Raw genomic sequence first — 72,089 nt, 5'->3', positions numbered from 1 at the left:
CCTTGGTAGTGCTTTTTAGCACAGGTACCTCCTGCTTAGTAACCGTGTTCCAGCACCGTCAGCTGGTCCACGGTTGTGCCATTGGCTCTTGTTCCTTCAGCTGCCACTCTGGGTTCCAGCACCGTCAGCTGGTTGTCGGTAGTTCCAGTGACTCTTGTAGCTTCTGCTACCCATCCGAGTTCCAGCACCGTCAGCTGGTTCTCGGCAGTGCCTTTGGCCTAAGTGCCTCCTTCTCGGTATCCGAGTTCCAGCAATGTCTGCTGGTCCTTGGTAGTGTTTTCTAGTACAGGTACCTCCTGCTTAGTAACCGTGTTCCAGCACCGTCAGCTGGTCCACGGTTGTGCCATTGGCTCTTGTTCCTTATGCTGCCCCTCCGGGTTCCAGCACCATCAGCTGGTTCTCGCTAGTTCCATTTGCTCTTGTTCCTTCTGCTAACCATCTGGGTTCCAGTACCGTCAGCTGATTCTCAGCAGTTCCTCAGCCTTCTTGTACCTTCTGCTACTTTTCCAAGTTCAAGCTTGTGGAAATGGTTTTTGGTTCTCACTCTGGATCTCCCTGACGACGACCCTGAAGACAACGACCCTGAAGACCACACCGAAGAACATCAAAAAGATGACCCTGAAGAAGATGACCAAGAGGACAAAGAACATGAAGACAACCACCAAGATGCAGAACAACAAGAGACAGAAGACCAAGAAGCTGAACAACAAAAAGCAGAAGAACCAAAATCAGAAGAACATTAAGCATAAGAATAAAAATCAGAGGAAAAGATATTATCTAAATTATAAGCAGAAGAAGACTAAGCAGTGTATGGGGGTGAGTCCATTCCTCCTCGTGGTGCCCCTGGAAAATGCCTGCTGCTGCAGGCCAAACTGAACAGACAAATCCTGTTGTAAATCTTTTGTGACAGGCAGAACGGAAGGTGTAATCTTCAAACTTTTATAGATAACAACTACATAAATGCCTGTCACAAATAAGAATATGAAGAAGAAGAATAGGAAGAAGATGAAGAAGTAGAATATGAAGAAGAATAATAGTTGAATAAGAAGAATATGAATAATGTACAAAAAAAGAATAATAGGAAGAAGGTGAAGAAGAAGAAGATGAATAAGGTGAAGAAGAAGTTGATGAAAAAGATGCTGCTGCTGAGGATCATGAAGGAGAAAGTGTGGGAGAAGTAAAAAAGAAGGTGAAGAGCATGGAAGTAGTGAAACATACATATCTGACAAAATATAAAAGAGGTTAACATAGTCAATATCTTTGTAACTCCGAACGTCTTTAAAAAAAAAATAATTACTCCTATTCCATTTGATTCGGCTAAACCTCTATGCCTTTAATGTCTCCTCCATCTCCCCCAATACATTCTACATTATTCTTAGTTATTTTTCTTCATGTATAATTAACCTACAAGAAAAGAAAGGTTTTTTTTAATTCTGATATTTCGGTCCCATTGACTTGAATGGGACTTCCGGGATCGGAATCGGCGATACCCGATACTTTTTGGATATCGGCCGATCCAATCCGATCCGATATTTCTCAATATCGGATGGTATCGCTCAACACTAATGGGCACATGTCGGGGCTCAGAAGGGAAGTAGTGATATTTTGGAATGCAGACTTTGATGGAATGGTCTGCTGTTGTCATGTTGCCTTTGGAGAGCTCCTGATGTGCCTAAACTGTTGAAACCCCCCACAATTGACTCCACTTTGGAAACTAGACCCCCCAAGGAACTTATCTAGATGTGGTGGTGAGCACTTTGAACCCCCAAGTGCTTCACCGAAGTTTATAACGTAAAGCCATAAAAATAAAAAAATCATATTTTTTTCCACAAAAATGATATTTTTGCCCCTAATTTTTTATTTTTCCAAGTGTAACAGGAGAAATTGGACCCCAAAAGTTGTTATGCCATTTGTCCTGAGTAGGCTGATACCCCATATGTGAGGGTAAACCACTGTTTGGGCGCATGGCAGAGCTTGGTAGTGAAGGAGCACCGTTTGACTTTTTCAGCGCAGAATTGACTGGCATTGAGATCAGACGCCATGTTGCATTTGGAGAGCACCTGATGTGCGTAAACAGTGGAAACCCCCCAATTCTAACTCGAACCCTATCCCCAACACACCCCTAACTCTAATCTCAGCCCTAACCCTAGCCCTAGCCCTAACCCTAACCCTAATGGGAAAATGTAAATAAATACATTTTTTTTATTTTGTTATGTTTCCCTAACTAAGGGGGTGATAAAGAGGGGTTTGAATTACTATTTTTAGCGGGTTTTTATGTTTGGCAGCTGTCATATGCTAAAAGACACTTTCTATTGTAAAAATTGTTTTTGCATCAATACATTTTGAGAGCTATAATTTTTTTCATATTTTGACCCACCAAGTCATGTTAGGTCTTATTTTTTGCAGGACGAGTTGATGTTTTTATTGGTACCATTTTCGGGCGTGTGACTTTTTTGATCGCTTTTTATCCTGATTTTTGGAACGCAGAATGAACAAAAACCAGCTTTTCATGAATTTCTTTTGGGGGGTGCGCTTACACCATTCCGCATGTGGTAAAATTGATAAAGCGCTTTTATTCTTCGGGTCAGTATGATTACAGCGATACCTCATTTATGTCTTTTTTATGTATTGGTGTTAGAGTTGAGCGAAACGGGTTGAAAAAATTCAAAAGTCGCCGACTTTCGCCAAAGTCGGGTTTCATGAAACGAAACCCGACCTTAGCGTGAGGTCGGCCACAAGGTCGGCGACTTTAGCGCCAAAATCGCGTTTCAAATTATGCTTCAGCGCCCTTTTTCAGCCAGTGAGGAAGAACGGACACTGTGGGCAACGTGATGACATAGGCAGGGGTCACCACCATCTTTGAGAAGGGCATGCAAGTGATTGGCTTGCTTTGTGTGGCGTCACAGGGGGTATAAAAGGACGTGCATGCCGACCGCCATCTTACTTCTGCTGATCTCAGAAAAGGGAGAGCTGCCGATGCTGCTGATTCTGTAGGGAGTGCGTTAGGCAGGGAAGAAGACCAAAAAAACTGCTTCTGCTGCTGGTGATTTTGCCTGTACAATACACCAGTCACTGTGCAGTGCAAGGGGAGGCTATATTTTGATGCATCAGCTCTGTTGTTTATTAGGCTGCCTTATAAGGCTCCCTGATAGCTTCATTGCTGTTTTCACACTGCTGTGCAAACTGCTTTTTTAAAAGCAAACATACTTTTCATCCTCTTTTTGCCCAGTTACCAAGCGTTCATTTTTCCACACTTTTGTGTGCAGCAGTCCTGCTTATTAGGCTGCCTGCTGCCATACTTGGGACTGAGAGCATCATTGTCAGCTTGCTAAAATCTCTAGGGACAATCCAATTTTCCCCAGTCCTCTATACACATTTTTTACACCATCCAAAATCAGCCCGTTACATTGCGGTGTAATATACACTGGGCCTGAGAGAATCCTTCAGTGTCCTCACGTCTGTAGAGAGATTCCAATTCTCCCCAGTCCTCAATAGACATTTTTTACACCATCCAAAATCAGCCTGTTACATTGAGGTGTAACATACACAGGGCCTGAGAGAATACTTCAGTATCCAGAAGTGTGTAATGAGATTCAAATTCTCCCAAGTCCTCTATACACATTGTTTACACCATCCAAAATCAGCCTGATACATTGCGGTGTAATATACACTGGGCCTGAGAGAATCCTTCAGTGTCCTCAAGTCTGTAGAGAGATTCCAATTCTCCCCAGTCCTCTATAGACATTTTTTAACAAAATCCAAAATCAGCCTGTTACATTGAGGTGTAACATACACAGGGCCTGAGAGAATACTTCAGTGTCCAGAAGTGTGTAAGGAGATTCAAATTCTCCCCAATCCTCTATACACATTTTTTACACCATCCAAAATCAGCCTGTTACATTACGGTGTAATATACACTGGGCCTGAGAGAATCCTTCAGTGTCCTCAAGTCTGTAGAGAGATTCCAATTCTCCCCAGTCCTCTTTAGACATTTTTTACACAATCCAAAATCAGCCTGTTACATTGAGGTGTAACATACACAGGGCCTGAGAGAATACTTCAATGTCCAGAAGTGTGTAAGGAGATTCACATTCTCCCCAATCCTCTATACACATTTTTTACACCATCCAAAATCAGCCTGTTATATTGAGTTGTAATATACACTGGGCCTGAGAGAATCCTTCATTGTCCTTAAATCTATAGAGAGATTCCAATTCTCCCCAGTCCTCTATAGACATTTTTTACACCATGCAAAATCAGCCTGTTACATTGAGGTGTAACATACACTGGGCCTGAGAGAATACTTCAGTATCCAGAAGTGTGTAAGGAGGTTCAAATTCTTCCCAGTCCTCTATACACATTTTTTACACCATCCAAAATCAGCCTGTTACATTGCGGTGTAATATACACTGGGCCTGAGAGAATCCTTCAGTGTCCTCACGTCTGTAGAGAGATTCCAATTCTCCCCAGTCCTCAATAGACATTTTTTACACCATCCAAAATCAGCCTGTTACATTGAGGTGTAACATACACTGGGCCTGAGAGAATACTTCAGTATCCAGAAGTGTGTAATGAGATTCAAATTCTCCCAAGTCCTCTATACACATTGTTTACACCATCCAAAATCAGCCTGATACATTGCGGTGTAATATACACTGGGCCTGAGAGAATCCTTCAGTGTCCTCAAGTCTGTAGAGAGATTCCAATTCTCCCCAGTCCTCTATAGACATTTTTTAACAAAATCCAAAATCAGCCTGTTACATTGAGGTGTAACATACACAGGGCCTGAGAGAATACTTCAGTATCCAGAAGTGTGTAAGGAGATTCAAATTCTCCCCAATCCTCTATACACATTTTTTACACCATCCAAAATCAGCCTGTTATATTGCGGTGTAATATACACTGGGCCTGAGAGAATCCTTCAGTGTCCTTAAATCTGTAGAGAGATTCCAATTCTCCCCAGTCCTCTATAGACATTTTTTACACCATGCAAAATCAGCCTGTTACATTGAGGTGTAACATACACTGGGCCTGAGAGAATACTTCAGTATCCAGAAGTGTGTAAGGAGATTCAAATTCTCCCCAATCCTCTATACACATTTTTTACACCATCCAAAATCAGCCTGTTATATTGCGGTGTAATATACACTGGGCCTGAGAGAATCCTTCAGTGTCCTCAAGTCTGTAGAGAGATTCCAATTCTCCCCAGTCCTCTATACACATTTTTTACACCATCCAAAATCAGCCTGTTACATTGTGGTGTAATATACACAACGCCTGAGAGAATACAACAGTGTCCTCACGTCTGTAGAGAGATTCCAAATCTGCCCAGTCCTCTATAGACATTTTTTACACCATCCAAAAACAGCCTGTTACATTGAGGTGTAACATACAAAGGGCCTGAGAGAATCCTTCAGTATCCAGAAGTATGTAAGGAGATTCAAATTCTCCCCAGTCCTCTATACACATTTTTTACACCATCCAAAATCAGCCTGTTACATTGCGGTGTAATGTACAATGGGCCTGAGAGAATCCTTCAGTGTCCTTAAATCTGTAGAGAGATTCCAATTCTCCCAAGTCCTCTATACACATTGTTTACACCATCCAAAATCAGCCTGTTACATTGCGGTGTAATATACACTGGGCCTGAGAGAATCCTTCAGTGTCCTCAAGTCTGTAGAGAGATTCCAATTCTCCCCAGTCCTCTATACACATTTTTTACACCATCCAAAATCAGCCTGTTACATTGTGGTGTAATATACACAACGCCTGAGAGAATACAACAGTGTCCTCACGTCTGTAGAGAGATTCCAAATCTCCCCAGTCCTCTATAGACATTTTTTACACCATCCAAAAACAGCCTGTTACATTGACATGTAACATACAAAGGGCCTGAGAGAATCCTTCAGTATCCAGAAGTATGTAAGGAGATTCAAATTCTCCCCAGTCCTCTATACACATTTTTTACACCATCGAAAATCAGCCTGTTACATTGCGGTGTAATATACAATGGGCCTGAGAGAATCCTTCAGTGTCCTCAAGTCTGTAGAGAGATTCCAATTCTCCCCAGTCCTCTATAGACATTTTTTACACCATCCAAAATCAGCCCATTACATTGAGGTGTAACATACACAGAGCCTGAGAGAATACTTCAGCATCCAGAAGTGTGTAAAGAGATTCAAATTCTCCCCAGTCCTCTATAGACATTTTTTACACCATCCAAAATCAGCCTGTTACATTGAGGTGTAACATACACAGAGCCTGAGAGAATACTTCAGTATCCAGAAGTGTGTAAAGAGTTTCAAATTCTCCCCAGTCCTCTATACACATTTTTTACACCATCCAAAATCAGCCTGTTACATTGAGGTGTAACATACACTGGGCCTGAGAGAATACTTCAGTGTCCAGAAGTGTGTAAGGAGATTCAAATTCTCCCCAGTCCTCTATACACATTTTTTACACCATCCAAAATCAGCCTGTTACATTGACGTGTAACATACAAAGGGCCTGAGAGAATCCTTCAGTATCCAGAAGTATGTAAGGAGATTCAAATTCTCCCCAGTCCTCTATACACATTTTTTACACCATCCAAAATCAGCCTGTTACATTGCGGTGTAATATACAATGGGCCTGAGAGAATCCTTCAGTGTCCTCAAGTCTAGAGAGATTCCAATTCTCGCCAGTCCTCTATAGACATTTTTTACACCATCCAAAATCAGTCCGTTACATTGAGGTGTAACATACACTGGGCCTGAGAGAATCCTTCAGTATCCAGAAGTGTGTAAGGAGATTCAAATTCTCCCCAGTCCTCTATACACATTTTTTACACCATACAAAATCAGCCTGTTACATTGCGGTGTAATGTACAATGGGCCTGAGAGAATCCTTCAGTGTCCTTAAATCTGTAGAGAGATTCAAATTCTCCCCAGTCCTCTATAGACATTTTTTACACCATCCAAAATCAGCCTGTTACATTGAGGTGTAACATACACAAAGCCTGAGAGAATACTTCAGTATCCAGAAGTGTGTAAAGAGTTTCAAATTCTCCCCAGTCCTCTATACACATTTTTTACACCATCCAAAATCAGTCTGTTACATTGAGGTGTAACCTACACTGGGCCTGAGAGAATACTTCAGTGTCCAGAAGTGTGTAAGGAGATTCAAATTCTCTCCAATACTCTATACACATTTTTTACACCATCCAAAATCAGCCTGTTACATTGCGGTGTAATATACACTGGGCCTGAGAGAATCCTTCAGTGTCCTCAAGTCTGTAGAGAGATTCCAATTCTGAATTTCCACTCTTACTTATCTGTATTTGCCAATTTGCTTTTTGTCCCTTATTAGATTGGCCTCTTTTTTGCTGTGTCTCAGAATATTTCAGAGTACTGATATAGTGGGAGAAGTCTAGTGACTTCAGGGTTAATTTTGTTATCAGAAGTGTTGGACATTATTTTTGTAGGGTTTTTTGGGGCAGATTGCAGACAGTGTCTTTCCTTTCCTGTCTTTTCTAGTTAATTTGGGCCCCATTGTTTGCTCAGCCTATTTTCCTGCATGTGTTTGTGTTTTCATCTTGTTTCACCGTCAATACATGTGTGGGTGCTGTCTATTCCTTTGGGGTCTGCTCTGGGGCAGTTTAGATTTCTCCTTTTCTTGCTTTAGGCTTATTTAGTCCTCCGGCTGTGACGAGGCATCTAGATTCATCGTAGGAACGCTCCACGGCTGCTGCTAGTTGTGTGGTTAGGATCAGGGGTCTGCAAACTGCATAGTTACCAACCTCTCTGGTTTTCTGTGACTTAGCTTGTTTAGCTTTCCTCCTCGGTGACCCATTCATAACAGAGATCCATTCGTGATGAGACTCAGATACTTGAGGCGCCTGCGGACTGTACTGTGCCCTCAACGCAAGTAGAGGAGAAGGGTGACATTCAGGGCAAGGAGTGGGGTAATAGAGATGATGTTGATGAGGTAGTAGATCACACTTGCTGTAAACCCAGAGGCATGTAGCTGAGAAGATGAGGGGGTTATGTAGACACAGAGCTATGCAACTACGACAACCAAAGTATCCTAAGCCCCAACTCTGGCAGTTTGCAGTTCTGCAGTTGCCAATCTTTAGTCTTTTTTTCATACTGGCAAAAATCTAAAAAATCATGTTATCTGTCAAGTTTTTTTAAAAAGACCTAGTATAGTAAAAAAATGAAATAATTTCAGTACTACAAGCACTGGCACATGCGCGATCAACATGCATTAATCTGGGAATGTCACTATGCTAAAATGCAGACTAGTGGGCCTCGCTAACCATCATTCATCCCATCAATTGCATCTTCTGATTCTTCCTCCTCTCTCACCATGGCAAGTGTTGTCACACCGATCTTTGCTTGAAGAACTTCCACTTGTTTACCCCCTACAGATGGGGGTGACTGAGAGCCTGTCAGCTGATATGGAATTGGACATGCCTGCTGTTTTTGACTAATCTTACATACCAAGCACACTCCATTTTTTCTCAATCCCTAATCCGTAACATCTCCGCCTGCACCTCTCTCACAGTCCAGCAGCTTTTTGTGTTCACCCTACTCCATGTGTCAGCACAGCAGCTAACCCTTGTTTGTGTAGTTGTGCTCACTTAAAAGATTCTTTCCTCCTACACATGTCAAAGCTAAGAGCTTGAACTTCACCATCTTCAATCTACTAATAATAATAACCTTTATATATTGTGGTGTAGTGACCACTGTATCCGCTAGGGGGCGCTGTGTGGGTGTCCCAGGAGAGGATGCTGAATGATCATTATGTATCCCAAGGTAGGTGGCCTGTGGATGGAAGCTTGAATATGTGTGTTGATCAGCAGAAGTACTCCTGAGCTTTTGCTACACTGTGTCAGGGAGAGCTTTCCAGGTAGCTGGTGAGATGGGCAGGACCAGCTACCTACAAATCAACCTAGGGGTGTGTCTAAAAGCAACTATAGTAAAGACTATGTGTGAATGCTTGTAGGATCTGTGATGAGGTCATAGCCATGTGATGCGGTGGGTGTGGCTATGGACCATATAAGGTGGCCAGGGTAGGTCACATGAGTGAATGCTTGGACCCAGTTGGTCCATTTGGAATGTCTCACTGGAAGATGTGTCTGCCTTCCTGAAGTGCCTGTGTGTAATGGCTGCAAGTATCTGAGAGTTCCCAGGGGAGGGAATGATCGTCTGAAGTATGAAGCAGCTATGAGGTAACCCACCCAAAGGGTGAGCTAACTGTGGTTAGGAGAGAGCCTGCGTACTGGACATTGTATAACCTGTGTGACCACAGGGTTAACAGAGGGAAACTCTGTCATGGACGCTATGCTGTTTGATATGAACTTTCTGTTGCTGGTCATGGTTTATGATGCCTGAATAAACCACATGGACTGTTGATGTTTTTATTAAAACCCATGCCGGATCTGATTATTTGGCTACAAAGCGAGTATCCCCAACCTGAATGACAAGCGCTACCTTACAATTGGTGGAGAAATGCAAAGGGTACTGTTGTAGCCTTGTTGCTAGGGGCAACGGACGAGGACTGCACAATTCGGTTGATAGGGGCAACGGTTCCAACAGCACATGTTGCAGTGCTGGCAGCGCTGAGCCAGGAGGGCTGACGGTCTTGAAGCCATATGATATGCTGACCGGGGCCAGTGGAAGAGATTTATAGGACACCTCTGCGGTAGAGGGGTCCGAGAACCTGCATGGCCGGCAGGTGACGGTCGTGAAAGCCGTGTGGTATGCTGACCGGGTTCAGTGAAAGAGACTGTTGATTGCTATAGGGTGCCTCTGGGGATAAGAGGTACCCGAAAACCTGTGTGGCCGACACAGGTAACTGACAGGTGTCCGTGTTGTACTGACCGGGGTCAGTGAGAAAGCACTTGTTTCTGTATGACTCATGGCCTGTGATCTCTGTGAACAAACCTCTGTATGTAACATTTCCTGTAGTGTTTCTGCTTCCTCCACCTCCTCTAGGGCCTCCATCTGCACCCTCATCCTCTGCCTTAATTATACACACGTTCCACCACTGCAGAGTGGATCCCCCCAACTCAGTATTGTGCAGCCAGGGCTCATTGTAATCAGGCAGTGATTGCATTAATATGCATTGGAGATTGTAGTCATACAGATCAACAGTTGTGGACAGCTATCCATGCCGAGTTTGAGCAATGGCTGTCTACACTCAACCTGGAGTCAGGGAAGGCCATTTGCGATAATGGTGCAAAGCATGTGGCGGCCCTACGCCGGGTCGACCTTACACATGTGCCTTGCATGGCTCGCATCCTCAACCTGATGGTACAGCAATTCCTCTGCTACTTGTCCCAGCCTGGATGCGCTGCTGCATAAACTACTGCTGTGCAAATATCTACCTTTCTACTTCAGTTGGTATAGAGATCTTGTGGACTACCGGTTAACCGGTTGATATGCGATATGACCACACCGTGATGTTAAACTCTTCATATGTTGCAGCGACTCTGACAGCAGCGCCGAGACCTGGTGCAGTTTGACATTTTTCACAGCCTGGCACAACACAGTACGCATATGCTGCAATTCATACTTGCGCACTGGATACAGATGAAGGACCTCTGCACCCTTCTCACGTTTTCTTAATGGCTACTGAGATGGTTAGCAGTGATGATGCTGTCATTAGCATCCCTATTACTGTCATCTACATGCTGGAGCACAATTTAAATAGTGTGGGTGAGGAGGTGGTGATGGTGGTCCTGGGGAAGAGGAGGATACCCTTAGGCTTAACAATATCTCTAAGTTCAGATCTGTCATCTCACAGAAGGTGGCCATGGGAGTAGCAAATGGAGAAGGACCATGAATAGGACGAGAAGGAAGAGGTGATGGACGTGCAACAGTTAGGAGATGAAGACGATAATGATTCCCTCTATGTTGTCCGTGGTTGTCAGGAGGAGATGGAGGATGAAAGCGTGAGTGTTATCCCGCCACCAACACACTGTGGAGTTGGACCTCATGAAAGAGACTAACCCATGAGCGCCTTCTTGCAGCAATATCTGTAACATGATTGTTACCCATATAATTATGATTCCAAATAGTGCTGACTATTGGGTTGTCAGTGTGTTCTATCCACAATACAAAAGTAAATTTTGCCAGTTGCTTCCTCCCGGAAAGGGACATGCCCATGCTGCAGTACCAAAACATGCTGGAAGACAATCTAGTTTTGCCGAAGAGTTCAGTGAGGCACACAGTTTGCATAGCAGTAATCACTGTTATGAATGGATCACTGAGGAGGAAAACAAGACCAAGCCAAGTCACAGAAAAAACAGAGAGGTTGGTAACTATGTGGATCGCAGACCCCTGATCCTGACCACACAAATATCAGTAGCCGTGGAGCGTACCTACGATGATTCTAGACACCACGTCACAGCCGGAGGACTAAATAAGCCTAAAGCAAGAAAAGGGGAAATCTAAACTGCCCCAGAGCAGACCCCAAAGGAATAGACAGCCCCACACATGTATTGACAGTGAGTCAAGATGAAAGCACAAACAAAGGTAGGAAAATAGGCTGAGCAAATGATGGGGCCCACACTAACTAGAAAGGACAGGAAAGGAAAGATACTGTCTGCAATCACACCAAAAAACCCTGGAAAAATGTCCAACACTTCTGATAGCAAAAAAACCCTGAAGTCACTAGACTTCTCCCACTATATCAGCACTCTGGCATATTCTGAGAACAGAGCAAAAAGAGGCCAATCTAATAAGGGACAAAAAGCAAACTGGTACATACAGTGACATAAGAATACAAATTCAGCACAGCCCCTGCCGGGGCTGGCTGACCACACAAAAAACTGAATAGACCAAACCAAATCAAATGTGAACACTAGCAGAGAACACTTAGCTTGAGAAGGCAGGAACTGAACTAGAAACTAAGACCTCAGGAGGCAGGAAAAAATCACCAGCATGGGAATAGGGAGTTGGCTGTCTTAAATCCAGTCTGAGACTCCAGATGTCCAATCCTCATCCTCATTATCAGGTGGCAGGTCTCTGTTAATTAGATCCCCTTCATTACCTCCTGCCACCTCCAGAGGGAGCCCAGAAAGAGAACTCACAACTCCTTTGTCAGCACAACCAGCTCCCTCACCAGAAACCAGAGGCAGACCAGAAAATGAGTTCACAACAGATCACCTTCCAACCACAGAAACATTCAGTTGTCAATGCAAAAACATTAGCAGCCTTTCAGAGTTTGTATGTTCTACCTGTGTTTGTGAGGGTTGACTCCCAGCAACTATTTTTCTTCCCACCCAACAAAAACATACAGATAGTAAATTTAGATTGTGAGTCTCACTGGTGACAGTGTCAGTAATGTCTGTAAATGTCTGTAAAGCAAATGTTGAATTATTGGCACTATATAAGTGATAAAATCCTCCAAAAAATTGAAAGTGATGCTCAACCACACTCAGGTGGCACACATATCAGTTTCATAGATTACTATGAGAAAAATGTAAGGATAGTAACACGGGTAGTTGATTCAAAGACAGCAGAGGACTGCTGGTATCGGAGGCCTACTGCTACAGGCAATACACATGAAGGAGACCCAATATGGAATCTACACATTTACAAAAATTTATTTGCACACACCAACAAAGTGACATCAATTTCACCACAGTAGACATAGTCTAATAGAGAATGACATGTCTTCCACTACACCCAACTCAGCAGATGGACACCCAACCCAATGGTTTGCCTCTTTTTGATCTTTTTCAAGCTTACTTACATCCAGTATTTTATCCATAATCTTATGTTATACAATGATCGCTTTGATCCATGTTTCAGGGTGTCTTGCATGTTCTTATCATCAGTACTGTTGGATTCATTCCAAATGCTTATTTTTGGCTATGATGCTATGTCCATGACTCTATTTACAGGTTCTGACACTGCCAATTGATTTGATGCCATTTGACTTATACAAGTCTTCATTTTTTGTAATTGGTATATTAATGTGTCATCATGCTACAATATCGCTATATGATTTATCCATGGGATTTCTATCCAATCAATTCTAGGTATTTTCTAGAATCCCCTTTTTTAGTTGCTTTAACATTTGTCCATCATTCTATTAGCATTTTATGCCACTCCTCTACTACTTGTCCATGATATTTGTATTGCTGTAATACTTGTCCATGGGATTTGTATATTAAATATTGATTACAAATCTACATATGTAAATTTGGCTGTTGGCAACATATGTTTTCCCCATTTAGGAACCTTGTGTGGCGTGAGCCTCTCTTTTGTATCTCCTTTTAACATACTCTTGTTATTATGTATATGTAATAAAGATATAATTAATTTTATTTTGGCTGTTATACTCCTGGTAATTTTGTAGATTTATTAGTTTCTTCACGAGAGCCTTGTTCAGTATGGACTAATATGGGTCTTTGTTCTTCAAAGGGAGGCTGCCATAGGGAGCAAGGCCAGCGCTGGAGCTGAGACAGGTGAGAAGCAATAAGTATATTGAGCAGTCTTTAGGAGTATAAGTGAAACTTTAAAGGTATTGTAGATGGTGTGAATGGATTCCTCCCAAAAACATATCCAACGTGTTTGTGCTGTGAACAGCTAGTGCCATAACTTCCTGTGTAAATCTTTCTTCCATAGCCATTATAAGTTTTTTTTATATATGTACTGTATATGATATGTAAAATATACTTTATACAATATCTGACATAAATTTCAATAATGCCAGCAGAGCTGTAAATGTTTGCACTTTTTAGAATTATACTTGTAGAGCAGCACACGGCCCTAGAAATGTATTCATCATCTTTTAATAAGTCATTTCTATATTTAAAAACTTTCAACTTTTATGCTGTTTTCCACACCTCCACAAACTATGTTATCTTGTTATTTATGTTATATGAATCCAAGAAATTGGAAAAATAGTCATAATTGTAGAAATAAATATGAAAACTCGTATTTTTAATTAAAAGTTTTGATTGTTACTCCTACTCTCAATATGGAAATATCACTCCCAAAGGATAATACTCAACTAATAATCATAATTATGTAAATGCATATGAAGTATTTTGTTCATATACACTCCTCAACATTGAAATTACTTCACCAAGAAAGGTAAATCTTGGGACTATGTAAACCACAGGATTGATAGACATATTAATGATATGCAAATGATAAAAAAATGAAAAAAAAAATCTTTAACCTCTTAGTTACAGAGCCAAATTGGTACTTAATGACCAAGCCAATTTTTACAATTCTGACAACTGTCACTTTATGAGGTTATAACTCTGGAATGCTTCAACATATCCCACTGATTCTGAGAATGTTTTTTTCGTGACATATTGTACTTCATATTAGTCATAAAATTTCTTTGATATAGCTTGTGTTTATTTATGAAAAAAATGGAAATTTGGCAAAAAATTTTGAAAATTTTGCAATTTTCAAACTTTAAAATTTTGTACACTTAAATCAGAGAGTGGTATCTCACAAAATAGTTAGTAAATAACATTTTCTACATGTCTACTTTACATCAGCACAATTTTGGAAACATATTTTTTTTGTTAGGACAATATAAGGTTTAAAAGTTGACCAGCGATTTCTCATTTTTCCAGCAAAACTTACAAAGCCATTTTTTTAGGGACCACCTCACATCTGAAGTGAGTTTGGGGATCAGTATAACAGAAAATACCCAAAAGTGACACCATTCTAAAAACTGCACCCCTCAAGGTGCGCAAGACCACATTCAAGAAGTTTATTAACCCTTCAGGTGCTTCACGAGAACTAAAGCAATGTGGAAGGAAAAAATGAACATTTTACTTTTTTCACAAAAAATTTACTTTGGAACCATTTTTTTTATTTTTACAAGGGTATTAGGAGAAAATGGACCACAAAATTTGTTGTGCAATTTCTCTTGAGTATGCTAATATCCTGCATGTGGGGGAAAGCCTCTGTTTGGGTGAATGGCAGAGTTCAGACAGGAGGGAGCACCGTTTGACTTTTTGAATGCAAAATTGTCTGGCACCATGTCGCCTTTGGAGACCCACTAAAGTACCTAAACAATGGAACCCCCAATTCTAACTCCAACCCTAACCTCATCATACCCTTAACCCTAATCTCAACTCTAACCATAACCCTAACCTCAGCCCCAACCCTAACCATAATCCTAACCACAGACCTAACATTAACACACCCCTAGACCTAATCCCAACCCTAACCATAATCCCAACCATAACCACAACCCTAACTTTAGCCCAACGCTAACTTTAGCCCAACCATATTTTTAGCCCAACCCTATCCCTAGCGCAAACACTAATTTTAGCCCAACCCTAACCATATCCCCAACCCTAACTTTAGTCCAACCTTAACTTTAGCCCAACTCTAACTTTAGCACAACTCTAACTTTAGCACAACTCTAACCCCAATGGAAAAATGGAAATAAATATTTTTTTTATTTTATTATTTTTACCAAACTAAGGGGGTGATAAAGGGGGGAGTTTGATTTACTATTTTTTTTATTTTGATCACTGTGATAGACCCTATCACAGTGATCAAAATTAACCAATAGGAAAAAATTCCTATTGTTGCTGGGTGCCCACCGGCAGATCTCAGTGGGCGCACTGCGCATGCGCCCGCCATTTTCTTCTTGGAGGAAGATGCCGGGGGCTCGGGGAACTTCATGGAGGGTTTCAGGGACACCAGAGGTACTGGAGGTGATCGGTGGACCCCATTTCTCTCTCCTCTATTGTGCGATCACATCAGAGGAGAGAGAAATTAAATGGGAAATCAAACTTTTGTTGCGGCTGCCACTATTCTGCTAATAGCAACGATTGCAACACTGGGGTCAGTAAAAACCGACCCGAATCATGTTCTCTGGAGTCTCAGCTACTACCCCCGGTAGCCAAGACCCCGGAGAAATTCTGACTCTGGGGGGTGCAATACACTTATTTCTCAGCACCGTTAAAAAGTGCCACTGAGGCATAAGTACCCTTAAGGCTGTGTGCACACGCTGCGGATTATGTGCGGATTCATCCGCGCGGATTTTGTAAAATCCGCAGGTGAAACCGCAGGTCAAAATACCTGCGGTTTTACCTGCGGATTGCTCTGCGGTTTTGCCCTGCGGTTTTTCATCTCCTCAATGGAGGAGATGGCAAACCGCAGGAGAATCCGCAGAAAGAATTGACATGTCAATTCTTTCTGCGGATTGAAAACCGCAGATAATCCGCGCGGAAAATTCCGCACCGTCTGCACTGCGGTTTTTGATTCCCATAGGGAATCATGGTACTGTACACCGCAGCAAAAACTGCTGCGGGTCCGCAGCGGCCAAAACCGCTGCGGAACCGCAGCAAAATCCGCAGTGTGTGCACACAGCCTAACTGCCACCGTTAAAGGCGTATCGGCGGTCGTTAAGGGGTTAAAGCATTTTTATTTATTCACAAATCCAACACTTACACTCAATGCCATGCTATCATTGAGATTATTTATAGTTGTCTCAGGAATGCTATGGCTTTCTGAATGCACTTGGGTATGCTAATCATTGAGATGTAGTGCTGGAAGTTCCCTTTGCAATTGCCAGCCAATGACGTCTCGAATTTGCTCGATGGGAGAAAAGCTTGGAGAAGCTGCAGGCCATGGTAGGACATTTGGGACATGCAGGCTGCTCACATTGACATGAGCAATCTGCTGTCTGCCATTTGTCTTGGAACATTTTGGAGAAATGTTCTATTTTCTACTGCAAATTAAATTGGACATCGCATACTAAGCCCCAGGCAAGTGTATACAAATAGTATCTACTAAAACCATCAGAAGGTGGCTGCATGACATTGTATTATTAGGCAGATGTTCAGTTGTAGGTGTTCTATTGACCTCACATTACCACTTTCAAAGGCTATCAAGGTGCAGAGTAAAGCTGGAGTCACACATAGCAATCTCGCCAGTGAGATCGCTGCTGAGTCACAACTTTTGTGACGTAACAGCGATCTCACCAGCGAGATTGCTGTGTGTGACAGCGATCAGCGACCGGCCCCCCTGCCGGTATCGCTGATCGCTGCAAGAAACCTCTGGACTTTTTTTTCTGGTCTACCGCTGGCCAGCACGCATCGCTGCGTGTGACAGGCAGCAGACCAGCGATCAGCTGTAAAAAATAATAAAAAAAATAAAAAATATTGTTATTCTCACCTTCCGACGTCCCGCGCAGCCATCACGCCTCTCTCCACGCTCCCGGTCCCAGTGATCCTTTTGCACGAATGACCGCGAGATGTCGCGCTCCCTCGAGACCGTGACATTCTCACGGTCATTCTCGCAAAGGATCAGTGTGGAGAGATATTTTTTATTTTAATTCTATTTTTTTACAGGGATGGCATCAGCGCTAGCGCACTCGGCATCGCTGTGCTAATCACTGGTGAAGCTGTCTGTGTGACAGCTCACCAGCAATCACATAGCGACTTACCAGCGATCCTGACACGTTGATATCGTTGTCGGGATAGCTGGTAAGTTGCTATGTGTGACTCCTGCTTAAGACTACAATGGCAGGCTGAAATAGAGGTCTATCCTGATCAGAGATGAGTCCCATTTTTGTGTTAGGCGTTGAGTTTGGAAACTACAAGGGCAATGCTGTAAAAAGGCCTTCTTGAGGGAATATCATACTGGCTCTACTCATGGAATTATGGTGACATAATGTATACAATACTAAATAAATGGAGATGTTTTTATCTATTTCTTTTATTTTAGCATCATGTGCATGCCATTAACATATCTTTTGATCCTGTGATTTCCATAATTCCACGATATTTCCTTCTTGGTGATGTAATTTTAATGCTGAGTTTTATATGCAATTAACTAAAGTAATAATTACAAATCTATTCTATAGTATAGTGAAAGTTGAAGAGTTACATGAAAACACTATCCTCAAATATGTTTTGAAATAACACACACTATTCTTTGACCTCTTTAACCTCTTAGCGACATGTGTTGAACAGGGTAGGTCATATAAAACCTACAAGAGACAAAATGAGCAAAAGCCCTGCTGTAACTAAATAAGTAAAAAGAAAAAGTGCATTTAAATAAAGCAGCGTTCTTAGTAATACTGTTTTTGATAAAAAATAGCATAAAAGCCATCCCACCGTTGACAAGATGAGTCTGATTGGGACGGTCCTACACTGTCTAATAATATAAACCTTACAATGTGTCAGAGTTGACCTCAATGTGTGAATAAGGGCAGACAAAAGCACAGTCCCTTCATATATCGTGTACTCACTTATTATGTATAGCACAAACTTCTTTATTGAATCTAAAATAAGCCATACTCACTGAGTGCCTAATCCACTGATGCCAACATCTTGTCATGATCCAGTCCAGGGTTTGTTTTCTGCTATCTTCTCTCTGGACTGGTCATGTGAGGGTTAATCCCCTCTGCTTCGTTTTAGAGCTGGCTGGGCTATTTCAGTCCTCTGCAGCCTGCTGGCCACAGTCAGCTATAGTTCATGCTTCCAGGCTAAAGCCGCTGACCCAAAAACTCTAGTGATCCTTCTGCCTCTGACTTCCTGTATTTGTGTGTGACTCATTCCCTATCCCTGACTTAGTGTGCGCCTGGTGGTTTCCCTACAGTGTATGACTCGGCTTGATCTCTGAACCCCGCCTCTTGTTTTCCATCCCAGATACCATGCTCCCCTACTGGCTTTGACTCACTGGCTTGTACCTCGACTACATCTTACGTCTCACGTTTTGGATACCACGTTCCTGCTAGGCACTGACTTCTGGCTTGTCTCTGACTACGTGCATTGCTGTGATCTTTGGTACTTCTGCTCCTGACATTTTCTGACTTGTCTTGTCTGACCACTCTTTTGTTGCCTGTGACACCTGTGCTGCTGCTCAGTGTTGCTACGCAGTGTGTGTGCAACCTCTCTTCCCTCACCAGCACCCCCTGGTGGAGAATGCACTATACTGCACTTCAGCAGCATTACACGTCTCCTGCAAAAAAAACCCACAATATTCTTCACCTGTCCACAGAGAAGATAATCCATAATGTCCCACAGTCATCTTGATGACTTTGAAAGCAGTCACTGATGTGACTGCTCTCAAAGATAGCCAGCTATACACTGACACAGGAGGTAATCGCACCTGCAGTGTATAGCACTGAGCTGCCGTGGGAGAGGTCACAGAAGTTCATCAGTTGATGAGCTGTGGTGATGTCACTTACAGCACCACTGCTGTGTGACAAAGATCACTGGAGTTCATCATGAACTCTTGCGACCTCTCCCACAGCAGCACCGTGCTTTACTCTGTGGGAGCGATTACGCTCCTGTTAGTGTATCGCTGGCGACTGAGTAGAGCGGTCACATCTCTGATGTGACTAGTCTGCACATGAGATCGCAATGGGACACTTGGAATTATGTTGACTATGGCGGACAGGTGAGTATATGGTGGTTTGATTTTTTCAAGGACACATGGGCATCAGTGATTGGGCATTAAGGTGAATATATGTTGTTTTTTTATTTCACATTTCTTATAGGAGACGAGAGCGTCGGGATTTGGTGTTAGTTAAGTATAATGTTTTTTTTTTTATTTGAACATTTATTTACATGTTGTTGTTATTTTTCACTTTGAGCACAAGCACCAGCTGTCGAGAGACTACTTCTCCTTTCAGTGGCTCCTGCTATCACTGTTATCAGTGAAAGCAGACACATCCTGATGGGGGGAATAGTCTCTCATCAGCTGGTGCCTGGTGACCTGCAGTAAACATTTTACTGTGGGTCACAGCATCTCTGTGAGGTCACGTCGACATCTGTCAGCTTGACCCTGCAGGGCTCTGACGGCAGTAATGGTCTACCAGTGGAAATGTCACTGCCGATCAGAAGTGCTGCACCAGTGTTTCCCACTCTGTCACACAGAGTAGGAAATACTGGCTTTGGTGCTGTGTATGCTCGGCTATATTCGAAAATAAAATTGACTATTAAATTGGCGAATATTGCAAATTTGGTGATCGTGAGCTGAACCGAATATTGAAACATGGCTCAACTTTAGTCAATTTTTTCAGTTTTAGAAATCTCTTATTTTTTTTTTACTACTTAAGTAACACAAGATCTATGTGTGTTTTGCAGCTCCTAATTGTACTAACCTACAGAACTATATTGTCAGGTCTTTTACCATGAAAAAAACCAGAGTAACTGAAAAAAAAAACATCTTCAGAGTTATGTCCCACACTTGGAATTTTTTTAATTGTCTCATTCAAAAATAAAACTCATCCCAAAAAAACAAGCACTCACATGGCTACGTCTATGGAAAAATATAAAAGTTGTGGCTCTTGAAATAAGGAAAAAAATCGCTCTGTCCTTAAGGGGTTGAATGGGTTTTTTACCAGATTAACAATGAAGCTGCATGAGTCAAAGTGCTATAACTGTTCTGTGCTGGTTTCCTGTTCATACAGAATAAGAAGACTGAGGATGATCAGCATACATCTTTTGGCTACAGCCATTACATTATGCTTAGAAAAGGGTTAACAAGCTCACTACAGCTAGACCTCCCAGAAGGCACGGATCTGCAAGGAACCACTTGTGGAAAAGAAGAAAGAAGATTATCCAGCTTGCAAAAATGTATTGGATTAAAAAATATTAACAGATTCCATCAGGAGTGTAGACACAGCTACGCATTTTGAACATCCATAGGGTTCTATAAAGAACGCAATGAATGTTCGAAACCAGTGTCGGACTGGGGTGCCAAGGGCTCACCAGTAAAATTGACTTTGGGGGGCCCACTTTTAACCTGCAAATATTACACTACCCTTGTTCACAATACCATATATATCTCTACCATACGCCATGGTATATTATAATGAACTGGGTAGTTTGGTTAATGAATGATGAGATGCTGCTTTTTATGTACAGAGTGAATCAAGTGAATTATGCCAAGTGCTGCCCATATAGTGAGGCTGGGGGCCCAGATCTGCACAGGGGCCCACCGGGAGATTTCCCTGTTACCCTATGGGCCAGTCCGAGCCTGTTCGAAACGCGTAGCTGTGTCTACACTCCTGATAGAATCTGCTAATATTTATTAATTCAATAAATTTTTGCAGGCTTGGAAGCTGGATCATCTTCTTTCTTCATTACTTTATGCTCCCTACTAGATATTATGTCAACTCTCAGGAGACAGACTCAGCTGCAAGACCGTAAAAGTGGAGCTAGTCTTGGAACCGATTACAGTGTATTTGTCTTATTACTCTCTCCAGGTCCCATTGAAGTTCATTGCTAGTACAGTGGAAAACCTTTTTTAAGCCAATGCATATACTGCTGTTCTCATACTGCTATATGCACAAATACACATGTATTGTTTATATCAGCTGACAATAACTGCTATATTACAATTACTACAGCATAAAAAGTTTATGTAAAATACAAAATCAGGATGTCTTTGAGACATCTATTTGTGACGGAATGTCATACAGAGATGTTTCATTTTTCAGTATTTTTTCTCACTTTTGATAAAATCTCAGCATGAGCTAGTTTATAAAGATAAGCACTCAGCTGCAATTCTTATGATAGCATCTTTTATTATAGAAACCTTCCAGGAAACTTCATACATGAAATTGAAAATACTTGATAGGACTGATCTTCTATCAGTTTCAGCAAAAAAATGGTTCAACAGCTATAGTGTAAAAGTCTTACATTTAGAAAGATGATGCCTATTATATTTCAAGAAAATGGTGAATTTTTAGACTTTTCCTAAACATCAGTATTTGGCCGCTGTATTTGTATAAAATATTTGTCTGTACAGTTGTTGTCAAAGGACAAGTACTTTGAATTATGATAGCAATAAAAAAATATAATTTAGGAGCCATGAAAACTTTCTTGTGAAACAGCAATGGATTTCAATTCTCAGTAATCTTAAAGAGAAAAAAATCAAAATGACAAAATTACATTTTTCTGGTCACAGCAAGATTGAAATGAAATGCAGTAATGTGATCAAAACATTGTATCTACCCCAAAATCATATCAATAAAAAAGTCAGCTGAGTATGCAAAAAATAAGCCCTCACCCAGCCCCAGATCCCAAATAATGGAGACACTACGGTTGTCGGAAAATAGCAACTTTTTTTTCTTACAAACTTTGAATTTGATTTTTCACCACTTAAATAAAAAAAGAACAAGTTCTGTATTATTATTATTATTTATTGTTATAGCGCCATTTATTCCATGGCGCTTTACATGTGAGGGGGGTATACATAAAAACAAGTACAATAATCTTAAACAATACAAGTCATAACTGGTACAGGAGGAGAGAGGACCCTGCCCGCGAGGGCTCACAATCTTCAAGGGATGGGTGATAATACAGTAGGCGTGGGTAGAGCTGGTCGTGCAGCGGTTTGGTCGATCGGTGGTTACTGCAGGTTATAGGCTTGTCGGAAGAGGTGGGTCTTCAGGCTCTTTTTGAAGGTTTCGATGGTAGGTGAGAGTCTGATATGTTGTGGTAGAGAGTTCCAGAGTAGGGGTGATGCGCGAGAGAAATCTTGTATGCGATTGTGGGAAGAGGAGATAAGAGGGGAGTAGAGAAGGAGATCTTGTGAGGATCGGAGGTTGCGTGCAGGAAAGTACCGGGAGACGAGGTCACAGATGTATGGAGGAGACAAGTTGTGGATGGCTTTGTATGTCATGGTTAGGGTTTTGTAATGGAGTCTCTGGGCAATTGGGAGCCAGTGAAGGGATTGACAGAGGGGAGAAGCTGGGGAATAGCGGGGGGACAGGTGGATTAGTCGGGCAGCAGAGTTTAGAATAGATTGGAGGGGTGCGAGAGTGTTTGAGGGGAGGCCGCAGAGCATGAGGTTGCAGTAGTCAAGGCGAGAGATGATGAGGGCATGGACTAGGGTTTTTGCAGATTCTTGGGTGAGGAATGAACGGATGCGTGAAATATTTTTGAGTTGAAGTCGGCAGGAAGTGGAAAGGGTTTGGATATGTGGTTTGAAGGAGAGATCAGCATCAAGGATTACTCCGAGGCAGCGAGCTTGTGGGACTGGGGAGAGTGGGCAGTCATTTACTGTAATTGATAGGTTCGTAGGGGGGGTCACGTGAGATGGGGGAAAGATGATGAATTCTGTTTTGTCCATGTTGAGTTTCAGATATCTAGTGGAGAAGAAGGATGAAATAGTGGACAGACATTGAGGGATTCTGGTTAGTAGGGAGGTGATATCTGGTCCAGAGATGTAGATCTGTGTGTCATCAGCATAAAGATGATACTGAAAGCCATGAGATTCTATGAGCTGTCCCAGGCCAAAGGTGTAAATAGAGAACAGCAGGGGCCCTAGGACTGAACCTTGTGGGACTCCGACAGATAGGGGGCGAGGTGAGGAGGTGGTGTGTGAGTGGGAGACGCTGAATGTCCGGTCTGTTAGGTATGATGAGATCCAGGAGAGGGCCAAGTCTGTGATGCCGAGGGATGAGAGGGTCTGTAATAATAGGGAATGGTCCACTGTGTCAAAGGCAGCCGACAGGTCCAGGAGGAGGAGGACAGAGTAGTGTCGCTTGCTCTTGGCAGTTAAGAGGTCATTGGTGACCTTAGTAAGGGCAGTTTCAGTGGAGTGGTGTGACCGGAAGCCAGATTGTAAGCGGTCGAAGAGGGAGCAAGAAGAGAGATGGGAGGACAGTTCAAGGTAGACGTGTTGTTCCAGTAGCTTGGAGGCGTATGGGAGAAGTGATATAGGGCGATAGCTAGATACAGAGGATGGGTCAAGAGAGGGCTTTTTGAGGATAGGTGTGATGGAGGCATGTTTAAAGCTTGAGGGGAAAACACCAGTTGTTAGTGATAGGTTGAAGAGATGGGTTAGGGTTGGGATGAAGACTGTGGTGAGGTTTGGGATGAAGTGGGATGGGATCGGGTCGAGTGCACAGGTGGTGAGATGTGATCTTGAGAGTAGAGTGGAGAGTCGATCTTCTGTAATGGTGGAGAAGTTGGTTTTGAAGGTGGAGGGCTGGGAAGTCGGGAGGAAGGGCTCTGGGGGTTGTTGACCAAAACTGTCCCTGATGTTATCAATTTTCTGCTTGAAAAATGAGGCAAAGTCTTCAGCTGAGATGAGTGGGGAGGGAGGAGGTGCTGGGGGGCGGAGGAGAGAATTGAAGGTGTTGAATAACTGTTTAGGGTTGTGAGACAGGGAGGATATGAGAGATGAGAAGTAGGTTTGTTTAGCTGTGGCGAGTGTGGTCTTGAAAGTAGTGAGGGACTGTTTGAATGCGATGAAATGCTCGTTGGAGTGGGATCTTTTCCATCTGCGCTCAGCAGCCCTGGAAGCTCGCCTCAGCTCTTTGGTCAGGCTGGTGTGCCAGGGCTGTCTGTTGATTTTGCGAGTTTTGGTATGTGTAAGTGGGGCAGCGGATTCCAAAGCTACAGCTATTGTGGTGTTATATAGAGCGGCAGCGTCATCCGCATTGTGTAAGGAACTTATATCTGTAAGAGGGAGGAGGGATTCGGAGAATGAGTGTAGGTCAAGGTGTTTAAGATTCCTGCGAGGGTGTGAAAGTTTGTGGGGTGGGGATTGTAGACATGGAGTGAAGAGGGAAGAGAATGTGAGCAGGTTGTGGTCAGAGAGAGGAAGAGGTGAGTTAGAGAGGTTAGATAGGGAGCAGAGGCGGGTGAAGAAGAGGTCCAGTGTGTGGCCATCTTTGTGGGTGGCTGTAGAAGACCATTGAGTGAGGCCGAAGGAGGAAGTGAGAGATAGAAGTTTAGTGGAAGCTGAGAGGGAAGTGTCAATGGGGATGTTGAAGTCGCCCATGATGATAGTAGGGATGTCCGCGGAAAGGAAATGAAGTAACCAGGTGGTGAAGTGGTCAAAGAAGGTGGTGGCTGGCCCTGGGGGGCGGTAGATGACAGCCAGTTGGAGGTTGGAGGGGGAGTAGATGCGCACAGAGTGCACCTCAAAGGAAGGGAGGGTAACAGAGGGTGGCAGTGGGATTGGGGTGAAGGAGCAGGTATCTGACAGGAGAAAACCAACTCCTCCACCATGTTTGCTGCTGGGGCGGGGGGTGTGAGAAAGGTGGAAGCCGCCATACGAAAGTGCAGCAGGAGAGGCTGTGTCAGAAGGGGTGAGCCAGGTTTCGGTGATGGCGAGGAAGGAGAGTTTGGTAGTAACAAAAAGATCATGGATGTAGGAAAGCTTGTTGCAGACAGAGCGAGCGTTCCACAGAGCTCCTGTTAGTGGGACTGGGGAAGCGGGGGCTGGGTGAATGGGTATAAGGTTGGAGAGGTTACGGAAGGTTGTGATAGAGCGTGGATGGGAGGTAGAAATGACTGTGGGAATGTGGTGAGGAGGACCAGGATTTGGAGAGATATCACCAGCAGTGAGAAGGAGCAGAGAAAGTGTTAGCAGGTGGGAGCAGGAGAGGGCATGAGGGGGCTGTCTGTGTTTGGAGACAGAGGATTGTATGTTAAGGAACAGTTTTGAGGCGGAGGTGAGGTGGATGGGGAGGATTGAAGAAGAGATGAACAGTTCCTTACTAGGAGTTGGGATTAGGGGAATTAGCAGAAAGTGAAGGATTATTGGGGTGAAAGTGAAAACAAACAGAAACATTGTTTACAGTGACTGTGTCCAGTTACCTTCAGTTCCCTTCTGGTTCAATTCTGGTTTTAATTCTTAAATTAATCTTCACACTTCTAGCACACACTTATAGCAATCACAATGCAGACTGAAGTCTATGCAGACTTGTACTCTGCAATATATGTACAACTAAGTGCAGTCAGGTGTGAAGCAGAGAGGAGTGGTCTCTGCTCATCTTGGCCAGACAATTAAGAGTGGACCAGATGTATATGATCAAGCCAGAGTAAACAAGGTCATAAATAACACTGGGGTAAGCTGGGGTTAGCTGAAAGGCATACCATGTGAATGCTAGGTGCAGAGGCAAGTCTATGTGCAAAGCTGGGTGACGCACTGTGTGTCCTTCATAGACAGACAGCAGGAGAGCAGGAGAGCTGGGTGGATGGACATACCATGTGAATGCTAGGTGCAGAGGCAAGTCTATGTGCAAAGCTGGGTGACGCACTGTGTGTCCTTCATAGACAGACAGCAGGAGAGCAGGAGAGCTGGGTGGATGGACATACCTGTCGGAAGAATAGAGATGCTTGTTAGAGTGCGATGGTGGCAGGTAGCAGGGCACAGTCTGTATTCATCCTTCTGGTTTTAATTCTTAAATTAATCTTCACACTTCTAGCACACACTTATAGCAATCACACTGCAGACTGAAGTCTATGCAGACTTGTACTCTGCAATATATGTACAACTAAGTGCAGTCAGGTGTGAAGCAGAGAGGAGTGGTCTCTGCTCATCTTGGCCAGACAATTAAGAGTGGACCAGATGCATATGATCAAGCCAGAGTAAACAAGGTCATAAATAACACTGGGGTAAGCTGGGGTTAGCTGAAAGGCATACCATGTGAATGCTAGGTGCAGAGGCAAGTCTATGTGCAAAGCTGGGTGACGCACTGTGTGTCCTTCATAGACAGACAGCAGGAGAGCAGGAGAGCTGGGTGGATGGACATACCATGTGAATGCTAGGTGCAGAGGCAAGTCTATGTGCAAAGCTGGGTGACGCACTGTGTGTCCTTCATAGACAGACAGCAGGAGAGCAGGAGAGCTGGGTGGATGGACATACCTGTCGGAAGAATAGAGATGCTTGTTAGAGTGCGATGGTGGCAGGTAGCAGGGCACAGTCTGTATTCATCCTTCTGGTTTTAATTCTTAAATTAATCTTCACACTTCTAGCACACACTTATAGCAATCACAATGCAGACTGAAGTCTATGCAGACTTGTACTCTGCAATATATGTACAACTAAGTGCAGTCAGGTGTGAAGCAGAGAGGAGTGGTCTCTGCTCATCTTGGCCAGACAATTAAGAGTGGACCAGATGTATATGATCAAGCCAGAGTAAACAAGGTCATAAATAACACTGGGGTAAGCTGGGGTTAGCTGAAAGGCATACCATGTGAATGCTAGGTGCAGAGGCAAGTCTATGTGCAAAGCTGGGTGACGCACTGTGTGTCCTTCATAGACAGACAGCAGGAGAGCAGGAGAGCTGGGTGGATGGACATACCATGTGAATGCTAGGTGCAGAGGCAAGTCTATGTGCAAAGCTGGGTGACGCACTGTGTGTCCTTCATAGACAGACAGCAGGAGAGCAGGAGAGCTGGGTGGATGGACATACCTGTCGGAAGAATAGAGATGCTTGTTAGAGTGCGATGGTGGCAGGTAGCAGGGCACAGTCTGTATTCATCCTTCTGGTTTTAATTCTTAAATTAATCTTCACACTTCTAGCACACACTTATAGCAATCACACTGCAGACTGAAGTCTATGCAGACTTGTACTCTGCAATATATGTACAACTAAGTGCAGTCAGGTGTGAAGCAGAGAGGAGTGGTCTCTGCTCATCTTGGCCAGACAATTAAGAGTGGACCAGATGCATATGATCAAGCCAGAGTAAACAAGGTCATAAATAACACTGGGGTAAGCTGGGGTTAGCTGAAAGGCATACCATGTGAATGCTAGGTGCAGAGGCAAGTCTATGTGCAAAGCTGGGTGACGCACTGTGTGTCCTTCATAGACAGACAGCAGGAGAGCAGGAGAGCTGGGTGGATGGACATACCATGTGAATGCTAGGTGCAGAGGCAAGTCTATGTGCAAAGCTGGGTGACGCACTGTGTGTCCTTCATAGACAGACAGCAGGAGAGCAGGAGAGCTGGGTGGATGGACATACCTGTCGGAAGAATAGAGATGCTTGTTAGAGTGCGATGGTGGCAGGTAGCAGGGCACAGTCTGTATTCATCCTTCTGGTTTTAATTCTTAAATTAATCTTCACACTTCTAGCACACACTTATAGCAATCACAATGCAGACTGAAGTCTATGCAGACTTGTACTCTGCAATATATGTACAACTAAGTGCAGTCAGGTGTGAAGCAGAGAGGAGTGGTCTCTGCTCATCTTGGCCAGACAATTAAGAGTGGACCAGATGTATATGATCAAGCCAGAGTAAACAAGGTCATAAATAACACTGGGGTAAGCTGGGGTTAGCTGAAAGGCATACCATGTGAATGCTAGGTGCAGAGGCAAGTCTATGTGCAAAGCTGGGTGACGCACTGTGTGTCCTTCATAGACAGACAGCAGGAGAGCAGGAGAGCTGGGTGGATGGACATACCATGTGAATGCTAGGTGCAGAGGCAAGTCTATGTGCAAAGCTGGGTGACGCACTGTGTGTCCTTCATAGACAGACAGCAGGAGAGCAGGAGAGCTGGGTGGATGGACATACCTGTCGGAAGAATAGAGATGCTTGTTAGAGTGCGATGGTGGCAGGTAGCAGGGCACAGTCTGTATTCATCCTTCTGGTTTTAATTCTTAAATTAATCTTCACACTTCTAGCACACACTTATAGCAATCACACTGCAGACTGAAGTCTATGCAGACTTGTACTCTGCAATATATGTACAACTAAGTGCAGTCAGGTGTGAAGCAGAGAGGAGTGGTCTCTGCTCATCTTGGCCAGACAATTAAGAGTGGACCAGATGCATATGATCAAGCCAGAGTAAACAAGGTCATAAATAACACTGGGGTAAGCTGGGGTTAGCTGAAAGGCATACCATGTGAATGCTAGGTGCAGAGGCAAGTCTATGTGCAAAGCTGGGTGACGCACTGTGTGTCCTTCATAGACAGACAGCAGGAGAGCAGGAGAGCTGGGTGGATGGACATACCATGTGAATGCTAGGTGCAGAGGCAAGTCTATGTGCAAAGCTGGGTGACGCACTGTGTGTCCTTCATAGACAGACAGCAGGAGAGCAGGAGAGCTGGGTGGATGGACATACCTGTCGGAAGAATAGAGATGCTTGTTAGAGTGCGATGGTGGCAGGTAGCAGGGCACAGTCTGTATTCATCCTTCTGGTTTTAATTCTTAAATTAATCTTCACACTTCTAGCACACACTTATAGCAATCACAATGCAGACTGAAGTCTATGCAGACTTGTACTCTGCAATATATGTACAACTAAGTGCAGTCAGGTGTGAAGCAGAGAGGAGTGGTCTCTGCTCATCTTGGCCAGACAATTAAGAGTGGACCAGATGTATATGATCAAGCCAGAGTAAACAAGGTCATAAATAACACTGGGGTAAGCTGGGGTTAGCTGAAAGGCATACCATGTGAATGCTAGGTGCAGAGGCAAGTCTATGTGCAAAGCTGGGTGACGCACTGTGTGTCCTTCATAGACAGACAGCAGGAGAGCAGGAGAGCTGGGTGGATGGACATACCATGTGAATGCTAGGTGCAGAGGCAAGTCTATGTGCAAAGCTGGGTGACGCACTGTGTGTCCTTCATAGACAGACAGCAGGAGAGCAGGAGAGCTGGGTGGATGGACATACCTGTCGGAAGAATAGAGATGCTTGTTAGAGTGCGATGGTGGCAGGTAGCAGGGCACAGTCTGTATTCATCCTTCTGGTTTTAATTCTTAAATTAATCTTCACACTTCTAGCACACACTTATAGCAATCACACTGCAGACTGAAGTCTATGCAGACTTGTACTCTGCAATATATGTACAACTAAGTGCAGTCAGGTGTGAAGCAGAGAGGAGTGGTCTCTGCTCATCTTGGCCAGACAATTAAGAGTGGACCAGATGCATATGATCAAGCCAGAGTAAACAAGGTCATAAATAACACTGGGGTAAGCTGGGGTTAGCTGAAAGGCATACCATGTGAATGCTAGGTGCAGAGGCAAGTCTATGTGCAAAGCTGGGTGACGCACTGTGTGTCCTTCATAGACAGACAGCAGGAGAGCAGGAGAGCTGGGTGGATGGACATACCATGTGAATGCTAGGTGCAGAGGCAAGTCTATGTGCAAAGCTGGGTGACGCACTGTGTGTCCTTCATAGACAGACAGCAGGAGAGCAGGAGAGCTGGGTGGATGGACATACCTGTCGGAAGAATAGAGATGCTTGTTAGAGTGCGATGGTGGCAGGTAGCAGGGCACAGTCTGTATTCATCCTTCTGGTTTTAATTCTTAAATTAATCTTCACACTTCTAGCACACACTTATAGCAATCACAATGCAGACTGAAGTCTATGCAGACTTGTACTCTGCAATATATGTACAACTAAGTGCAGTCAGGTGTGAAGCAGAGAGGAGTGGTCTCTGCTCATCTTGGCCAGACAATTAAGAGTGGACCAGATGTATATGATCAAGCCAGAGTAAACAAGGTCATAAATAACACTGGGGTAAGCTGGGGTTAGCTGAAAGGCATACCATGTGAATGCTAGGTGCAGAGGCAAGTCTATGTGCAAAGCTGGGTGACGCACTGTGTGTCCTTCATAGACAGACAGCAGGAGAGCAGGAGAGCTGGGTGGATGGACATACCATGTGAATGCTAGGTGCAGAGGCAAGTCTATGTGCAAAGCTGGGTGACGCACTGTGTGTCCTTCATAGACAGACAGCAGGAGAGCAGGAGAGCTGGGTGGATGGACATACCTGTCGGAAGAATAGAGATGCTTGTTAGAGTGCGATGGTGGCAGGTAGCAGGGCACAGTCTGTATTCATCCTTCTGGTTTTAATTCTTAAATTAATCTTCACACTTCTAGCACACACTTATAGCAATCACAATGCAGACTGAAGTCTATGCAGACTTGTACTCTGCAATATATGTACAACTAAGTGCAGTCAGGTGTGAAGCAGAGAGGAGTGGTCTCTGCTCATCTTGGCCAGACAATTAAGAGTGGACCAGATGTATATGATCAAGCCAGAGTAAACAAGGTCATAAATAACACTGGGGTAAGCTGGGGTTAGCTGAAAGGCATACCATGTGAATGCTAGGTGCAGAGGCAAGTCTATGTGCAAAGCTGGGTGACGCACTGTGTGTCCTTCATAGACAGACAGCAGGAGAGCAGGAGAGCTGGGTGGATGGACATACCATGTGAATGCTAGGTGCAGAGGCAAGTCTATGTGCAAAGCTGGGTGACGCACTGTGTGTCCTTCATAGACAGACAGCAGGAGAGCAGGAGAGCTGGGTGGATGGACATACCTGTCGGAAGAATAGAGATGCTTGTTAGAGTGCGATGGTGGCAGGTAGCAGGGCACAGTCTGTATTCATCCTTCTGGTTTTAATTCTTAAATTAATCTTCACACTTCTAGCACACACTTATAGCAATCACACTGCAGACTGAAGTCTATGCAGACTTGTACTCTGCAATATATGTACAACTAAGTGCAGTCAGGTGTGAAGCAGAGAGGAGTGGTCTCTGCTCATCTTGGCCAGACAATTAAGAGTGGACCAGATGCATATGATCAAGCCAGAGTAAACAAGGTCATAAATAACACTGGGGTAAGCTGGGGTTAGCTGAAAGGCATACCATGTGAATGCTAGGTGCAGAGGCAAGTCTATGTGCAAAGCTGGGTGACGCACTGTGTGTCCTTCATAGACAGACAGCAGGAGAGCAGGAGAGCTGGGTGGATGGACATACCATGTGAATGCTAGGTGCAGAGGCAAGTCTATGTGCAAAGCTGGGTGACGCACTGTGTGTCCTTCATAGACAGACAGCAGGAGAGCAGGAGAGCTGGGTGGATGGACATACCTGTCGGAAGAATAGAGATGCTTGTTAGAGTGCGATGGTGGCAGGTAGCAGGGCACAGTCTGTATTCATCCTTCTGGTTTTAATTCTTAAATTAATCTTCACACTTCTAGCACACACTTATAGCAATCACAATGCAGACTGAAGTCTATGCAGACTTGTACTCTGCAATATATGTACAACTAAGTGCAGTCAGGTGTGAAGCAGAGAGGAGTGGTCTCTGCTCATCTTGGCCAGACAATTAAGAGTGGACCAGATGTATATGATCAAGCCAGAGTAAACAAGGTCATAAATAACACTGGGGTAAGCTGGGGTTAGCTGAAAGGCATACCATGTGAATGCTAGGTGCAGAGGCAAGTCTATGTGCAAAGCTGGGTGACGCACTGTGTGTCCTTCATAGACAGACAGCAGGAGAGCAGGAGAGCTGGGTGGATGGACATACCATGTGAATGCTAGGTGCAGAGGCAAGTCTATGTGCAAAGCTGGGTGACGCACTGTGTGTCCTTCATAGACAGACAGCAGGAGAGCAGGAGAGCTGGGTGGATGGACATACCTGTCGGAAGAATAGAGATGCTTGTTAGAGTGCGATGGTGGCAGGTAGCAGGGCACAGTCTGTATTCATCCTTCTGGTTTTAATTCTTAAATTAATCTTCACACTTCTAGCACACACTTATAGCAATCACACTGCAGACTGAAGTCTATGCAGACTTGTACTCTGCAATATATGTACAACTAAGTGCAGTCAGGTGTGAAGCAGAGAGGAGTGGTCTCTGCTCATCTTGGCCAGACAATTAAGAGTGGACCAGATGCATATGATCAAGCCAGAGTAAACAAGGTCATAAATAACACTGGGGTAAGCTGGGGTTAGCTGAAAGGCATACCATGTGAATGCTAGGTGCAGAGGCAAGTCTATGTGCAAAGCTGGGTGACGCACTGTGTGTCCTTCATAGACAGACAGCAGGAGAGCAGGAGAGCTGGGTGGATGGACATACCATGTGAATGCTAGGTGCAGAGGCAAGTCTATGTGCAAAGCTGGGTGACGCACTGTGTGTCCTTCATAGACAGACAGCAGGAGAGCAGGAGAGCTGGGTGGATGGACATACCTGTCGGAAGAATAGAGATGCTTGTTAGAGTGCGATGGTGGCAGGTAGCAGGGCACAGTCTGTATTCATCCTTCTGGTTTTAATTCTTAAATTAATCTTCACACTTCTAGCACACACTTATAGCAATCACAATGCAGACTGAAGTCTATGCAGACTTGTACTCTGCAATATATGTACAACTAAGTGCAGTCAGGTGTGAAGCAGAGAGGAGTGGTCTCTGCTCATCTTGGCCAGACAATTAAGAGTGGACCAGATGTATATGATCAAGCCAGAGTAAACAAGGTCATAAATAACACTGGGGTAAGCTGGGGTTAGCTGAAAGGCATACCATGTGAATGCTAGGTGCAGAGGCAAGTCTATGTGCAAAGCTGGGTGACGCACTGTGTGTCCTTCATAGACAGACAGCAGGAGAGCAGGAGAGCTGGGTGGATGGACATACCATGTGAATGCTAGGTGCAGAGGCAAGTCTATGTGCAAAGCTGGGTGACGCACTGTGTGTCCTTCATAGACAGACAGCAGGAGAGCAGGAGAGCTGGGTGGATGGACATACCTGTCGGAAGAATAGAGATGCTTGTTAGAGTGCGATGGTGGCAGGTAGCAGGGCACAGTCTGTATTCATCCTTCTGGTTTTAATTCTTAAATTAATCTTCACACTTCTAGCACACACTTATAGCAATCACACTGCAGACTGAAGTCTATGCAGACTTGTACTCTGCAATATATGTACAACTAAGTGCAGTCAGGTGTGAAGCAGAGAGGAGTGGTCTCTGCTCATCTTGGCCAGACAATTAAGAGTGGACCAGATGCATATGATCAAGCCAGAGTAAACAAGGTCATAAATAACACTGGGGTAAGCTGGGGTTAGCTGAAAGGCATACCATGTGAATGCTAGGTGCAGAGGCAAGTCTATGTGCAAAGCTGGGTGACGCACTGTGTGTCCTTCATAGACAGACAGCAGGAGAGCAGGAGAGCTGGGTGGATGGACATACCATGTGAATGCTAGGTGCAGAGGCAAGTCTATGTGCAAAGCTGGGTGACGCACTGTGTGTCCTTCATAGACAGACAGCAGGAGAGCAGGAGAGCTGGGTGGATGGACATACCTGTCGGAAGAATAGAGATGCTTGTTAGAGTGCGATGGTGGCAGGTAGCAGGGCACAGTCTGTATTCATCCTTCTGGTTTTAATTCTTAAATTAATCTTCACACTTCTAGCACACACTTATAGCAATCACAATGCAGACTGAAGTCTATGCAGACTTGTACTCTGCAATATATGTACAACTAAGTGCAGTCAGGTGTGAAGCAGAGAGGAGTGGTCTCTGCTCATCTTGGCCAGACAATTAAGAGTGGACCAGATGTATATGATCAAGCCAGAGTAAACAAGGTCATAAATAACACTGGGGTAAGCTGGGGTTAGCTGAAAGGCATACCATGTGAATGCTAGGTGCAGAGGCAAGTCTATGTGCAAAGCTGGGTGACGCACTGTGTGTCCTTCATAGACAGACAGCAGGAGAGCAGGAGAGCTGGGTGGATGGACATACCATGTGAATGCTAGGTGCAGAGGCAAGTCTATGTGCAAAGCTGGGTGACGCACTGTGTGTCCTTCATAGACAGACAGCAGGAGAGCAGGAGAGCTGGGTGGATGGACATACCTGTCGGAAGAATAGAGATGCTTGTTAGAGTGCGATGGTGGCAGGTAGCAGGGCACAGTCTGTATTCATCCTTCTGGTTTTAATTCTTAAATTAATCTTCACACTTCTAGCACACACTTATAGCAATCACAATGCAGACTGAAGTCTATGCAGACTTGTACTCTGCAATATATGTACAACTAAGTGCAGTCAGGTGTGAAGCAGAGAGGAGTGGTCTCTGCTCATCTTGGCCAGACAATTAAGAGTGGACCAGATGTATATGATCAAGCCAGAGTAAACAAGGTCATAAATAACACTGGGGTAAGCTGGGGTTAGCTGAAAGGCATACCATGTGAATGCTAGGTGCAGAGGCAAGTCTATGTGCAAAGCTGGGTGACGCACTGTGTGTCCTTCATAGACAGACAGCAGGAGAGCAGGAGAGCTGGGTGGATGGACATACCATGTGAATGCTAGGTGCAGAGGCAAGTCTATGTGCAAAGCTGGGTGACGCACTGTGTGTCCTTCATAGACAGACAGCAGGAGAGCAGGAGAGCTGGGTGGATGGACATACCATGTGAATGCTAGGTGCAGAGGCAAGTCTATGTGCAAAGCTGGGTGACGCTCTGTGTGTCCTTCATAGACAGACAGCAGGAGAGCAGGAGAGCTGGGTGGATGGACATACCTGTCGGAAGAATAGAGATGCTTGTTAGAGTGCGATGGTGGCAGGTAGCAGGGCACAGTCTGTATTCATCCTTCTGGTTTTAATTCTTAAATTAATCTTCACACTTCTAGCACACACTTATAGCAATCACACTGCAGACTGTATCTCTGTATCTTTGTACTCGCACTGACCTGGAAAATTATATTGAAATGTCTGATTTACCACATAGGGAACATAGTAAATAAAAAAAAAAAAAATTATGGGATTGCACTTTTTTTGCAATTTCACCACACTTGGAATTTTTTTTTACAATTCTTCTTTACACTATATGGTAAATTAAGTGGTATCATTCAAAAGTACAACTCATTCCACAAATAAAAACAAGCCCTCATACAGCTATATTGACTGAAAAATAAAAAGTTATGACTCTGGGAAGAAGGGGAGAGAAAAACGAAAATGTTAAAACAGAAAACCTGTACATCCAAGGTCGTAGAGGGGTTAATATTGGATCAATCATGTTAATAAACTGAGTAATTCTAAAAAAAAAATTAATAACTTTAGGAATTTGTTCATGAAAGAAAATATGCAGAAAATTGCAAAAGTGTCCGCATGATTGAATGGTATTGGTTAATAAGCGTACAAGTTGAAGAAAAGCCCTAGATGTAGATTGAAATGAAGGTATGAATGAACATATCCCCCTGATGTCATTTGCACAGCTAGGCCACTCATTACCCTTGTATTGCAGCAGCCAAGCAATGTAAATAGTATAGAGCACAATGGTGTGAAATTAATGTTTGTTTGATGCATTAAACATTGCTTTGTTGCTTTTTTATATTGTATTGAAGAGATCTGTAATCACAGAAAAAAAGATTAATTGTTGTAAATGCAAATATCACTTACAATCTAATATATAAAGCTCAATGTGTGTGTGTGTATGTTTGTATGTGTGTATGTTCGGGATTGGCATCTGCACCATCTCAGCTACAGCTAAATTTTAACCCCATGCATTCCAATTCACCAATTTGGCCTATTATTCTTGTCATTTCTATGGCATTATCGTGCTTCTGTAAAGCTGGAAATAACACAATGTATTACCGTGCCAACACAGACCACCCTCTGACACAGACTGCAGGGGGAGCCAAGTCTCACACAGGATAGGATAGGATACACAGCTCGACAGTCAGTATCACACAGGATAGGATTAGATACACGGCTCAGCAGTCAGTATCACACAGGATAGGATTAGATACACGGCTGAGCAGTCAGTAACACACATGATAGGATTAGGTACACGGCTCAGCAGTCAGTATCACACAGGATAGGATTAGATACACAGCTCAGCACACAGTATCACACAGATTAGTATTAGATACACTGCTCAGCAGACAGAATCACACAGAATAGGATTAGATACACAGCTCTGCAGTCAGTATCACACTGGATAGGATTAGATATGCAGCTGAGCAGTCAGTAACACACATGATAGGATTAGGTATATGGCTCAGCAGTCAGTATCACACAGGATAGGGTTAGATACACGGCTCAGCAGACGGTGCCACCAAAATGTAAAACAAAGCACGTAATACTCTATGGCTGACTAATTGAATCTGGAACAATTTTTTAATGCTTTTTGGGAGGAAAATATGCCACCAAAATGTAAAAAAAGCACATAATACTGCATGAATAACAAATTGAAGCCAGAAAAAAATTTGAATGCTTTTTTGGCATTTTATATACAACCTAAATTTAAAACAAAGCACTTAATACTCTATGGATGACAAATTGAACTCAGAAAATTTTGTAAACTTTTTTGGAGTGTTTTATTCCACCAAAATGTAAGAAAAACACATAATACTCTATGATGACAAATTCTATCCAGATAGCTTTTCAAATGTGTGTTACATATCAGCAAAATGTAACAAAAAAGCATGTAATACCCTATGGATAATAAATTAAATTTTGGAAAAAAATGTGAATTTTTTTTAGTGTTATATACTGCTAAAATGTAAAACAAAGCATGTAATACTATTTGGAAAACAAATTAAAATCAGAAAAAAATGTTAATGCATTTCAAGCGTTCTATACCAACAAAATGTAAAACAAAGCACATAATATTCTATGGATGACTATTTGCATCCAGAAACATTTTAGAATTTTTTGGGGAGTGCTATATACCATGGCATCTTAGCACAAAGCACATAATATTCTATGGATGACATTATTGCAATTTTTTTCCCTCTCAAAAAAAGAATGTGGTCACGTGCAGCAGCTATATATTTAGCAATGGACTGCAAAGCCCTAAGCCCTTTCGAGGCATTGTATTCTGCCACTCACCCTTCTCCTGCAAATGTCCCTAGGCTAAATCCAGAATGTATTTGATACAAACAACAAAGCACAATAATATCCCTTAGAAGGACTGTTATTATGATGGCTCAGCATTAACATCAGTATTCTGCCTTCAGGCACACTGACACGATGTGCAATCCAGCATACAGCACAAACCACAGCTCTGTCTTCCAAAATAAGCAGACTGTTCTTTGTAGTCTAACTTGTTTATTTGTGAAGAGTATAGAACATGCACGTTAAAACAGATATGCTTTAGCCGGGTAGTGACTCAAGTAGAGAAGTTGCAGGAAAACAAAGGTTACACAGGAGGACAAAATAACATGTGCATCTTATGAGATCCACAGAAGCAAAATGGCCCTTCTTCATCCCAGAATACATTGCTCCCTTTCCCACAAAGCACTGCTTCAATCCCATAGTGCATTGCTTCTGTTAAAGTCACAGGCTTTATAATGCTATTGAAGACACTGCTATAAATTCAGCCACCACTATATGGTGCTATAATTAACCCAGCAATAACAAACATTCTTTGCCCTATTAAGAGAGCAGAACAATCAGTATCAACACTAGTTTTTCTCAGAACAAGGCAAGTATTGAGCAAAGCTGGATGAAGTTGCATGGAGCAATTCCTTACATCTCTCAGAAATAAGGTAATCCCAACTAAGCTATGCTGGGTTAAAGTCTTATACGGAACAAGCCAGAAGACCATCTCTACACTGAGGGGACAACTCTAGGGTCTGCAATATAACTGGTTTCCCTACCGAGGATTGCACAAAAGAGAGTTTTGCAAGGATTAAACACGCTGTTGTGCCAATGCCTACCTTCTGGTTTTCCAGCAGACTGCTCCGAAATATACAAGTTGCCATAGAGGATCCTCTGAATGGGTGAGCTGAAGTTTTTCTTTTCTCTTTTGTAGTATCAACACTAGAGGACTCTGATTATTTAAACTGTTCACACACAAACCGGGAAAACTGCTTTCTCCCTCCCATCGGAACTGTCCCTGAGCTCTGCAAAAGTGTAAGTGCATTGGCGGACTCAGTCCTTTTATAACCTCTGATGAGGTAATGGGGCCAGCCAATCACAGTAATACCACTACTAAGATGGCTACAGTATTACAGTGAGTGGCAGGCAACCTCTGCATGATTATTGTCTGTGTCACAGGCACCAAACATGCAAGGTGGGGATTCAAGCTTCAAATCTGAGCACCAACCAATGTTCGTTGAGTGCCGTGCACATCCGAACACCCAGACACTCAAGAAATATCTGAGTATCACTGAGCACATTCACTCATCCCTAATTATCACCAATCCTATTGAAAGGTAATGTAGCTTGTTTTCACCAGAGAATACATTTATTGAAAACATCAATTCATACCGCAAATGTATTTGTGTTAGAGATCTCAGACTTAATATACTGTGAAAGCAAAATATCGTTTTTTTATTGTGCAAAACTGGCAAAAAAAATGAAAGGGCAACTTGCCCTTTGCATCTCCCTCCTCCTTCCCCTTCCACTCTCATAAATTAAGAGATCCTTAACCTTTCTTGTACTATTCCTTTATAGAAAAAAAGACTACTCATTAAGTTTACCTGAATAGTAAAGAATTGTACTATAAGGATAACATGCTTTATATGCTTTATGCTGACTGTTGTAAAAAGCAACACCAGAATTGTTGATTTGTCCAACAGATAAATGTATTCAAATTAGTATACAAGTTAAACGTAATCCCCAAGAAGATTAAAAAATATAACAAAAACATAAATTTAATGCAAAAATATTGAACATTTAGCACGAGTATTTTTCCACACCAATTCAATTTGACCTTAACACTGCCTTATTATCCTAATTTCTGTGGTGTAACAATACCAATGTCTAAACAGTAATTAAGCTGCAACAAAATGTATTTTGTTTCTTAATGTACAGTACATTTCAAATAAACTGACTGCATATTTCAGCAATTCAGGATCACTAAGGTCAAAATTAATAAAACATTTCAAGCTTGCATTCTGTCTGGATGGCAGACATTAATTTTATATTCAGATAAAAAATGCTATTCAAGTCATTTTTATTCTGTAGAATTGGGTTGATTGGAAATGTTCAGCAGGAGAAAATGTCAGTATGGAATCTTAAAAAGGTGATCTATGGAAGCAGAATGAAATAATTTTCACTGATGGTATAATTATACTGCTTGTTGTAAGAAATAATACTTCTATTCATCTTTTGATTAAAAAAAAAGTGCCGGAAAACTTTTAACAAAATGACTGCTTCTGTAAAATAATAATTAAGGGACCTTTGTCACAATTGGTAATAGTTAGTGCTTGGAGATAAAATTGAGGTTAAAAGCTTTTTATCAGAAAATAATAGTATGGAGTGTTGTATGGAAGAGAAAATGTAGTGTGTTCTCTATAGGGATGCTAATCTGAAAAAGTCTAAACCATTTCATGTATGCCTACTCTAAAGTAAAGTATTGCTTTATGGGACTTTGTCAGCACAGAATGACTGTTTAAACCAAGTACAGACATTGGTGTGGTCAAATATTTAAGGGCAACTTCCACAAACTTGTTTTCTTTCTCTATCCAACCCCCTTTCCCTCTTGTTTGTTTCATATCTCTGGCTTTATTGAGCCAGAGAAGGAAAAAGTGTTAGGGCTGGCGGAACGCACCAAATAATAAAGAGATGGTAATAAGGTGCATTTGCAGCCCGGGGTCCACCATGCAGAGATGTTAACTGCTGCTTGGTAATGGCGGACACTAAATGGAGGTATTGCACTGGACTCAAGTGGGTTGAAAGCCACCCCATATGTAGTAGTGATGGGCTCTGTTGCTTCACAGAGCCACGGTGCCGCGTAACACAAATGCCGTACCTTGTTAACTGTCACAGGGCACAGCTGAGTCTACGCTAGTGTACGGTCGCAAGACTCTGCCCCTAGGATGCAGGGTAAGAGCTTCTCTAGACCCACTAGGCGCATGGCATTGCAACTGCGAATGCCACTAATAGACGCTGGCTACTGTGGAGTGAAGCCCAAGTGCACAGTGGCGTACAAGCAAAGCCACTACTTGGCGCTGACTCTGTCTCCTACCTGCACTATCAGCCAAGGCACTACCTGGCAAGGCTGATCAACATATGCATACCAAGGGTAAGGGTCTCTTAATGAGTCAGATGTGCATGCAACACTCGCTCCACATTGTCTATACAAGCGCACGGCCGTGTGGCAATATGATCCTTTTATAACCGCAGCCTTCCGGGATCTTCCTGATGGCCCAATCCAAGCTGCTTGAGGACCTGAGCATGTGACCTCCAACCACCAATGAGTGGTCATCTCCCGGGCATGCTTAAATGAGGAAAAGCAGGACTGAGTCCCAGGAGCGTCTGCTTTCTGCTGACTAATGCAGCATGCTATAGCTGAACTTGGGGCTGTAGCAGTAACCAGATGCATAGCATTAGCCTGAACAAGATGCTGGGACCGATGTCTCTGCTGAGCAGTAACCTTTGTGGCTGCAGAAGAATGGGAGACCACAGAGGACATGGCTTGAGATTCCCTCTGTGCAGTGGCAGGAACTCAACACCTAACAAAAAGATTGCAGGAAAAGTAGGTGGAAGGTGCACTTAAATGTTTGGCCATGCCAAGGGTGCACCAACCATCTGTACGTGGTTTGAAAAGTCATTTTGTGCTGACAGACTTCCTTTAACCCCTTTCTGATATCAGATGTAATATTCCATCCATGTGACCTGGGACAATATGACAATGATGGAATATTACGTCATCGCAATCGGCCGCATTCACGGAGGGTGCACAGCAGATCGCAGCTGGGTGTCAGCTGATTCTGACAGCTGACATCCGGCGCTAGGTGCCAGGAGCAGTCACTGACCGCTCCCGCAACTTTATCCCCCAAAATACTGTGATCAAACAAGATTGCAACTTTGCGGGAGCAGGAACAGGGCTGACAGCCCCCTGCCTTTGGTTCGGAGACCCCGCGGCGTGATGCGGGGTCCCTATTGCTGATATGTTGAGTGGATGTCGTCCACTGTTTAGGCCCATCAGGGGCTCTCCAAACGCGACAATACATTCGATCTCAATTCCAGCCAATTTTGCGCTGAAAAAGACAAACAGCTCTCCTTCCCTTTAGAGCTCTGCCATGCACTCAAACAGTGGTCTATCCCCACATACGGGGTATCAGCATGCTCAGGACAAAATTTACAATAGCTTTTGCAGTCCAATTTCTCCTGTTACTCTTGGGAAAATAAAAAATTGGAGATGAAAATATTATTTTTGTGTAAAAAATATGAATTTTTACTTTCACGACTCAGTGTTATAAACTTCTGTGAAGCCCTATGGGGTCCACAGTGCTCACCATACATTTAGATAAGTTCCTTGGGGGGGTCTAGTTTCCAAAATTGTATCATTTGTGGGAGGTTTCCACTGTTTAGGCACATCAGGGGCTCTCCAAACGCGACATGGCATCTGATCTCAATTAGAGCCAATTTTGCGTTGAAAAAGTTAAACAACGATCCTTCCCTTCCGAGCTCTGCCATGCACCCAAACAGTGGTTTACCTCCACATATGATGCATCAGCGTACTCAGGACAAATTACACAACTTTTGGAGGTCCAATTTCTCCTACTACCCTTGATAAAATAAAAAAATATGGATCTGAAGTAAATTTTTGTGAATAAAGTTAATGTTGTTCATGTTCATTTTTTTAAACATCCCAAAAATTCCTGTGAAGCACCAGAAGGGTTATTAAACTTCTTGAATGTGGATTTGAGCACCTTGAGAGGTGCAGTTCTCAGAATGGTGTCACTTTTGGGTATTTTCTATCATATAGACCCCTCAAAGTGACTTCAAATGTGATGTGGTCCCTAAAAAAAATGGTGTTGCAAAAATGAGAAATCGCTGGTCAACTTTTAACCCTTATAACTTCCTAGCAAAAAAAATTGGTGCTGATGTAAAGGAGACATGTGGAAAATATTACAATTATTATTAAGTATTTTGTGCGACATATCTCTGTGATTTAAGGACGTGAAATTTCAAACTTGGAAAATTGCAAAATTTTCAAAATTTTCACCACATTTCTGCTTTTTTCACAAATAAATGCAAATCATATCAAAGAAATTTTACTAATATGAAGTACAATATGTCATGGGAAAATATTGTCAGAATCAACAGGATCCATTGAAGAGTTCCAGAGTTATTGCCTCATAAATGGTCAGTGGTCAGAATTGTAAAAATTGGCCCGATCATTAACATGCAAACCACCCTTGGGGTAAAGGGGTTAAAGAGATAAGTGGATCTTTTGGAACTCAAATTTGACATTTTAGCAGGATTTTCCCACAAAAATCAATATTGCAAAGCCGTTAATGACCCCCAAAAGATATGCTACAATTCCCAGGTTGAGTCAATTGAACAGCTTTCAAGTACTTCAATTAAAAAGCCAAGCTTAGTTATGTCCAAGAAATCGCAAGATATCTGGTTAGGGTTAGGAGAAAACAGATTGTAAGCAGAGGTAACCAACAGACCATATAATAGCAATGCAGCTACAATCATTTCAGGTTATTTAAATTTTAAAAATGTTTGCCTTAAGGCCCTTTTACATTTAACGATGCACCAGCGATCCGACCAGCGATACGACCCGGTCAGGATCGCTGGTGCATAATTAAATGATCGCTAGTGAGCATTTCACACAGAAAGATCTCATAGCGATACAGCATCGACGCAGCGCACGATACTTACCTTTCACACACAGCGATCCAGACGTCCTCCAGTCCGCCTCCACGCGTCGCTCGTCTCGCACAGCAGGAAGCCCAGCAGGAAGCGCACGACGAGAAATGGAGCCGCCCGATCTCGCGCGATCAGCGATGGACAGCGGGGGAGCCGGTCGGAGGTAAGTATCACACATAGCGATATCGCTAGCAATATCGCTATAACGTCACAAAATCAGTGACATTTTAGCGATATTGCTAGCGATATCGCTATGTGTAAAACCCCCTTTACTATTGAGAATACACAGATGGTGCACATGGAAAAAGCCGTTGATTTTTCACATGTAATGGTAAAACAATTATTTCTGTTTGGGGAGTAACAAAAGCTTTCTTATTTGCTAAGGGATGAAGCAACAGCTTTTGCTAGCCATCTAAACTCTCTTTATTATAGGAAGCAGAAACAAGTGTTCTGCTTAGAAATTGGAAAGGCAATGAGTTCTAATCTTAGAGTTCTCAAAATGACTAACCAATTACAATGACTTTTGTTAAGAAATCCAAAAATGATCCCTTTTTTAAAGAACAGGGACAGGTGAGCTGTTTATAAAGTGAAGAAGCAATGCCTTGTCAATTAGTCAGGAAAAAAACAGCCTATTTGGGAGCGTTTTCATATTTGAGCACCCTGAAGAGAGTATGCTTGCCATTAAAAGTACAGTCTTGCTATGCAACACACTGGACAAGTGCAAGAGATCATCTAAAACGACTATGGAGCAGAAACCTTATGGAAATTGGGAGTTATCAAGACCAGACAATTTATTTTAAATCAAAGTTTGCCCATTTAGGCCTAGAAGTGTGCTGGAGCCCCATCCTCTGCAGAATCTTAATGAGGATTTCACTATGGATGTAGCCACAAAAAATGTACTTTACCATAAATCAAAAAGGTAAGAAGTGAAAAGATGATCCACTAAACACTATAAATGTAATTTTAGAAAAACTTTTTATGCCCAGAATAGCACACGGCATAATCCTGTGCAGGTTTCACCCAAGGGAAGACACCCCACATGCACACTCAAAAAAATGGCTTTCATCAAAAGTGGCATGCTAAAATTCAGTGGAAATTGCTTGCCTCAGATGCGGGCACTGTTCAAGCAATGTCGGCACCTGGTCTCTGAGTTTGCATTGATATGTTATGCAGGCCAGGTAAAAATTCAGTAGCCACTTAACTCTCACCTCCTTCAAATGTAAATGGCATATGGAGGAAGTCTGAATGCAGAAGCACTTTTACTTCATCCAGGTGTCAGCTTCATCCAAAGTAATTCAGAGTGAAGCGGCTTCTGATTGGCGTCAGAGTGGGCGTGACATAATAATAATAATAATAATTTTATTTCTATAGCACCAACATATTCCGCAGCACATTACATAATAGAGGGGACTTCTACAGACAATAGACATTACAGCATAACATGGCAATAAACACATAGATCAAAACAGATACCAATAGGAATGAGGGCCCTGCTCGCAATCTTACAATCTATATGGGAAAAGGGGAGACACGAAAGGTGGGTGGTAACAATTGCTTTTATTGTTTGGACAATCCATAGTATAAGAATCGGGTGTTCCTGTTGCTGCATGAACCAGTTAACATTCTAAATATGTAACAGTACAGACACAGAGGGCTATAAAATGCATAAAGCATGTGAGAACATCATGCAAGGAACCTGGATATGGTAAAAAAATTTGAAATGAGCCACACAGGAATATTTAGGTTAGTGTGTTGAGGCGATAGGCCAGTCTGAACAATTGCGTTTTCAAGGCATGCTTAAAACTATGGGGATTGGGGTTTAATCGCATTAGCCTGGGTAGTGCATTTCAGAGAATCGGCGCATCACGTGATAAGTCTTGGAGACGGGAGTGAGAGGTTCTGATTAATGAGGATGTTAACTTCAGGTCATTAGCAGAACAGAGGGCACAGGTAGGGTGGTAGGCTGAGGCTAGGGAGGAGATGTAGGGTGGGGCTGAGCCATGGAATGCTTTGTGGGTGAGGGTAATAAGTTTGTACTGGATTCTGGAGTGGATGGGTAGCCAGTGTAAGTACTGGCACAAGGTAGAGGCATCGGTATAGCGATTGGTGAGGAACAATAACAAAGTCATGCAAGCCCCAGAAGAGCAAGTGCCAATACTGCTGGAATATTCGCTGCATAGAAGGTGAGTATAGCTGTTATTACTTTACATGTGAGATATACAGTGATTTTTGAAGGAGTTGTTCAATTAATGGATAATTCCTTTAAATGTCTCAATTTACTGTAATAATGTGCTTGTAAATTTTGAATTTAAGCACAATAATTCTTACCAACTCAAAAATGACCAAATAACAAAAATGCCAAAAGTCAGGAAAACAATATAAAATTGCACGCATGGTGGCACATGCCCAGTTGGGAGCCTTGCTTGTGACGTCACGGACGGCGCGGTCGCGCCTTCTGGTGATGTTACCGCAAGACTTGTGGTGGGATCGCCATCAATGTGGCAGCTGGCGATGCGCAGCAGAGCGCTTGTGATTGGTTTTTAGCTTAATTATGATCATTATATAACGGCGCATGTAGCCCACCCACCTCATCACTCCCTGACCAAGCAATGTGTGAAACGCGCGTTGGAGTGTGAGGTGGCAGCATCTGCATACACAGCATGAGTCCAGGTGGGTAGCCTTGGTTAACCCTGTGTGCTAATGGCCTAGTTATTTTTTGGTTACTGAACATGCACTATGCACTTTATGGTCTTTGTACTGATTAAGATGAATTTGGTCATGCAATAATGTTTGCTAATGTGGATTCTTGATATTAGGGGTAAAAGCAGATTTGTAGTTGATAATGTGCATTGCACCTTACCTTAAATAAAATAAGTATGCACTTATTTAAAAAAAAAACTTTTTTCTGCTTTTCAACATTTTTGTAAAAAATCTTCTGCAAAAACCCATTATATTGTCTACTGTGCATGCGGATCAGCTTCCCCTGCTGGAATTTTTATTGTTATATATTTTTAATCTAAAATCTTGTTGGTGTCTTTGTGACTAAATAATAATAAAAATTTGCATTTTGATGATTGCTTACCTTTGGAGTTTTTTCTTTTTAAGTAGAATTTTTTGGTTTCATATTTGAGGTGTCTACTTAAAATTTACATATAATAATTTAGGGTAAATATTCTTTAATCTCCTTTGTTTGCAATAAGTGTATTGTGTCTTTGCAGGAGTAACCCTTTTGACCATGGATTATAAAAGCTGGGACACCAACTGGCTTACGCAAATCTCTACTATTTTTGGGGACAGTTCAGATAAGAACACTGTTTCATATAATAATGATGGTAACTTTGAATCAGATAAGCAGCAGCTCAGGGATCTCCTATTTAAATGTACAAAAACATGGTGGAATAGTAAAATTCTTGAACAATACTTGCAACGCAAATTAATACCTCGTGGCTTCAAATTTTCCCCTCTTTTTTGGTAGAGGACACAAATATTATTAAAAAATGGGAGGAAGCATGCCAAAATTGTTCAAATATATTTTTGGAATTACTTATTTCTCTGGATCAGAAAAAATTGGAAACAATAGAAAGCCAAATTCATACCATATAGGATAGATTAAGTACCAGGAGGGCAAGCGAGATGATAACTTTAAGGTAATCAACTTATCCAACATTATTTTGTCATCTGCTCATCTATCAGTTTTATCTTTAGGTCTAACATTTTGTCCTGTATCAAATTTTGATACCTTTATGGCTATTAAAGATGTCTTTCTCTTTGCCCAGAAACTTTTACTTAAAAAATTCCATGACAATAAGAATTCCTTCAATGCATCTTTTTCTACAGAGGCAGAATTGGAAGCACTCAAGATATTAGAAGACTTGCTTCTTGAACAACAGGAATCTTCACAAAGTAAGTTCCCTGATTTCATTAAGAAAAAATCTAAAAATTTTCCACCAATCACTTTGAATTCATCCGTAGAAGTATTTGTCAAAATTGTATGCAATGAGTTATATCAACTACAAGTACATAGGCCGTATGACAATTTGACACAAATACAACGTCAGGCATTGAACAAACTTAAAAATATGAAACAGGTGGTGATAAAACAAGTGGACAAAGGTGGTAATGTGGTGGTTTGGCCAATACAACAGTATGAGAAAGAGGCCTTTTCTCAATTAAATAATACTGATTGTTATCATAGACTTGCTTCAGATCCCACAGCCACTTTTCAGGAACAACTGTTTCATATTTTGGATGAAGCACTTGAAAAAGGCCACATTACCAAGATAGTATGGGAGGGATTACGAGTAAAGTTTCCGGTTGTGCCAACAATATATTTTTTACCCAAAATCCATAAGAATTTGGCCAACCCACCCAGTAGGCCCATTGTATATGGATGTGGTAGTTTGAATGAACCAGTCTGCAGATTTTTGGATTATTACCTGAAGCCTTGTGTGGAGGAACTGCCATCCTATGTGAAGGACTCTGGGGAAGTTCTGCAACGTTTGCACGGAATAAATTTGGAATCAGATATGTTTCTTATTACTGGTGATGTGGAGTCCCTATACACTTGTATAGATCATGGACTCGGCATCTCAGCAACTAAATTTTTCTAACAAACAAGGGTATGGATAAGGAATTGATGCAACTCCTTCTTGAGTTATTGGAATATGCCTTAACGCACAACTATTTCACATTCAAAGACCGATTTTATGTACAGCAAAGAGGAGTGGCTATGGGGGCGTCTTTTGCACCCTCATATGCCAACCTCTTAATGGGTCAATGGGAACGGGAGCATATGTTGGCATACTTATGTAATGTACAAAGTCCATCTGTGGTTAGTTGGATGCGCTTCATTGATGACCTTCTATTTATTTGGCAGGGCAACAGATCTGATTTGGATAAATTTCTAGTGCACTTAAATTCTAATGATTGGAATGTCAAGTTATCCTTCAAAATCTCCAGAGAGAAAATTGATTTTTTGGATCTTCAACTTACAGTGGATCAATTGGGAAATATCCATAGTACCATTTTACGCAAAGAGAGAAGTACTAATTCAGTACTACATGCGAGATCTGCTCATCCAAGACATACGATCAGGGCAATCCCTAAAGGTCAATTTATCAGGGCCAAGAGGATCTGTGACACTGATAATGAATTTGAAGCTCAAGCCAGAGATATTACATCAAGATTTTTAAATCGAGGATATAATTTTTCTGATATTGATCGTGGATGCCAACAGGTTAAGAACATGGACCGTAGTACACTCCTTCAGAGTAAACAACTGAAGAAGGAAGACTCTCGTTTACGTATTATTACTGACTATCATGGAAGATGGAAGGATATGATGGAGGTTTTTAATCGATTTTGGCCCATATTGAAACAAGATTCGGAACTGAGTAAGTACATTGAGGATAAACCTTTGGTTGTTGCAAGAAGGAGTAGAACTATAGGGGAAACTATTACACATAGCCATTATGTTGCCCCCAAGTCGAATTTTATATTCAATTCCAAAGGTCCAAAATGGGGATCACGGTCATGTGGGGATTGCCGTGCATGCAAATACATGATAAAAACTGAGATTTTTTGCCATTCCTCGAAAACACGGGATTATAAAATCACTCATGCAATTAATTGTAAGACCATGTCGGTTATATACTACCTTACATGTCCGTGTGGACTTATTTATATAGACCTCCCATCAAGACAACTCCGTGTACGGATATTGGAACATGTTAGGGATATAAAATCTGCCAGACTTATTGGTTCGGATGAATCATGGAGAGAAGATGTGACCAAATTGAAAACATTACCCGCTCATTACCGAGAATTTCATCCTGTTGGAAATATTGATCTTAAAGTCAGAGGTATTGATATAGTTCATTTGGGAATCCGTTGGGGAAACCTTATGAATAGGTTGGCCCATAAGGAATGTCCCTGGATCACCACCCTTAGAACAATGAAACCACATGGTCTTAATGACCAATGGGGTTTTCCTAGTTTTCTTTAACTTGAGTAGAATTTTTGGATGTGGGAATCTCAGGGTTGCTGCTTATGTAATTAATAAATTGATAATGTCCCTTTAGTGTGTTATATTATGTTTTTATTTATGTTTTATGTTTTTTAATAAAATTCCATTTTTTAGTGGTGGGCCTATAGAATTGTTGAGGATTTTGATTTGGGTTCTTTTTTGAATAATATATGTTTGATGTGATGTTATAATCTAATATATAAAGCTCAAGTGTGTGTATGTATGTATGTATTTATGTATGTATGTGTGTATGTCCGGGATTGGCATCTGCACCATTGCAGCTACAGCCACAAAATTTGGCACAGTCACACGTCTGGACCCCGAGAGTGTCCTAGGCTATGTTGTGAGGCAAAATTTTAACCCCGGGCGTTCCAATTTACCAAACAATTTTGCCCCTATCTACATAATGGGGAAAAAGTGTGTGTATCAAGCCCCGCCCCTCATTATGTCGTCATAATGGTTGCCATGGTGACTCTGATGTCATCATAGGTTGCAAGCCCCGCCGCTCATTATGATGTCATAATGGTTGACTATGGGATGGAGGATGTGTGATGGGTATATGGGCACTGGACTATGGGATGGAGGATATGTATGACGGGTATATGGGCACGGGACTATGGGATGGAGGATGTGTGATGGGTATATGGGCACTGGACTATGGGATGGAGGATATGTATGATGGGTATATGGGCATGGGACTATGGGATGGAGGATGTGTGATGGGTATATGGGCACTCGACTATGGGATGAAGGATATGTATGATGGGTATATGGGCACGGGCCTATAGGATCGTGGATATGTATGATGGGTATATGGGCACGGGACTATGGGATGGAGGATAATTATAATTTGCTATAACTAACCACAGTTAGTTACTATGCCCGGGCAGCGCCGGGCTCTTCAGCTAGTATAATATATATATATATATATATATATATATTCTTTTCTATTATATAGTATCACATTTTTTCACCATGGTTTCTTGTGATATGTGAGGAGGAACCCCAAGTATGATGAAACAAGAAAATATTTTTTTCTTCCCCGGTGTGATCTTTTGTTATTATGAAGATACTCATCATTCAAGTCTAGATAAGAAGATAAAAAATATTTCTGAAGAAGAAACAAATATGAAGAAATGTCATTATATATTTTTAGATTTTTTTATTTTTTCACATTTATTTTTATGAAAAATTATTCACTTGTAATTAACTTTGATCGCTCACTTATTATAATATTGCATGTATATTTGATGATCATTTGGCTATTTATTTACATTTAAAGTTTATAATATTATTCATTATCACTATTGAGCCAGATCTGGTTTATAGGATGGCTCTGTTTAAAAAGTGATTCACCTTATGTTTTCACTGCACTAATTGCACTTGTTATCTGCACATTGGTTAAATAGGATGGCTCTGCTTTCGTATGTATTAATTTATCATATTTATTGTTTAATGTTTTTTGTCACCATATTAACTTGTATTTGATATTTGCTCATCATATATGGACGCTACTTGCCCTCAAATTTGCCGACTTGTTGTAATGGCCGCACTAGTGTTGTGCGCATCACTTGTTTCCGCTGTTGGCGTATGCCCAGTCGGGAGTCTCGCTTGTGACATCGCGGACGGCGCTATCGCACTGTCTGGTGACGTTGCTGCGAGACTTCCGGCGGGATCGCCATCAATGCGGCAGCTGGCGATGCGCCACAGAGCACAAGTGTTGTGCGCAACACTTGTTTCCGCTGGTGGCACATGCAGAGTCGGGAGCCTGGCTTGTGACATCACGGACGGCGCGGTCGCGCCTTCTGGTGACATTACTGCGAGACTTCCGGCGGGATCGCCATCAATGCGGCAGCTGGCGATGCGCCACAGAGCACAAGTGTTGTGCGCAACACTTGTTTCCGCTGGTGGCACATGCAGAGTCGGGAGCCTGGCTTGTGACATCACGGACGGCGCGGTCGCGCCTTCTGGTGACGTTACTGCGAGACTTGTGGCGGGATCGCCATCAATGCGCCAGCTGGCGATGCGCCGCAGAGTGCTTCTGATTGGTTTTTAGCTTAATTATGATCGTTATATAACGGCACATGTAGCCCACCCACCACATCACTCCCTGACGAAGCAACGTGTGAGTGTGAGGTGGCAGCATCTGCATACATGGCATGAATCCAGGTGGGTAGCCTTGGTTAACACTGTGTGCTTATGGCCTAGTTATTTTTTGCTTACTGAACATGCACTATGCACTTTATGGTCTTTGTACTGATTAAGATAAATTTGGTCATGCAATAATGTTTGCTAATTTGGATTCTTGATATTAGTGCTAAAAGCAGATTTATAGTTGATAATGTGCACTGCACCTTACCTTAAATAAAATAAGTATACACGTATTTTAAAAAAACTTTTTTCAGCTTTTCAACATTTTTGTAAAAATTCTTTTGCAAAAACCCATTATAATGTCTGCTGTGCATGCGGATCTGCTTCCTCTGCTGGAATTTTTATTGTTAAATATTTTTAATCTAAAATCTTATTGGTGTCTTTGTGACTACATAATAATAAAAATTTGTGTTTTGATGATTACTTATCTCTGGAGTTTTTTCTTTTTAAGTAGAAATTTTTTTGGTTTCATATTTGAGGTGTCTACTTAAAATTTACATACAATAATTTAGGGTAAATATTCTTTAATATCCTTTGTTTGTAATAAACAATATAAAAATGTAGTAAAATTCCACATTTTTGTTGAGTGGTGTACGGTTGCCAAATTAGAGTATGAAAACAGGTATGCAGAAGAAAAAACGTGTAAGTTTTCAAATTATAATTATTGTTTAAAATACAAATATTTCCCAGACAAGAAAACATAAAGTAACATAAGAATGGTACAATAGTTGGTTTGTACATGCATGGAAAAGAAGCTGTTATTACAGCAAGTAAATTCTGTGGCGCATAAGCTTGTTACATTGTATTATTAAAAAAGTTATACAAGAATGTTAATTTTTTTTAAGTTTGCATTCTAAATCCTCCTTACATAATAAAAATTATTTAGCCACATCAAAACATGTTGCTAGTTACAGAGTTACAGAACATAGGAAAGGAAGTTGCGGCATCAGCCAGCACAATGTAATATTGCAATGCATTATTGTTGTATATACGTTTGTTATATTTGAAAAATGAAATGGAATCCTAAAATGATACATTACTAAGTAGCTTCACGTAGGCCCAAGCTCATAAAGGAACAAACAGCAACAGAATGCAGTATGGTCTTGAGGCAGATGGTTACTAAATTGGACTATTAAAACTAGTACTTAAAAATTATAGTGTCCTTTCTTTTTAAAGAACATAAAAATTAAAAAGAACATACCACCTCTTAGCATTTACCAAAATGGACAGGACAAGATTAGCTTGGTCGGTTCAAATCCTCAAAGTTAGGGATGAGCGAGCATAATCGTGGGTATTCGGTACTCAGCGAGTAGTGAAGTACTCGCGGTACTCAGAACATAGCGAGTATTTCACTACTCGCCTCGCACTATTCAGATCTCCCACCCAGCATTTGTCAATCACAGTAATGCCGCAGTCTTTTGGTTGTGGGTGGCATTACTATGACTGGCTGGCCGTCCAGCGTCATACATGAGTCATAGGCTATGACTCATAGCCAATAAGTCAAAGCCTGGCTCTATATAAGCCTTGCTGCTGCCATTTTCTGCACATTGCATGCAGAACACAGCTAGTGTAGGGAGAGTCTGAGCAGCTGCTAGGGAGAGTTGTGTTTGTTTCTGCAAATCATCCAGAAAACATCTGTAAAATCCAAAAGCTCTTTTCAGAGCTGAAAGTATAAGGTCAGGGACTGAGTAGTGACAGCTTTCCCAGCTATTTTGGGGGTCTTATTTACCCCTGCAGGGCAGTTTTTGTGCTGTTGCGATACAGTGTTCACAGTGAATAGGACGCACGGTACTGTACAACTGACACGCAGCCAGCACCACTGTCTTGTGTGGTGACTGGGGTGTGTAATCTCGCCTTAAACCTCAGGGCAATATTTTTATTGGCAGCACCACTGTCTTGTGTGGTTATTGGGGTGCGTAATCTTGCCTTAAATCTCAGGGCAATATTTTAGTTGCAGCACCACTGTCTTGTGTGGTTATTGAGGTGCGTAATCTCACCTTAAACCTCAGGGCAATTTTTTACTGGCAGCACTGCAGTCTTGTGTGGTTACTGGGGTGTGTAATCTCGCCTTAAACCTCAGGCAATATTTTTGTGCTGCTGCTGTGCTGTTTGAAAAACACAAATCAGTACTAGGCTGTAGTGCTACCTTCCACAAAGCACTAACTGCTCCTTGTTCCCCAATATCTGCATCTGAACATCTGCAGCTATGGCAGAAAAATCCCAAATTCCTAAAAAGACTGTAGTGAAGGGACAGGGACGTGGACGTGGGGTTGTCATTGGTGCCCAACAAGCCACAGAGTCTGGGAGACCGAAGAAGGATGATGCATCTAGGTTCCTGGTGAAATTTCCCGGTCTTGAATGTAAACGTCTCTGGAAGCCAGAAGAACAAGAGCAGATACTGTCTTGGATGGCTGATAAGGTCTCAATTAGAGATGAGTGACTTTGCCTTTTTTCGGGTCGAGTCAGGTTTCATGAAACCCCACTTTCGCAAAAGTCGGGTCGAACGAAATTGGCCGATTATCGAGAAAAGTCGAAGGCCGACTGAAACACGAAACCCAATGCAAGTCAATGGGGAAGAAAAGTCGGCAGTGAGTGGAGGACAGGAAACACACCTACAGTGCCCATTTTAATGCCAAAAACATCAATTGTTATTACTTAAGCTTGTCAACCTTAATTTACATTATAATTATAGTTAGGCATGGAAAACTGGGGGTTATTTGGCTAAAGTTGTGGGGGGGGGGTAAGGCTGGCTCCAGATTTTCATGGGCCCTGGGCCAAAGAGTGTCACTGGGCTCCTTTAACACATGCCACAATTCATGATCCTCTGATATTGCAGAGAAATAGCGGTATAGTACAATGAAAAATACTTCACTTCTTACATCACATGACTGATATCCATATAAAATTCTCCAATAGCTCCAAAAACAGACAGTATATTACTCCATACAGTATTATGGCCACCGCATAGTGCGCTATGCAGAGTAATGAGGCCCATATATTTCTCCATACAGAATCATTGGTCCCATATAAAATTCCATACAGTATATGATGAGCTTCACATAATGCTACAGTATATGTTGGTCCCCATGGATGAAGCTCCACTGTCTTATGGCCCAAATAATGCTCCATATATAATAGGCCCCATTTCTAATGCTCCAGTGTATAATGGGCCCTGTAAATGCTGCTCCAGTGTCTGATGTCCACCTTTGGAATGCTCCAGTGTATGGTGGGCCCCAAATATCATTCTCCAGAGTATAGTGCTCCCCAAAAATTGCTCCCAACCTTTAAAACAATTAAATAAGTCTCCTCACTGGGAATCCCTGTACTAGTCAGGACTCCTCGGCGTCCCCATCTTCCATCTCTCTGCACTTGGACTGTTTAGGTAGAGGGTGTACAGACTTGATGTTATCGCGCTCTCTGACCAGAATGTCACTGTCAGGAAACGCGGAAGACATCACGGCGGTGGAGCAGGGAGAGGTAAGTATTTAAACTTTGCAAGTGCTGTGATCCTGAGCAAGCAGGGGGGGGCCCACTCGTTGGTGGTGGCACTGACACAGGGCTCCTCATAGTACGGTGGTGTGTCTGACATCGGGTGTGCACCCCTGCCGTCAGAGACACTTGATTGTACTATGAGGGACCCTGTGCCAGTGCCGTCGCCCAAGAGTGGGCCCACCCACCTGTCCAGGGCAACGGCACTCGCACGGGTGCGTGCGCCAGGTGGTGACCCCGGCCCTGGGGGGAGGCAGCCCAGTTAGGGAGGTGGAAAAAATGCCATATGTTGATGTTGGACATTCAGTAGCTACAAATGGAAGAATTGGAGAAGTCCGAGGAAGAGGAGGACAAAAGCGAGCCATTTTTCTGGCAACCTACGTGTCAGCAGGGGAAGGTGGGACAAAATCCTTTGAAACCCATGCATGGTTCATTTTAATGAAGGTTAGATCATCAACATTTTGGGTCGACAGACGGGTCCTTTTTTCTGTCAGGATTGATCCAGCAGCACTGAAGACTCTTTCGGATAGCACACTAGCAGCAGGGCCAGCGAGCTCCTGTAAGGCATATTGTGCCAATTCAGGCCAGGTGTCCAGTTTACAGGCCCAATAGTCAAAGGGAAATGACCTGTGAAGGAGAACATTGATATGGGAGAAGTAGCTTGTAACCATAGTTGACAACTGCTGTCTCCTGTCACTTTCAATCGAAGCAGTATTATCAGTCGTGTGAGCGGTACTTGAAAAATCAGTCCACAACATGGTCATGAAACCCCTGTGTCCAACGCCACTTCGGCTGTGTGCACCACGAACATCTCTTCCATGTTGCCCCCTACGGCTCGTGGGAGAACCATCACCGCTGCTGTGTGCTGGGAATGCCTCAACCAACCGGTTTACCAGAGTTGCTTGTTTGTTAGCCAATATTAGCGCTAGGTTCTCCTGTGGCATGATGTTTTGGAATTTGCCATTATAGCGTGGATCCAGGATGCTGGCCAACCAGTAGTCGCCATTGTTCATCATTTTGGCAATGCGGGGGTCCCTTTTTAGGATCTGCAAGGCATAATCACACATGTGGGCCAAAGTTCCAGGTGTCAATGATGCACTGCGAGTGCTGGGTGGAGGAGCACTTTCTGGCAAATCAACATTCCTCCAGTCATGCACAAACCCTGTAACTGACCTTGCCATGCCAACATTTTCTCTTGCCCCCTGAGAAGCATCCTCCTCCCCTAAATAATCATCGCCATCATCCTCCTCCTCTTCCTCTTCTTCCTCCACCTCATCCAGGAGAGTTCCCTGAACAGACAATGGCTGACTGTCCTCCTCTTCCTCCTTGGCTGCAGACGCCTGCTCCTTAATGTGTGTCAAAGTTTGCATGAGTAGATACATAAGTGGGATGCTCATGCTTATGATGGCGTCGTCTGCGCTTACCAGCCGTGTGCATTCCTCAAAACACTGAAGGACTTTACAGAGGTCTTTCAGCTTCAACCACTGCACACCAGACAACTCCATGTCTGCCCTCAAACTACCTGCCCGTGTATCCTTCCACAAATGCATTACAGCCTGCCTCTGTTCGCACAGCCTCTGAACTATGTGTAGGGTGGAGTTCCACCTTGTTGCAACATCGATAATTAGGTGGTGCTTGGGAAGGTGGAGCAATCGCTGCAGCTTCTGCATACGACTGGAGTGTACGGGCGACCGGTGGATGTGCAAGCACAGTCTTTGCACCTTATGGAGCAGGCCTGTTAACTCCGGATAATTATTGAGGAAGCACTGCACCACCAGGTTCAAGGTGTGAGCCAGGCAAGGTATGTGTCTGAGTTTTGAAAGGGCTATGGCTGCCACCAAATACCGGCCGTTATCACTAACTACCTTGCCTGCCTCAAGATGTAGACTGCCCAGCCATGACTCAGTTTCTCACTGCAAGTAGTCAGAAAGTACCTCCGCGGTGTGTCTGTTATCGCCCAAACACATCATCTTCAACACAGCCTGTTGACGCTTTCCACTAGCTGTTCGATAGTGGGACACCTCGTGTGCAACACTGGCAGCTGCGGATGGAGTGCTTGAGCGACTGCGCTCTGTGGACGAGCTTTCGCTTCTGGAGGAGGAGGGTCGAACGCCTACAGCCAACTGTTTCCTATACCGGGGGCTAGGCAGCACTGTCCCACCGCCGCTGTCCCCTGTGGAGCCTGCATCCACCACATTAACCAAATGCGCAGTGATGGACACGTAGCGGCGCTGGCCATGCCTACTGGACCATGCATCTGTTGTGAGGTGCACCTTTCCACTCACTGTTTGCTTGAGTGCATGGACAATGCGGTCTTTCACATGCAGGTGAAGGGCTGGGATGGCTTTTCGAGAAAAGAAATGCCGACTGGGTAGGTCATAGCGTGGTACTGCGTAGGCCATGAGTTCATGGAAAGCTTCGTTTTCAACCAACCGGTAGGGCATCATCTCTAACAAGATTAGTTTGGCAATGTGGGCATTCAAAGCCAGTGTACGCGGATGAGAGGATGAGTACTTTCTTGTCCTACTGAGAGTCTCTGGTAGGGTGAACTGGACTTGAGAGCTGCACATGGTGGAACTAGCGGTGGACATGGCGGACTGAGAGAGGGTTGGTGATGGTGATGGTGTTGGTGGTCTTGCTGATGGCCTAGATTCAGTCTTTCGTAACAATAACATTGTGATTTCCTGACTGTTTTGGCCTTGCGAGGACACCTCAACATTTGCTGCTGGTGGTGTGCTAACCGGTGGGCTTACAGTGGGGGAAGCGATGTAGCATTGCTGACTACCTTCATTCGGAGCAGGTGCACATGTGGTACGTGAGGTTTGGTAGTCCGTCCATGCTTGCAAGTGCATGGTGGTTAAATGTCTAAGCATGCAACTGGTATTCAAATTTCTCAGATTTTTCCCTCGGCTAAAGGTCTTTGCGCACTTCTTACAGATAACCTTTGCCTGATCATTAGAATTTTGTTAAAAAAAGTGCCACACTGCACTCTTCCTACTATGGAAAACATTTTGAGGCCTTGCACACTGTGCTAATTTGACCGTCTGGCCAAGTTGTCCTGCAACTCTTTGGGTTTTTGTAAACCATTTTTGGACTGCTTTGGGCCTGCCAGATAACAGCTGTTGTGATGTCGATGTCTGCTGCAGATCCTCCTACTCCTCTTCTGAGCTATTGGCAGCGGCACCCTCTTCCCCCAATGGATGCCAATCTGGGTCAACAACTGGGTCATCCATCACCTCCTTTTCAATTTCATGTGCACCTTCCTCTGTGTCACCGTGTAAGGTGGTATAGTATGCAGGAAGGGGTACCTGAGTTTCATCAGGGTCAGATTTTGGCTCAGTACACTGCGAGGACAATGTAGTGCTCTGAGTGATTGTACCAGCAGAAAAATCTAGCAGTGGCTGTGCATCAGTGCACTCCATGTCCGATTCATCTTGGACTGGGGAATTCACGATTTTACTTGATAACACAGGGATGGTATGTGAAAAGAGCTCCATGGAGTAATCTGTAGTGTGGCCTGCCGCATGCTTCACTTTTGGTAATGGTAAACGACACAAGGAAAGGTGTTGCTTCTGACCAGGAGCCTCCACTGATGACTCAGCGTATTTATTTTTTGAAACTTCAGAAGAGGATGCGATATAGCAGGAGGCTGTGTCAGCAAAGTAAGCCAAAACTTGTTCCTGAAGCTCCGGCTTTAAAAGCGGTTTACCTACTCCCAGAAAAGGGAGCCTTCGAGGCTCTGTGGAGCCAGACGATGATGCAGGCTCAACACCTCATGCTTTAGGTGCTATTGTGCTTTTCCACTACCAGCAGATACAGCACCACCCCCACCACCATCAGTACCAGCTGGCAACCCCCGCTCACTTCCACGGCCTCTTCCACCATACTTCCTCATTTTTAGAAAAATGTACCCAAAATACCACCAGCTATATGGTACTGTAAAACAAGGCACAAGGTGTATATAGTATTACGGAGAATTTGAATCTCCCTAGAGATTTTAGGAGGCTGAACTATTATCTCAGGCCCACTATAGATTCCGCCTCAATTTAACAGGCTGAAATTGGCTGGCGTAAGACAAAGTACAAGGTGTGTATATGGTATTGGGGAGAATTGGAAGCTCCCTAGAGATTTTAGGAGGCTGAACTATTATCTCAGGCCCACTATAGATTACACCTAAATTTAACAGGTTGAAATTGGCTGGTGTATGACAAAGTACAAGGTGTGTATATAGTATTGGGGAGAATTGGAAGCTCCCTAGAGATTTTAGGAGGCTGAACTATTATCTCAGGCCCACTATAGATTACACCTCAATTTGACAGGCTGAAATTGACTGGTGTATGTCAAAGTACAAGGTGTGTATATAGTATTGGGGAGAATTGGAAGCTTCCTAGAGATTTTAGGAGGCTGAACTATTTTCTCAGGCCCACTATTAGGGATGAGCTTTTCGATATTGAAATATCGGAAATCGGCCCGATATTTGCGATATTGGAATTCCGATTTCCGATTCCGATATTTTTTTCACATCGGAAATCCCATAATCCTTCAGCCTCTGAGCGCTCCGTGGAGCCAATCAGGAGATGAAGAATTGCTGACAACATTGGGTAACTCCCCTAAGCTTGGTAGGAGGCGTCCAAAATTGGTAGCTAGGGGCTGCGCTGCGATTGGCTGGCTGGATGGTGTGATGAGGCAGTATAAAAGGCTGCGCCTGCCATTTTAGCCTCACTCTACTGTGAAAGCAGATAGGGATAGGTTGCTGTTGGAGATAGGGAGAGATCTCGGATCTAATAGCGATACAAATTGTTTTTCAGCGACTGTAGCAGCCCCTGTGTGTTACATTAGCAGTCTTTGTCCTCACTGACCCCGCTCAGTTTCATTTTTTGTGCTGTGCAGGCTCTCAGTGAGGTGCTCAGTGAGACAGTGCAGAACACATTCACTGCAGCTGCTGCAGCTCCTCTTGCTGCAGCACTGTGTGGTGTGTGTCTCACTGCCTTTTCTTTTCATCCCTTAAATCCCCTTCCCCTATTTGTTCCTAAAAGTTAAACACTGTATAGGGATTGTGCTGTGAGGGACCCAAACAAGCTCTGTGGCTGGTGCCACACAGCACCTGGCCCAGTCCCGGAGAATCTTTTTTTTTTTGGTATCACAGCAGTGTCATTTACTGCGCTGTGACATCCGACTGTAACGTGTACACCAATACCACAAACACACGTTACTCTTTGTGTAGGCCACACTAGATTCAAATAAAGTGTAGCAGACACACCATCATCATACAGTGCCATTAGTGTTTCTTATACCTGTTTGTAGTCCTACAGGAATAAGCACACTAATTCCTAATAATTACTTTTTTGCCATTCTGAATCCATCGATAGAGATGAAGAAGGCAGGGAGTAAGGGACGTCCCCACGGTGGCCGCAGAAGAGGTGCATCAGCAGCTAGACATGGAGCACATCCAGAGCAAGCAGCAGGCCCAAGTCACTCAGCACCTACTTTCACCCAGCAGCAGTCATTTATTCGCAGCTTGTTAGGAGTGCAGGGCCATAGGCTGATAAGAGAGGATCAAGTTGAAACCATTGTTGGTTGGATGGCAGCTGAGGAACAGCATCCTCCCAGGACCTCTCCACCACATCAGGTCAGGCCACTGAAGAGCAGCACCCATCTGCTTCTTCACCGCCCACTAAATTGCCCAGACATTCAGAGGGCCAGGAGCCAACCTTAATCCTCTTCTCAGAATCTGTTGGCTTGGAATCTGTGTGCCATCCAGACAGCACTCCTGCAGCTGAAGAAGAGGTAGTGTGCACAGATACGCAACCATTGTGTCAGTCTGAGGAAGAAGTGGAGGGTGGGCCAGTGCCCACAGTGACCAGACCCCAGTCAGCAGATGATGATGAAACTCAGCTGCCAGTTTCTGCTGACGAAAGTGTATTGGATGACGAGGTCCTTGACCCATCATGGCATGCTGAGGGGCAGCAAGCAAGTGGGGATAGCTCAGAGGAAGAGCTTGCAGGTGTGGCGCAGCCTGGCCATCCACGTGGGAGAGGAAGAGGGAAAAATTGGTTGTCGGCTCCCTCAACTTCAGCACCCGTTAGGAGCAGGGCTCTTTTAAAGAACACAAGGGGTGCGCCCAAGAGTTGTGGTGCATGGGCCTTTTTCGACCAAGTTGCAGATGACGTTACAGTAGTCAGATGCAAGCTTTGTCGACAAATTGTGCGGAGAGGGAAGAACGTCAGCAACCTTAATACCACCAATATGTTGATGCATGTCAGGAAGAGGCACCCTGTGGAGTGGCAGCATCACACCCAAGATGATTCGCCACCTGCAGCTGGTTCCCCACCTTCCACCTCTTCAGCCACAGCGGCCACCTCTTACTCCAGCTCGCAAACAGCTGCTCCCGCTTCCTCGCCAGAATGCCAGGGTGGATCTGCAGGCAGTGTCGTGCGGCGGCACACTGTCTATACTTCGTCAGCATCAGCATCCCAATCGCTGGCATCCTCACACTCCCAATCCAGTGTGCAGCCATCTGTCACACAGGTGTGGGAGAAAAGGCGCCCATACTCGGCAAACCACCCACGAGCACAGGGCATGAATTCTCACATTGCCAAACTGCTTGCAGTGGAAATGCTACCATTCTGGCTGGTGAAAGCCAACAAAACATACATGAGTTCAAAAACGCCCAGATTCAAGAAAATCACAAAGAATAAAGCACACAAAAAACAGTTTTTTGTGCAAAAATCAATTAAATATCTTTATTGATATAAATATAAAAACACGTATAAATACAAAATACATGAGTACATAAGGTGGAAGACTAGACAGCAACCACCTGAAAAATTATGGTCAATGCAGCTAACGCCATATAAAACTAATTAAGATAATACTGGAATGTCAGTATATCCTGAGAGGCCTATAGGTAAAGAAGTCCTTATTCATACAACATAGTATATAAGAGTCCCATTCAGTAAACTAAAGGACAAAGGCCCTGCAGTAATAGGCCAAAGACCTCACTAGTCACTCCATCTGTTTATCATGCCAAGCAGTCAAAGCATACAATGACTAAAGTTTCTTACCCATATGGGAATTTCAGGTGGCGCCGGCTCGGCCCCGACGCGTTTCGCTCCAAAGGGCTTCCTCGGGGGGGCTGTGCGGCACACTGTCTGTACTTCGTCAGAATCAGCATCCCAATCGCTGGCATCCTCACACTCCCAATCCAGTGTGCAGCCATCTGTCACACAGGTGTGGGAGAAAAGGCGCCCATACTCGGCAAACCACCCACGAGCACAGGGCATGAATTCTCACATTGCCAAACTGCTTGCAGTGGAAATGCTACCATTCTGGCTGGTGAGCAAGCCAGCCTTTATCGATATGTTGGGGTTTGCAATCCCACAATACAGCATTCCCAGCCACTTCTACTTCAGCAGGCAAGCCGTCCCCGCCCTGCAACAGCATGTGGAGCATAAAATTAAGTGTTGTGAGTTCATTCTCTGGTTCGAGAGGTGGTCCAGCTGGTTTGATCGGTGGAGATCTGCCACCTGAGAATGAGGATGATGATTGCATCTCGGGATTCTCAGATTGGATTTAAGACAGCCGACGCCCTATTCAGTTGCTGGTGATTCCTTCTGGCTTGTCAGCTCTTGGTTTTCAGCTCTGTTCCAGTCATCTAAAGCTAAGTTTTTCTGCTAATGTTCGCACTTGATTTTGTTGGTCTATTCAGTGTTTTGTGTGGTCTGCCAGCCCCGGCTGGGGGCTGAGCTGAATTTCCACTATTATTTATCAGTATTTTGCCAATTGGCTTTTTGTCCCTTAGTAGTTCAGTCTCTTTTTGCTCTGTCTCAGAATATTCGAGAGTGCTGATATAGTGAGAGAAGTCTAGTGACTTCAGGGTTAATTTTGCTATCAGAAGTGTTGGACATTATTTTTGTAGGGTTTTTTGCAGGTTGCAGACAGTGACTTGCCTTTCCTTTCCTGTCTAGTTAGTTTGGGCCCCATCATTTGCTCAGCCTATTTTCCTGCTTGTGTTTGTGCCTTCATCTTGTTTCACCATCAATACATGTGTGGGGGCTATCTATTCCTTTGGGGTCTGCTCTGGGGAAGTTAGTTTTCCCTTTTCTTGCTTTAGGCTTATGTAGTCCTCTGGCCGTGACGAGGCGTCTAGGAGCATCGTAGGCACGCTCCACGGCTACTGCTAGTTGTGTGGTAAGATCAGGGATCTGCAATCTGCATAGTTACCAACTTCTCTGGTTTTCTGTGGCTTAGCTTGTTTTTTTTTTTTTTTTCCTCGGTGACCCATTCATAGCAATTAAGCATGCGCTGCAAAATGCAGTTAGCAGCAAGGTCTACCTGACCACCGACTCATGGACCAGTCAGCATGGCCAGGGACGCTACATTTCCATCACCACCCATTGGGTAAATGTAGGTTGAGCCTGGAACTGAAGTAGGCAGTGCAAGTGCGCGGGTCCTGCCAACTCCACGGATTGCAGGCCTCTCCTCCGCACAAATTGACTCCTCCTCATACTCCTCGTCAGACTCGCCTGCACCCAGACGTACCACAACAACCGATTTCAGCACTGCATCGGCCAAACATCAACAGGCCGCGTTGAAATTGGTTTATCTGTGTGATGTTAGCCACACCGCAACCGAGCTGTGGAACACGCTCAAGGAGCAGAGCGACATGTGGCTTGCGCCGCTCAACCTCCAGCCAGGTATGGTGGTGTGTGACAACGGCCGAAACCTGGTCGCGGCTCTGGGCCTAGGTGGTCTGACTCACATTACATGCCTTGCCCATGTCCTAAACTTGGTGGTGCAGAGATTCCTTAGGAACTATCCTGACCTTGAGGAGCTACTGCACAAAGTCTGATACGAGTGCTCTCATTTGTGGCGTTCAAGCATGGCTGCATCGTGCCTTTCAGCCATGCAGCGCAGATTGGGCCTGCCCGAGCACCGTATCATTGTTGACCTCCCCACCAGGTGGAATTCGACTTTGCATATGCTGCGGATGTTGTGTGAGCAGCAACCTGCAATTATGGAGTTGCAGCTACAGCAGGTGCAAAGTAGGCGACACACATCTCAGCCCTCCCATTTTACAACCACAGAGTGGGCATCCATAAAGGGCATATGCACCATTTTGAAGTGCTTCCAGGACTCCACTCTGATGGTGAGCGCGGATGCTGCCCTAATCAGCCTGACTATTCCCCTTATATGCCTTATAGACTCATCACTTAAAGGACTAAGGGATGAGGTTTCTCTGGAGGAGGAGCAGTATGATGAGACACTTGGACCAACCAGGCAATCTTCATCAGCCCGGTTGGTACAAAGCTCTGTGGGTGCCTCACAAAGGTCCAGGCCGGACACAGCAAGCGAGGAGGATGAGGAGGACTATGAGGATGAGCCAGAGGAGGAAAGTACACAGCGCTCTACTAGTAGTCACCAGATAGAGCGTGGATGGGGTGATGCAGAGCAGCCAGAGCACATTCCTCCAGCTGGTGACAGCGATGCATGGCAAGTTGGCAGCCTTCAGTACATGAGTGACTTCATGCTGCAGTGTCTGAGAAATGACCCACGCGTGGCTCATATTCTTCACACAAATGACTACTGGGTGGCCACCCTCTTAGATCTACGCTACCGGGACAGCCTTCAAAGCCTAATTACACCATTGAACCGGGCACGTAAAATGCAGGAGTACCAAGATGCACTGGTTAATTCACTCATGTACTCTTTTCCATCGCATAGCAGTGATGCGTGTGCACTAGCAGGCACCTCAGTGCGTCCTGGGCCCAGCGGAATCCGTTCAGAGGCCGGTAGCAGAAGCAGTACATCTGCTACTGACAGGTTCAGTATACACAACCTGTTCCAACAGTTTCTTAACCCGCAAACAGTTCGGGCACCATCAGCACAGACAGTGCAACGCACTAGGAGACAACGTTACTGTGACATGGTGGCACAATACCTCTCCACCCCTGTCAGTGTGCTTCAGGATGGATCTGCCCTCTTCAAGTTTTGGGTCTCCAAGTTGGATACATGGCCCGAGCTTAGCCAGTATGCCTTGGAGGTCCTGGCTTGTCCTGGTGCCAGTGTGATTTCTGAACGTGTATTTAGTGCAGCTGGCAATGTACTAACAGACCAACGTACCAGACTATCCCTTGCAAATGTGGACCGGCTTACATTCCTAAAAATGAACCAGGCCTTGATTTCTGGTGACTTTTGCTGCCCTGGGCCTGAGTAGAGAGGTTACATGCATGGTTGGTAGCAGTATGCATGCTCTGTCATGTGCCTATGTTGCACACAGCGTCATCTGTTATGCCAGTGCTCTGGCCTCTACTACCAACATCTAGCTCCTGGTTCTGTGACTGACTCTTTCAACTCATACTGTTTTCCGTGGGCTCTAGTACCACCAGCTAGTGCCCATTTCCGTGACTGCTGATTTCACAGCATGCCGTGTTTCTGGGCTCTAGTACCGCCAGCTAGTGTCCATTTCCGTGACTGCCACTTTCACAGCATGGTGTGTCTCTGGGCAACAGTAACGCCAGCTGTACCTCGTTAGACCAAAGTGGAAAAAAAGGACGACAGATGCCAAACACCTATAGGCAGAAGCACAAGAGGCGGGATCCAGCCACGCCGGCTGTTTCCTGGCAGTGAAGTGCAGACACAGGTGCCTCCCCCGAGGTAAACTGAGTTCCAGCATCACCAGCTGGTTCTCGGGAGTGCCCAAGGGCACGGGTACCTCCTGCTCCAAACCGTGTTTCGACAACGCTCGCCGCTACACGGTTGTGTCCGCCGCACTGTTCCATGCCCCCGCCGTACATCATTCCGGCTCAGTTTGCTGTTATCCGTGGTGTCGGCAGTGTAGGAGCCCCCGACGTGGACTCCGGGACCTGGTGCTCAAGGCTGGTCTGGACAGTGCAAGTAGGCCCTCCTCATCCCCTGCTGCGACTGCGGAGTAAAGAAGGCTGTGTCTGGGTTGCGGGGGCAAATGTGGCTCTTGCACCTTCTGCCAAGAAGACATTACTCCGGTAGAAGACCCAAGACAGGAAGACAGATGCAGAAGACCCAAGACAGGAAGACAGAAGCAGAAGACCCAAGACAAGAAGACAGATGGAGATGTCCCCGGACTCCTGTCTTTTTGCTCTTGAACTTGCATCTTTGTGGGGTTTTTTTGGGCTTCTCGGCAGTGCTTTTGGCTTATGTCACTACTACATTGTGGTATCCGGGCTACAGTAATGTCAGCTGTTGCCCAGTACAGTCACTGGCACTTTTACCTTCTGCTGCTTATCTGGGTTCCAGTAACGTCAGCTGGTTCTCAGTTGAGTCAATGGCTTAAGTCCCTCCTTTGTGGTATCCGAGTTCCAGTAATGTCTGCTGGTCCTTGGTAGTGCATTTTGGCACAGGTTACCTCCTGCTTAGTTATCGGCCTCCGGTAACGTCAGCTGGTGCCCATTAGTTCCATTGGCTCTTATGCTGATTTCTGCTGCCTATACGGGTTTCAGACTCACCTGCCAGTTCTCTCAAGTTCCTGTGCCTACTGTTACTTCTGCGTATTTCCTCTGGGTTTGGGACATTCTGCGACCAGCCAATAGCAGGATAACCATAGACAGTGGTTTAGGAATCAGTAGGAGCAGATGTATATGAACCAAAAGCAGAATATCAATTTGCAGAATTACTGAATAACAGTAATATAATCAGCAGAAGAAACTAAGCATGGTTTAAAGGGAGTGTATCCGTTCCTCCACGTGGTTCTCCTGGAAACTCCCTGCAAAGCAAGGTGAGCTGAACGCGGACACATGTCAGTCAAAGGGCATATTGACACCACCACCGGCAGTTTTAATTTAATAATGTAAATCACTAACCCTAACCCTAACTATCCCTAACCCCTAACCCTTACCCTAACCCTTACCCTACTAACCATAAACCCTAACCCTACCCCAGCTAATCCTAACCCAAAGAAAAAACACCGCTGTTAAGAAGATTTTTTCCTGCTACAGCTTTCGCTCTGTGCATTTTTCTAGCGATTTTTTTGCTCCTCTGCCTCTGCAAACTCCTTCCCCATTATCCCGAGGTGTTTCCCCTCCATTTTATCCATTATATAGCACTGTAGTGGTCATTTTGTAATTCCGATTTTTTTCTCCTATTGACTTGCATTGATATCGGAAATCGGAAATTCCGATATCCGATATTTTTTCAATATCGGAAATCGGAATTCCGATACAATATCGGGCAATATCGCTCATCCGTACCCACTATAGATTACACCTCAATTTAACAGGCTGAAATTGGCTGGTGTATGACAAAGTACAAGGTGTGTATATAGTATTGGGGAGAATTGGAAGCTCCCTAGAGATTTTAGGAGGCTGACAATGATGCTCTCAGTCCAAGTATGGCAGCAGGCAGCCTAATAAGCAGGACTGCTGCACACAAAAGTGTGGAAAAATGAACGTTAGGTAACTGTGCAGAAAAGAGGAAGAAAAGTATTTTTGCTTTTAAAAAAGTAGTTTGCACAGCAATGCAGCTATCAGGGAGCCTTATAAGGCAGCCTAATAACCAACAGAGCTGATGCACAAAAAATATAGCCTCCCCTGTCACTGCACACAAACTGTTGTGCTGTACAGTTGAAATCGCTACCAGCAGAAGCAGTTTTTTTGTTCTTCTTCCCTGCCTAATGCTCTCCCTTATTCAGAATCAGCAGATGCAACCTCTCCCTAATGCTAATATCGGCAGAAGTAAGATGGCGGTCGGCGTGCACGCCCTTTTATAGCCCCTATGACGCAACACAAAGCAAGCCAATCACTTGCATGCCCTTCTCAAAGATGGTGGTGACCGATGCCCATGTCATCGCGTTGCCCACAGTGTGCGTCCTCCATCATTGGCTGAAAAAGGGCGCTGGAAGCATCATTTGAAACGTGACTTTGGCGCTCTGGTCGCCGACCTCGTGGCCGACCTCACGCTATGGTCGGGTTTCGTTTCATGAAACCCGATTTCAGCGAAAGTTGTCGACATGAATTTGACCGACCTGTTTCGCTCAACTCTAGTCTCAATAGAATGTTCTAGCAACACCCAATTGTCCATGACAAATCAGTCTACTGTCCATACAGAGAACGCTGGGTCATCCTATTATCAACCTGTTCCTAGTTCATCACCCCATCAGGAGTCATAGGAAACATTTGACCCAATTCTTGGCCACTCAGAGGATCTGTTTGGTCCATTTCCTTTTGTTGCCTCTGGCCTCTCACCGCGTGACATTGAAGAGGAGTGTGAGGAGGTATCGTCTGTTAATGATGGCCAAATATTTGAAACCCCACGGCAAGAATAAAGCCACTCTGATCCACGTGATATACGGGTGAAGAGGTGGAGGCTGATGGTGATGAGACACAGTTGCCATCTGGCCAGTTGCCAATATCAACACGGAAGGAGGATGATATGGACGACAAAGTGGTCGATGATGAGACCACTGATCCGACCTGGACCGTTGGCATGCATAGCCAGCACAGCAGCACAGAGGAAGAAGGTGGATACGTAGCACCAACTAAGGCTCCAAGGGCTACTGGTTTGAGCAGATTTCGAAGTGTGTCAACTGTTGCCAAGAGCAATCCCTCTGTGCCCCAAGTCAAGGCAAGGGTGCGTTCAGCCACTGTCTGGAAATTTTTATCCGTTAGTCCTTTTGAACCAAATGTTGCCATCTGTAGAATCTGCCATACAAAGCTGAGCAGAGGCCAGGGCGAAGGCAACCAAAGCACCACCAGTATGCGGAAATACATGGCAGCCAAGCACCCTAGTCGGTGGGCTGAACAACAGGGTACCAAATCGGTGTCTGCGGGTCAAACCACTGCCATATCGCCTGTGATACATCCTTCTCAATCTGCTGGGCAGGAAGCATGTGATGATCATCATACCTCTCGCTCACAAGCTGCGGTTGTACAGACACAGGACACAACAAGCTCATTCACTTATTTGTCCCAGGAAAGCGTCCAATTGTCCGTGCCCCAGATGTATGAAAGGAGGCGTAAATACCAAGCCACGCACCCACAAGTGCAAATACTGAACAAGCACATTGCCAAGTTGATAGCCGTGGAGATGTTGCTGTTTAGGCTTGTGGGGACACAGTCATTCCATGATATTTTGGCTGTGGCTGCCCCACGATACTCGGTTCCCAGCCGGCACTATTTTTCCTGGTGTGCCGCCCCCACATTACACCAGCACGTCTTAATCTAAAGCGTGCTCTTACCAACGCCTTAACCGGTAAGGTCCACGTTACAACAGACACGTGGACAAGTACTTGTGGCCAGGGACGATACATCTCTGTCATGGCACACTGGCTAAACCTGGTGGCGGGTGTGACAAAGTCTCAAACTGGACCATCACATATCCTACCCACGCCACGAATAGCAGGTCTAACCTCAATCAGCGTTTCCACCTCACCATATACGTCCTGTCTCCCTCTTACTCCTCCTCCTCCACCACCTCATCCTATGCTGAATTACCCTCCACATCACTCCCAAGTTGGGAGCTGTGCAGCAGCATATCGGCAAAGCGGCAACATGATCTGCTGAAGCTGATCTGCTTAGGTGAAACACCACACACTGCAGCAGACCTGTGGCAAGGACTAAAAGAACAGACCGATCAGTGGCTCTCCCCACTGCAACTCCAACCCAGTCTGGTTGTCTGCGACAATGGGTGTAACCTGGTGGTGGCTTTAAAGCTCAGGAAGCTGGTACATGTGCCGTGCATGGCTCACATGCTGAACCTAGTGGTGCAGAAATTTATAAAAACATACCCTGACTTGCCATACCTACTTGAGAAGGTGCGCTGTATTTGCTTCTATTTCCGCCATTCCTCAACCTCTGTTGCCGGTCTCTGCAGCACTTCAAAAGCAATTTGCCAAACCACAGACGCATTTGAGACCTGCCAACACGGTGGAACTCAACATATCATATGTTGTCAAGGGTAAGTGAGCAGCAGAGGGCACTTGCTGAATACCAGCTTAAACATGCCTGTCACATTGAGACTCAGCCAAGACACATAACGACTGTCAAGTGGGTGTGGATCATTGATATTTGTGAGTTGCTTGATAACTTTGTGTACTGCACCAAGCAAGTGAGTGGTGATCAGGCTATTATCAGCGTAACCATCCCTATGTTATGTCTGCTGAAAAAATTGCTTCAGAATAAAAAAATGGAATCTTTGTGTGCCCAGCAGCTGGGCATGGAGCAAGATTTCACAATGGGTGATCCTAGCCAGCCCAGCCAATATCATCAGGCAACATTGGGGGATGAAAATGATGATGAAAACGAGGAGGGAGAGGACTTCTTTTTCAGTGGTACAGAGGGGACACCTCATGCTACAGAGGGAAATCCCAACCCCAGCTTCATGTCTGTCCAGCATGGGTGGGCTGGAGAGGGGGAGGTGGAGGAGGAAAGTCAGTGTGAGGAGAGGATGGGAATTGTTCCTCCTTCTGGGGTCACAGAAGATTTGCCTCTTTGCAGCTTGGCACACATGGCACACTTCATGTCTGACTGTCTGTGCCAAGACCCTCGCGTAATCCACATTTTCAATAGCAACCTATACTGGTTGGCCACCTTTCTAGACCCACGGTACAAGGACAAATTTCCTTCGCTACTGTTGCAGTCACCAAGGAGTTTCACAATGGAAACCTTCAAGAGGGCCGTTGTCGATCATTTGATGGCAACAGCACCCTCAGACACCACTGCTAGCCGAGGCACCAGCTCTGTGCAACAGCATGAATTAATGGGGAGAGACCACCAAGCAGGTCCAAAAGAGGTGGTGGTAAAATGTCCACAACCTAGGCCATCTTCAATAAACTGGCTCATCAAAAAGGACTAGCTGGACCAGTAACATTGTCAAGGAGGGGGAAGTTGAACAAAATGGTCAACTACTATCTAAGTGTCCATACCTGCTTCCTTCCTGACGCTTCTGTTCCGTTTAATTGCTGGGTATCAAAGCTGAAAAGGATTTCCAGTTTGTCAAGGAGTGCTTCCGGCTGATTCATTAATTACTCCGAATATTTCAAGGAATATACAGTTTATTATTAGATATAAAAACACAATGCGTTTTGACTATACATAAAATTAGCCTTCATCTGATACCTGATGAAGGCTTATTTTATGTATAGCCAAAACGCATTGTGTTTTTATGTCTAATAATAAACTGGATATTGCTTGAAATATTTGGAGTAATTAATGAATAAGTCGGAAGCACTCCCTGACAAAGTCGAAATCCTTTTTTGCATTCCCTGATGAATCTCCTACAAGGTAGTTCGTTCCACCTGTTTTGAGCTGCAGGCCAGCAGATCCAGATGATTACCCCAGTACCCAAACACAGGGTTATACTCTGAGCAACAAGACACCAAAAAGGTGAGAAGAATTTTTTATTTCTATCTGACATAATTAAAACTCTGCACTCAGCTCTGCACGCCCCTTCTTTTTCCCTCTCACCCTTGTCTCATAGACTTCATTATCTTCAAAGACGGTATTGGGTATCCAAGCTGCATAGTTGGCCAGACCTCTCCTTATATGCCTTGGAGGTTCTGGCCTGCCCTGCTGCTAGTGTGATGTCAGAGCGTATTTTCAGTGCCGCTGGTGCAATCATCACAGATACACGCACACCGCTGACTACAGAGAATGCAGACAGGCTGACTCTGATAAAATTTAGCAAGGACTGGTTTTGCAACAGTATTTAAGCCCTCCAGATGACAGTATCCCAACCTAAAGTCACCCAAAACATTATTTTTTTAAAATTGGTGATCACGTCCATCCCTTCATCCAAGCCCCTTTTCTTCTTCTTACACATGTTTTCAAATCCTGCTTCTGCCACATGTACCTCATGGTCAATAAGCTAAAAACAATGTTCTGTTAATTAATATTTCCCAAAGGAGGCATTTGTAATGAGAATGAGACCCTTCTTCCTTCATCAACCATGGTATCATGCCCCTTGGGCTAAGTTTTGGAGACACTATGGCTATGCCTGGACACTGGGCACTGCAACTACTGTGCTAGTAGTCCTAGCTTCATCATAATTGTTTGGCCCTTCAGACCTGCCTTGCTTCCTTCATCAACTAGGATACAGCCCCTTGGGCTACTTTTTGGAGATAATATGGCTATGCCTGGACACTGGGCACTGCAACTACTGTGCTAGTAGTCCTAGCTTCATCATAATTGTTTGGCCCTTCAGACCTGCCCAGCTTCCTTCATCAACCATGAGACAGCCCCTAGGGCTAATGTTTTGAAGACACTATGTCTATGCCTACACATTGGTCAGTGGAACAACAAGGCCAGTAGTTCAAGCTATATAATTGTGAATCCCTTGTGATGATGATGGGTGGCTTCTTCCTGCGCTAACCATCACATAGCCCCTAGGGAAGACCGCACTCCTTACATCACTTACACACTTAGCTGTCAGAAGATCGTCTCCATCATCACTCGTTCTTA

This window comes from Dendrobates tinctorius, unplaced genomic scaffold, assembly GCF_039654945.1.
Source record: "Dendrobates tinctorius isolate UK_male_01 unplaced genomic scaffold, ASM3965494v1 ptg000074l, whole genome shotgun sequence".
In the NCBI taxonomy this organism is placed as follows: Eukaryota; Metazoa; Chordata; class Amphibia; order Anura; family Dendrobatidae; genus Dendrobates; species Dendrobates tinctorius.
This window is presented reverse-complemented; position numbering follows the sequence as displayed.